This window comes from Lemur catta, chromosome 2 (genome assembly GCF_020740605.2).
Source record: "Lemur catta isolate mLemCat1 chromosome 2, mLemCat1.pri, whole genome shotgun sequence".
Lineage (NCBI taxonomy): Eukaryota > Metazoa > Chordata > Mammalia > Primates > Lemuridae > Lemur > Lemur catta.
The window spans coordinates 29,592,116-29,664,204 of NC_059129.1; the positions used below are offsets into that span (position 1 = coordinate 29,592,116).

Genomic DNA, 72,089 nt, shown 5'->3' on the forward strand with positions numbered 1-72,089 from the left:
ACGACTCAGGAACAACCCCAGCCACCAACCTACACTCAGAAAGCTAAGAAAGAGGCATGCCAGCCACCCAAAACGTGAATCATGGTAAGGAATCCACAAATAACCCAACTGGGCATAAAAAAGAAGACAGCAAGCACTGAATTCATCAAAACACAGGATTAAGTTTAAATAACTGTTGTAAATGTTTTGAAAGCAGAATGCAAATGTCATCATTCGTTCTGGAAAGAGAGGATATTAAAAATAAGCTAGGTCAAAAATTTCCTTGGACAGGCAAGGTGGCTCATGCCTATAATCCTAACACTCTGGGAGGCCAAGGCAGGAGAATCGCTCGAGCTCAGGAGTTCAAGACCAGCCTGAGCAAGAGCAAGATCAAGACCCCATCTCTACTAAAAATAGAAAAATTTAGAAAAATAGCCGGGCATCATGGTGTGCACCTATAGTCCCAGCTACTTGGGAGGCTGAGACAGGAGGATCACTTGAGCCCAGGAGTTTGAGGTCACAGTGAGCTGTGATGACGCCATGGCACTCTATCCAGGGCAACAGAGCGAGATTGTGTCTCCAAAAAAAAAAAAAAAAAATTCTGATTGTGCCCATAAAAACCATGACGCAGGGATAGAGCACTAATTTCCCCAGCTAACAGCAGGTTCATTCTTGACCTCCATGGGGCAAAATGTCTGGAAGAGCGATGGATGGCGGCCCCCTGCTGTTCTCCTGCTGGTGGTGACACTCCCACTGCTTCCCTTCAGTTCTGCCTTGGTCAGTGGTCAAGGGTCTCTGGTCGCCCACATTTCCATGTAGCGAATCCCAGTGTCCTCCCTTCTCTGTTGGAGGAAGTCGGATGGAACTTACAAGGATCCTGCATGGCCGCTGGCAGGGCAAGTGTGAGTGTGTTTGTGTGAGTTCTGTGTGCAGGGAAGCAGGAGCAGTGAGGGTCCTTTTCTTCTGAATCTTGGTTCTGTCTCAGGGAAGGTCCCATCTTCATCTTCCCCTGTCATCTCCCTCCTACTCCCATGTCATGCTTCCTGTCTTCCAACCCCAGGCCTGGCTTTACGCAATCTCTGGAAGAGGAGACGCTGGTCTTATACTCCATCATCTTCCTCTGGCACTTTGAGTCTTTGTTCTCACGTCATGATAGGCGGCGGGAGGCAGGATTTCCTCAGGGGAAAGGTGAGAGAGTGGAAGGAAGGCTCTCCATAGGGGACAGCCACACTCATACTCTGAGATAATCCGAACTGTCACACTGGATTCTATAACCCTGTCACTCTGGTCTCTATAGCCTTTTATACAGTGGAATATGACACGTGTGCTACAAAGCACACAAAACAAAGATACACAACTGGATGATTTATCACAAAGCAAACAAACCTGTGTGACTACCCCGGGGGCCAAGAGACAGAACTTTGTCAGTGTCCAGAGTCTTCCTTGGGTCTCTTCCCGAGCACCACACCCTCCTCCCTAACAGAAGCACCACCCTGACTTTTATTAGCAATCGTTTATTTGCTTTTCTTCATAATTTCACATGCATTCTCAAACTTGAGCTTGATCTCGTCCTGCCTGGTTCTTGAACTTGATGTAACTGAAGTCATTGAGTATGCATTTAGTTGTGGGTCCAGCCTGTTTTGATTAATGGTATATTTGCACAGTTCATCCACGTTGTTGCACGCGGCTGAAGTCCATTTGGCTGTGTTGCGGCACGGCACTCTGTTGTGTATACCATGATTTAGTTATCTGTTTGGCCATTGATGGACACTTGGGTTGTGTCTAATGTTTGGCTATTACAAACAGTACTCTTGTGAGCACTCCGATTTCTTGGTACACACGTGCCTGCATCTCTGCTGAGTGCGTCTCCTCAATCAACTGGGAGCACATTATGTGGCTTTATTACCTTTAACTTCTGCTGCTGAGTTATTGATTTGGGGATGTGTTTTTCAGCCCTGGCACTTGTATCTTGACTTAAGAATGCTTGAGTGACACTGTTACAGGACATAAAAAGGCATCATAAATGACAACACTAGTAAATGTTGAAATAGTAGCATGATAGCCATCAAGCACACACGTGGAAGTCCTCATGTATACACACTGCAGTGTGGCTTATATTCGCTCCTCCCCATGAGTTGGTGAGGGCTGCTGTTCGCTAGCTGAAGGGCTTGTCTTGAAGCAACAGCGTGAACACAATTACCATCTTCTTGGTCCACCAGCTTTACACTTAAGTGCTTCTTGATGAAATTGTTTTTCAGTTTGACAGCCGGGTATTATTTATAGTATGCATAAAGTGAGGTTGTATTAATATTATAAAAACACTATTTTAAGATGGAAGAATTCAAAAGTACATAAAAAGCAACTTCGCTGTGTCTGTAACTGGCTACTTCCTCAGCCACACAAACACGCAGCATAAGACCAAGACTGAATCATGGTGGAAAAGCTACGAATAGATCAATAACGAATAAGGAGAAAGAGTGGCACTCAAAAGCCTCCCAACAAAGAAAAGCCCTAGACTAGATGAATTCCTGGGTGAATTTTAGCAAACATTTTAAAAAGAATTAATGCCAAAGCTTCTCAAACTCTTCCAAAAAATTGAAGAGGAAGGAATACTTTCAAACTCATTTCATAAGGCTGGATTACCCTCCTACCAAAGCCGGATAAGGCCACTGCAAGAAAAGAAAACTAGAGCCCAATATCCCTGATAAACAGAAATGCAGAAATCATCAACTAAATACTAGCAAACCAATATATAAATATAAAAAATAAATAAAAATATATCATATCTATTTATACATAAATAGATATAATATAATATTGGAAGACATATACCAAAAATATTATCAGGGCTGTTTTGGGGGGGGGGTAGAGGTGATATTATGGATAACTTTTCTTTCTTTTTGGTTTCTGTTTTTTTTTTTTTAAATTTCTGAATTAAATGTTTACTTTTCCAAACTAGAAAAAAATTTATGAAATATTATTTGTAAAAATGAAGTCATAAAAAGCAAAAAGAAGCCATGTAGAAAATGAGAGGCTATAATTTAACTAGAACTATTAAGCTACATGCTCACTGTTATTGAGTGTGAAATTCAACTCTAAACTTTTTGGTAACTGAGGTCAGATGAAAATCTGAAATAATATGTCAGTTGCATCATCTGATAGAAAGAAGCAAATCAGTTCTCTAGGGAGCACCAACTTTTATCCCAGTCATAAACTGTAAGAGGGATTTTTCTGGCCAATAGATCTTTTTCTCAGGGACATTGAATAGCTAATAGACAAGGTCCTCCACAGTAATAGTTCTTCCTTTTCCAGGCATTGACCCTCAGACTCAAAAGCCATGACGTGAAATTCCCTTTCAGAGAAAGTGTTTTGATGAGTGTCAGTTAGCTTAGTAGGTTTTCTTGCTTTCTGTTTCTTGCCTTGTGTCAAAGGTGGAACTTGGGAACATGTGAGATTGGTTGGCAGGTCCCTAAGTATGGAGGACTGTCTGATTTTCTTCAAAATATTTGCTGCTCCTCCTCTGTCGGGCCCAATCCTAGAGGGTGACATTCCACAGTAACCTCCCACCTGGAACCCCAAGTGAGAGGGGAATAGCTCCTACCTCATCCACGGGAGGCCTGGCCGCGCTGCCGATTAAGGGCAATGGAATGTGAACAGAAGTGGCAGATGCTGTGTCCCAACAGAAACTTTAAAGACCACTGCAAGGTTTGGCCACTGCTCTCTTACCTCTGCATTAGGGTCAGTATGTCCAGAGAGGGGCTGCACCTTCAATCTGGGGCCTGGAATGAATGAGGATCAGAGGAGTAACTGACCAGTGAAGAACAGGTAACTCAGCAAGGGACAAACCTGTGCTGTTAAAAGCCACTGAGCCACTGAGGGGCTGATTGTCACCACAGCATAACCCAGCAAGAGCTGATTCATACCTAAGACTGCTTTTCTTACATTGATCAACTCACAGATTGACTTCTCTAGTGGGTGCTTAAAGTGTGGATGTTATCTGTTCATTAAAACAAAATTCAGGCTGGATGCAATGGCTCATGCCTGTAATCCTAGCTCTTTGGGAGGCCTAGGTGGGAGGATCACTTGAGGTCAGGAGTTTGAGACCAGCCTGAGCAAAAGTGAGACCCCATCTCTACCCAAAATAGAAAAAATTAGCCGAATGTGGTGGTCCATGCCTTTAGTCCCAGCTACTGAGGAGGCTGAGGCAGGAGGATCACTTGAGCCCAGGAGTTTGAGGTTTCAGTGAGCTATGATGATGCCACTGCACTCTACCCAGGGTGACAGAGTAAGACATTGTCTCAAAAAAAAAAAAAAATCATATGCTTTATAATAGCAGAAGTTTTCCCCTGTATAAGCCACTAGGGGTTCATAGAAGAGCTTCGGGAAGTCCAAAAATCCCTTATGATGCAAAATTTTATGTTTGTGTACTTGATGTGCATTTGGGGAGGTGGTGAGGAGTTGGCTCATGGATTTTTCTGATTCTCAAAGAGGTGGAAGACCTGAAATAGATCAAACAATGCTGCAGCAGATACTGGACGTGCAGGCTGTGAAACTGATGTTTATTTGTGATAGCAGGCTGACTCTGTTCTTGGGAGTGACAGTGGACTGCACAAATATTTATGTTTCCTCTCAATGAAGCTCATTCCTGTTGTAGGGCCTGGACAAGTGCATTGCTGACATCTGAGAGTCCTGTGGAATGGTTTTGGCCTGGAACATTTCAGGACAGGTGTTGTCAGTCCCTTGTGTCACAAAGGAACATGACTTTTGCCAAATGTGTGATTTTTTTTTTTTGGAAGCTGGCCTTCTGGATGGAGCCCCAGAAGGGGTGGGTTGGACATTGTAGTCCTAGACAACCAAGTGAATTGGATTGTTGGATGGAGTTATTTAGGCCAATCCATTTTGCTTTGCAGAGTTGCTATGAACTGTCCTTTGGATGTCAATTTCCCAACAATTTCAGCTGCTTCTGGATGGTCCTTTGCAGACCACAGCCCTTGTAGTCTGCAGTGATAAAGCCAAACCCCACATAGAGAAGGATGCATATCCTTATTGCCCTGCTAGCAGAGCATGCATCCTGGTTACCTGACACCAAATCAGAAGTCCAAGAGAGAGCCCGGCGCTGATGCACACTCACATCCAGGTGCCATCCCTCCCCGCTGGATCCCAGTGGTGACACTGTAGTTCACACCCAGCAGAGCAACAGTGATATTGGATCTTCGTAGTATGTGCATAGTGTGAGCCAACAGTGACTTTGGTTTGTGAACAAAATGCTGACAATGGGTTAGTTTAGGGTGCTGAAATCAAACAATCTTAGTTACCTTATCATTAAGAAGAGACAGCATAGCGCTAACATCAGCGATGTAACCACTGGACCTAGGATTTGCTCCTCATGAAAAAACGGGGCTGAGTTTCCCTGTCTTATGATTTTTGGAAAGAGCACTGATGGAGGTTTTGGAAGAGGGGCCCTATAAGCTCATGGGCCTTTAATTTTGTGGAGGGAGTGCATTTCATTTATGAAGATTGGATACACTTCAACTGGGTCACACTGGGTGGCTGCCTGTGAACAATAAATTGGATGTCTGAGCAAGACATGCTTCAGATGATGAACTAAATGTTGCACAGATTTCCAAATGATAAAGTCCCTAATTTGTTAGGGGCACACAAATCGTGGGCAGCCCTGGTAGTTCTTGTTGACCCTTGAAAGGATTGTTGTTCCAGCTTTCCTTCTTCGTGAAGGGGGGCCATTGTTCAGCTACCCTCTGCCCAGTTACTCTGAGAGAGCCTGAGTCCCCTCGTCCTGCCTTAAGGTCCTATCTGGAGGAGGTGCTTTGGCCACCTGGTGTGGATTATACTTCTTCACCATCCAGACTTAAGTTTACCCCAGGGAAAAGTTGGCTGCTGGACAAGGGAAGATCATTCTAGGCTCATCAGACTCTTTCCATCAGGGTCCTAGCTTGGTAGTCTCAGAAGATTCCAACCCAATGCAATGCAATGTACAATTCACACTTACTGACGTTCTATTCTGTCTCGACATTGGGCGAGACGCTGGGGATAAGGATCAGCCTTGTTCCCTAACTCCGGGAGGAGGAAACACCCAGACATTCCTCAAACATACGTACCCATCTCCTCCACCTTCTGCTCAGCAGGTGTTCTCACTGGATATTGCAGAGAAGAAATGGAAATCATCAGATGCAACCTCCCTCACATTCCCCTCTACGACCTTGTAACCTCGTCTCTATTTCCTTCTTCCCTCTGTTCAATAGTAAGGGTGTCCCTCCTCCAGGTTTAGATTAATATCTCTAAACCAGGATCCCATCTCCCTCACTCACCTGGGGATCTTGGTCATGGGGAACCTTCTCTCACTCTCTCCTTTGCTTCCCAACACCAATTAAATGTGCCCAAGTCTCTCCCATAATAAAAAATCAGAATGTTTCCTTGACCCCATTTCAGTTTCCCACCATATTTCCTACACTTCTTTCTATTCATTGCAAATATCCTTGAAAGAATTGTCTGCTCCTTCCCTACCCTTCCTTATTCCTTTTCTCCTCAAATCACTGCACTCTGGGTTTCACCCATCACCCTAGAGAAACATCCCTAATGGCGGGTGTTGTGCCAGATCCAGTGGGCCACTCTCGGTCTTTCTTCCTGGATTTTACAGAAGTGTATGACACTGACAACTACTCCCTCTTACTTGGAACAGCCTCTTCCTGTATTTCTGATTGATGATGTGGTTATGTAGCGTGTGAAGAGCATAGGCTTTAGCCCCTCAGAGTCTGTGTTCAAATCCTGGCTCCGGCGCTTACTAGCTTGTGCCTTTGGGCAAGTTCCATACACTCTGTGCCTCTGATTCAAAGGACTGTTGTGAGGATTAAATTAGCTAAGACATAAAACACTTGGAACAATTCCTGGCACAAAGTATGTGCTAAATGATTGCTTGCTGTTATTATCTCCTTCGTATCCCTCCCTTTGGCTGCTCTCTCCTCAGATGTTGGTCTCTGGTCCTTCTATTCAGCGTGACACACTTTCCCTGGGTGATCTCCTGCTCCCCTTCAAACCGTCAATGTGCCGACCGTTCCCACAGTGCCACCCCAGCACTCTCGCCTGGGCTGCAAAGCTACACATCCAACTGCCGGCAGCTCATAGCTATTGTATATGTGTTTATAGCCACTGTATCCCAAGTTCAACTCATCGTAGTCTTTCTCAAAGCTGCTTCTCCTCTTCTGCTCACTGTGGCAGGCAATGGAAACACCAGCCCACACGTCCCAATGGATGCAGAAAGAGGTGTCCTCTCGGCCACTTCTTTTTTTCCTACTCCACATCCAATCAATTACCAAATGCTTCTTTGATCTCCTACTTATCTCTCAAGTTTATCTGCTTTCCTCCATCCCCACTGTCACTGGTCCAAGGCACCATCCCCTTCTTCCTGTAAGACAGCAGCAGCCTTTACCTGCCTGCATCACCTCCTCTCCTGTCGCTTCCTGTCTGCTCCCCACCCTAAGGCTTTGCTATAGCATGTTGACGCCTCCCACTGTTGTGAGCACGAAGGCGGAAGCCCCTGTCTTCACCTTCGAGGTTCCCCTAGAACCTTCAGGAAGGCAGACAGTGCTGTTGGCACCTTGATTTAAGCTCAGCGAGACCCATTTTGGACTTCTAATTTACAGAACTGTGAGATAGTAACCTGTGTTGTTTTAAAGCACTGAGTTTGTGCCAGTAATTTGTTACGGAAGTAATAGGAAACTAATGCAATTAGTATAATTTTGAGGGAATTTACTTTGATAGCATATTGTAAGAATCTGAAAATGTTTGTTATTTGGTAATTCCATCATTGAGAAACTATACTGAGGAAAGTTACTGGTGCTCAAAGACATTCATGGCAGTGCTAATTATAATAGCAAATAAGAGAACCTAAATGCCCAACAATATGGGACTCAAATAAATTTTGATACTTTCGTATGTTATTATACAACCTAAAAAAATCATGATTTGAGAGAATAATTAAGATAGGAAAAAACTTACTCAGGGTAAAGTGAGAAAAGTGGGATCTCAATTTTTATATAGAATAGTATATTTATTTATTAAAAACAAATCTCTACAAACAGTCATGCACTACATAATGATATTTCGGTCAATGATGGAGCACATATAATATGGTGGTCCCATAAGATTATGATACCATATTTTTACTGTACATTTTCTATGGTTAGGTATGTTTGGATACACATATACTTACCGTTGTGTTACAGTTGCCTACAGTATTCAGTACAATAATATGCTACACAGCTTTGTGGCCTGGGAGCAACGTGCTACTCCGCATAGCCTGGGCATGTAGTGGGCTACACAATCTAGGTTTGTGTAAATACACCCTGTGATGTTTGCACAATGACAGGATTGCCTGATGAAGCATTTCTCAGAATGCATTCCTGTTGTTAAGCAACACATGACTGTCCATATGATATAGCATAATGCCAATACTAGTTATCTTGGGACACCAAGACTGTGGTTATTTTTTTTGTTTGTTTCTTTTAATTTTTCTCTTTTCTAAATGATCCTATAATGAACATGCCTTATTTTTCAACAAGGAAGACATTTGAAATAAAAATCCATAAAACAAAACAAGATAAAGCAAAAATCTCCAGAGGGCCAAACAAGGATGTTTTATAAAAGGAAAAAAAAATACAGGAAGTGATAGAAGTATTTGTGTATGTGTGGACGGAGATGGCTTTGTGTCCTAAGGAGAACAGTGTCAGAACCTGGAAGCTCAGGATCAAAAGGGCTCTCAGAAATCCCCTAGTCCATGCCCAACTCCAGTCGGAATCTTTTTTCTGTGGGACCAAAGCCGAACTGGGTTTTCCTATCGGGAGCATTGGGGCTGAGAAGCCCTGTGCCCTGCCCTGCAGGACCACCAAGGGCCAGCTGGACATTGAGTTTGTACGTGGACCTGTGTAGATAAAAGAAAGGAACTGTCTTCACTGGGCAGGCTCAGTTTCCAGAAGCTTCTGCCCCTAGCTGGAGTGTGACTTCCCTGAGAAAGGATGCTTGTCTGTTTGATTCCCAGATGTGCCAAGCACGTGGTAAGTGCTCAATAAATATTTCCTGTGGAATGAGTCCGGAGAAAAGGGCTGAGGCTGGTTCAGAGCAGGAACAGGGTCGGTAGTAACTGGCTATGTAAGGATGTCCCCCAAGTCAGGTGGCCACCACGTACTCCACAGCATCCGAAGGGAAGTGGCAACCTGTTGCTCACATCCTAGGACAGGAAACAGGCCCCAGTACTTTAGGGAAACTGGTCTTGTAGGTTTAAATGAGGCAGAAACACAGTTCCTGGGAATGGGCCCAAAAGGGATGGGAGATACGAAAAGTGTCTTCGTGGCCACTTTCTTGACCTAATGGGGACCCACCAAGGTCAGGCCCCCATGACTGCAACTGGTCTGAAGACAGGCAGGCGACGCTGATCACAGGAGCTTGCTTATGTCTTAGTGGCATGTGACCCAAACTGGGAAGTTCTGGCCCGATGAACTTACGCGGGGTAGTGCTGGCATCACAATGCCAGGGCTCGGCTCTGTCTGCGGGGCCCTCTGATCTCCCTCCACCTCCTGGCTCTGCCCCTGGCTGAGTTTTGGCCTCATTCTCTTTTGCTATAGGTGGGCTTCTTCCATGCTGCAGGGAAGACGGCCCTTGGCAGTTACAGAGTCGCATCCTTCCAGTCCTGTGACTCCACAGGCCAAAGGCAGATCTCCCAGCTGTACCAGCAGAAAAACCCCGGGAAGGAACTGACCCAGCTGGGATTCCGTGTGCTGGAACTGACCCCCATGCCAGAAGGAGGGTGCCCTCCGGATGGCCAGACCGTGGTCACAGTCTCCATCTTCAGCCAGAGGTGGGATCTTGACTCTGCCATTGACAGTCCCCACCCCCAGAGCCATTTGGAACTGGGGGCAGGGGGCAGTTTCTGGAAGGAAAGGAGGTGTGAGGCAGCCTGGAACATCAGACACCTCTGACAAAACCTAACGCCCTTCCGCACCGCTCCCCTCCCCGTCACTGCGCCAGTTTCACATACGGTCGTCTCTGTCTTCCGCAGACTCCATCGCAGTTTCAATCAGGGGCCTGTTAATTAGGCCTGCTCCTCACCATGCTTCGGTGCCTTTGGTTCTGCGACTCGGGGCTGCGGGGAAGGCAGCTAAAGAGGACTAATTAAGACTCAGAGTGCTTTCAATAACGTACATGGAAAGGAACAAATTAACTGACGATGCCAAAAAGGCAGTATTGCCCCAGTGGGGATTCTGCCTATGGAGGCAGCGGTAAGGAGCGCCATAGTCACTGGGAGGAACGATGAGTTGTGAGTGACATCCAGTCCCAGTACCTCTGAGGTGTCAGAAGTAATAGCGGGGAGATGTCATAAAACGTTAAGAGACAAAACAAACTGAGGTGAAGGGAGCTCCAGGGGGGTAAGCCAAGCGGAGGAAACTGAGAAGTGGGGCAGAGAGGTGTCTGTCGCTCACGGTCGGGGGACAAGTCCCAGCAAAGATGGCCTGTTGTTGCTGACCGGTCTTTGCCAATATGCAATGAAAGAAGATTCCTTTTTTATCTGCTAGGCTTGGCTAATTCTGGGGAAGACAGCTCTGCACACTCAGGGAGGATTCGACGAGGTTCCCTGGGGTACATTTGGGACCGTGGGTCTCTAGGTGCGGGCCCACGGCCATCAGCATCTGGAACATCATCTGGGATTGTTCAGAAAAGCAAATTCTCGGGACTCCTTCCAGACCCACTGTGGGGTGGGGCCCAGCAGTCTGCGTTTTAACCAGGCTTCCAGCTGGCGATTCTGGTGCCGGCTCACATTTGAGAACCGTGGTCTTGGAATTGGGAGCCTAGAGTCTGGGTCAAGCTGTGCCAGTTAAGCTGATGTGAACTCAGATAAAATCTTAAGCCCCCAGCTCACTGAATGGACCCCCTCTTGGCCAAGGGAACCCCGGAAATAACCTAAAGCTGAGTTGCTGGCCATGAAAGGGGGGGGTCAGACATGCTGCGTCATGGCCCCTTTCCCATCTTGGAGATGTGCCTTGTGACTCACTAACAGGCCAAAGGCCATATAATGAACGCAAAGCTTAAACCACACCTGCAGGTCATCAATTTGCTTAACAGATCACTTGAGTTTGGGTATATGTCCAGTATATATCCAGAGGCTTGTCTCTGATTAACAGACTTCCTTATCTTAACTTAAAACATTCTAAGCCTTAAAAAAAACATTCCAAGCCTTTAGACAAAGCTTCATTTCTTTAACCAATTATGAATCAAAGAATCTATAAACCCACCTATAACCTGTAATGCTCCGCTCTGAGATGTCTTGCCTTTTGGGATCAAACCAATGTACGCCTTACAAGGGTTGATTTATGGCTTTATGTGTAATCCTTGTCTCCCTGAAATGCATAAAACCAAACTGTAACCCCAACTGCAGGGAGACCACCTATTCAAGGCTTCTTGGGCGTGGTGCTCATATATTAGGCTCAGAATAAGTCTCTTTAAATTATTGTACAGAGTTTAGGTTCTTTTCTGTTGACTGATCTGATCACTTAACCCCTTTGATCCCCCCCATGGGCAAAGGTAACTGTCCCTGCCCTGCTTCGGTCACCGGGTTTGTAGGCGAATACAATGAGATCACTGATACTGGCAGGAATGGTGGAGAGTGACACAAATGTGATGAATTATAATGATTATTCCAGAGACAGATGGTCCCGATTAACTGAGGATCCCAGTGTGGAGGGCAAGGGGAGATGGTGCAAAGGTAAATAAAGGGTCTGGTATGAAACTTGATTCCTGGGAAAAAATGTGGTTTTTACTTCCTAAACAAAGGGTCTTAGAAAAAGGTTTTTGTTAGCTCTCAAATGCCCTGCCCTAGACAGCTTTCTGATGAGTTAAGTGTAAAGGTATCAGAAGCATCTGGTCCTGATTTCCCTTTAAATTCATAGACACATCAAATTAAAAAAGAACTGAGGCTAGAGACACGAGCTTTGCCAAAGCCCACCCATAACCGAAATGGCTCCAGGTGCTCAGCCTGGGACACGTGGTTGGGCCATTCATCCAGGCCAAGGCCAAGTCTGCCAGGAGCCACCACACTGGAGGACGAGGCCTCCCTGCACCTGCCAGGATGGTGGCCCCAACCCTCATAGGATATTATGAGGTTACCTCCAAATCCCACCATCTTCCTTCCTTGCACATGGGGAAACTGAGTCTAGAAAGGTTCAGGTCAAAACTCAAGTACCAGCAGCTTTAGGATTTGAACTCAGGTTTTGAAGCTCCTGGCAGAACAATCTGGATGTGCACCCCGAAGGCCAGGGTCACAGGTGTCCTCTGCTTTATCTTTTTCTACTAGTCAGCTCTGGCGGGGAAGGTTCTGTGGGGGAGAAGAAGAACATCCCCTTTGACCTGGAAGGTTCGCTGAAAGATCAACTCATGATAAAGCAGATCAATGAGAGAAAGAGATTACAAATTTATCACTGTGCACACAGGGAGAATCTCAGAGTGATTCCTCAATAGCGCAATGGGGCCAGAAGTTTATATTCCCTCATTATAACAGGGAGAGGGAGATGAGGAATATGAGTAATTCTGTTTAGGGGCAATAAATGGTTACTAGGGAGGAAGAATAGATATTTGGGAGGATGAATGGATGGGGGGAAGAGATTGATTTGTAAATGATTCTCTTTGGAAATTCAATTAACCTGGGACACAGGTATCATTTTTAAAATGGGTTGGGCCAGGTGTGGTTGCATCCTTGATCCTCTTTCCTGCGATATATTGAAATAACACAGAGGGGAAGGAAAGTTGATTGTTCTTTTTGATGAGTCTGTCTGGTTTTTGCATATCGAGGGAAAGCCCCTTCCAATGCCTATTGATCTCTAAGGGCCTTTAATTCGAAATACTCTTTATACCAAGGGGTCCTATTTTGGGGTGAAATTCCCTGAACTCCTTCAGTTGTGGGCAAGTCCAACGCATCTTTTGGGCAGCATGGCCCTAGTCTAGAAGCCTATTTCACTGCTATGTTACATTCCAGAACAGTATCTCCCTACGGAGGGCATGTCCACGCCAGAAGCACAAGCCAGAAGCACAATGGGGGTCCCCGATGGGGACTTTTGCAAACCTTATGGCTTCCTCACTGGCCATTTCCTTCATGTTCACTCACTCTGGATATTAACAACAGTGGCTTTCAGGTGCATTAGGGTGGGAAAAAATTGGGGAACCTGAGCAACGAGGGCCCATGCAATGAGAGACATTAACAGCACTAAGCATCGGTTGCCTCACATCATTTTGACAATAATGTGGGATATTAAAAAGTTCAGATAAAAACTTAAAGCAAGTAGTTCATTTTCCATCCCGTACAAGACCTGACCAGCTCTCAGTCCGTGTCTAGCCCACCTCCTTCCCAACCTCTGCTGACGTCGGGTTTCTGGTGTGCTGTTCCTGCCGAGGGCCTGACAGTTTGCAGCAACTCTGCCCTAAAACAAGGTCACGGCACAGGCAAGGAGAGGGGCTGGCACTTCCAAGTTCAAGGGCTGTGCTTGAGGGATGGTGACAACCTACACAGACCTTCAGGGGGATTATCAGCGTGCGAATGAGATGACCCCTGGGGTCACCTTGAATGAGGACAGAGATTTTGTTTGCACACCCTGCCTTGGGAAGCCCTGTGGTTGTCCAGTGATTTGCCAGATCTAAATGTGCATAAGAGAGAACTTCTGGCTGCCTTTATTTGAAGGAGGTGATTAGTTTTCTGGACTAATTTCCAGTCTTCTGCAGTGACACGCAGACATATACACACGCACGGAGCAGTGTCTTAGTCAAGACTAGGCTCATCCATCAGAGCTGAGCATGTTCTTGGAGGGCTAATTGACCGTACATAAATTTCCTATTGAAAATTACAGTAAAATATGGAGAAGGGAAGAAGATAGTTTTTGTGATGAATAATTAAGCCCAAGGATGCTTCTTTAAGGGAAGGTAGGGGGACGGAGGAAGAGCTAATAGGCATACTTCCCAGTCTTTATGAGAGTAAATGCAAAGACATTGATTCAGGAATGTTCCAGACTGGCGTTCAAGGCCCTGCCCAATATTGCCTCTCTTGGTGGCTTTGTCCTCTGTGGCTCCCCTGGGTGAATCTGTGCTTCAACCAGACCAGCTCCTGTCTGTTCCTGGAACGTGCTTCCCTTCCACACCTTCGCCTGTGCTGTGCCTTGCACTGCTCTTTTCTAGCTACTTCTGTTAGTGAAGCACAACCAGCAAGGCTCTTTGCTTCAGCCGTCTTGTCCTGATGCCCTTCCTCCTTCATGCTTCTGTCGCATTCTGTGTCTATGTTTCTTATGACCTTGAATTTTGTCTTTGACTGTAGTTACGTTGTACGTCCCCCTGCACCGTGGTTTATACCACGGTGAAACCATCTATATTATAATAAAATAATGTAGAGCCAGAAGGTATATATAGTAATCAAAGTCTGATTTGTTTTGTTTTTTGAGACAGAGTCTCACTCTGTCACCCTGGCTGGAGTGCAGTGGCATCATCATAGCTCACTGCAACCTCAGATTCCTGGGCTCAAGGGATCCTCCTACCTCAGCCTCTCAGGGTGCTAAGAATACAGGCGTGAGTCACCGTACCAGGCCCCAAAGTCTGATTTTTATCAACGTATAGATTCAGCCAGAAGTAGACTAGCCACTGTTCCCTAACTTTCTTACTGGTGTAACTGGTTACTGCCTAATGGCCTTATCCCCCCTGATAGGTACAAGATTTGTGACGTCCCCACTGCTTCCACAGATAACATTGTCATTTCAAAGCCCAAGGATGTGTTCTTCTATAGATAACATTACTATTATTAATATAAAGCCCAAGTCTGATCTTTAAAGTATTTTTCAGACTCTGCATTCCTGGGGTACCCACTGATGCCAGCCGGACCTGTGGATAGACGTGGGAATGGATCCAGCAGCCTTGAGACCCCCCTACCCAGGAAATCTCCCCACTGAGAAGATAATCTCTGCCTCCCGACCCTATGAGTTCATCCCCCACCAGTCAGCAGACCCAGTTCCCCAGCCCTTTGCCCACCAGCTATCTTTAAAAACCCTTTCTCCCAAATTCTCGGGGAGATGGGGTTGAGAAATTCCTCTCATCTCCTCGCATGGCGCCTGCGGTATTAAACTCTTTCTCTGCTGTAACCCCTGCTGTCCCAGTGTATTGGCTTCCTCTCGAGCAGGGGGCTGTGAACCTGGCTGGGCCGCAACCGCTGCAGGATGGCAATGGTAAGTGGGGTTTCATTCTGCCTCACCGGGTCTGGTAAGGACTCCACGAGTGATGTCCAATTTCTGTGAACATCTACGGCACTTTATCAGTCCCGGATTAAATTCAATTGCACACCCTGGACCGAGTCCGGGCTTTTCTAGGATGATGACACATTCTTTCATTTATTCAAAAATTATTCGTGAAGTGCTGAATCTCTTCCTGGCTTTGTGCTCAGCACTGGCATGTGAATAAGGTACGTGTGTTCACTTGCTACGGCTGTTGTAGCAAAGTACCACAGCCTGGGTAGCTTGAAGGACAGAATTTATCGACTCACAGTTCTGGAGGCTGGAAGCCTGGGTGCTGGCAGGGCTGGCCCCTTCCGAAGGCTATGAGGGAAGGATCTGTTCCAGGCCTTTCTCCTTGGCACGTAGCCGGCCACCTTCTCCCTGTGTCTTCACATTGTCTTCTCTCTGCGTATCTGTTTCCTCTTTTTATAGGGACACCTGTCATGTTGATTAGCGTCCATGCTTAAGACCTCAGTTTAAATTAATTACATCTTGAGAGATCTTGCCACCAAATATGGCTAAGGTCCGAGGTACTGAGGGTTAGGACTTTAACATACGAATTTTTGAGAGTCACAGTTCAGCCTGCAGTGGTATGATTGTTGCTTTCACAGGAGGTTACAGACAAGTAATCCAGTGATTGCAATGTCACAGGACCAATAATAGTAATAGAGGAGATTAAGAAAAGTGTGGATGGAGCAACATGTGATCCAGCTGTGGGGTGGGGTGAGAAAGTGATGTTTCAGCTGAGACCTGAAGCATGAATAGAAGTGCCCCAGGAGGGTGGGAGAAGATTATTCAAGGCAGAGGGAGGAGCAAAGGCAATATCCCTGGGGGTGGGCATGTGTGTGTTGGTTAGTTATGGCCACAATGAAGCTGTGTAACAAAAATCTCAGTGGCAAACAACAATGATTGTGTGTCCTCGTTCGCGAATTGGTCTGGCTGGGGTGGTTCTGCTCTCTGTGACTTCACTGCGGGCCCAGGGGGAGGAGTATCAGCTACCTGGGAGAAACTCTTCTCACGGCCATGCGGGAGCAGAAGAGGGCACACTAGCCGCACACACACATTTCAAATCCCTCTTTGTATAGTTTTTCCCACGTGCCATTGACCAATACAAACTATGTGGCCAAGTCCCCAGTGGCGAGGGGATACTGTTCCCAAGGAGGGGGAGAGGGAGGGAATGAGTGTTGCTGAGCAGCAGTCAGATCTACAGCAATGTGGTCCTGCCGAAAGTGTGCAGTGTGGCCGGAGCAAAGAGCCCCAGCAGCGAGGGGCCCCACTCTGAAAGCAGCCATGCAGGACCCTTGGTGGGGGGCTTCTGGTTGACATTAAGAAAGCTGTGGGTGATTTGGGTTTCTCGTCCTGGATCTTCTGGCTGCTTCTTAGATTCTGTAGTGACAACAAGGCTGGCCCTGGTTGGCTGGGTGCTCATGGCAGGACTTTTCTCAGCCCCTCCCCACTCACAGCCGTTCCTTCCACATCCTACTCCCTTCTCCCATCGTCTGCTGTCTACTCCCGGTCTGTTTTACCGTGTGCTGATGGCACACAGCTTACCCTGCTGCCTCCCTCGTTTGTCTTCATGGAGGTCTCTTGGAGACCTGTGGAGGTGGGCTGGGGATGTCAGAGGCCCCGAGGGGACATGTGGCCTCCAAAAGACATCACCTGGGTAGTCCAGTAGGGAACTGCCTGCACTATCATTAGGCAAACTTACTCTCCACTTTAGGTGCTGTTCTCATAGTTTCCAGCTCCCCCCAGCTTAGGCCCTGCTTGGGTTGAATTGTGTCTGCCTCCCACTCATACATTGATGTTCTAATCCCCAGTATCTTAGGATGTGACCTTGTTTGGAGACAGAGTCTTTATAGAGATGATCAAGTTGGAATGAGGTCATTAGGGTGGGCTCTAATCCAATATGACCAGTGCCCTTTACAAATGGGAAATTTGAACACAGAGGCTTGGGCTCACACAGAGAAGATGATCTGAAGACGCAGGGAGAACACGGCCATCTGTGAGCCAAGAAGAGAGGCCTGGAGCAGATCCGTCCCTCTTATCCCTCGGAGGGAACCAGCCCTGCGGACACCTTGATGTTGGGCTTCTGGTCTCCAGAACTGTAAGACCACGGTCTCTGTTGTCAAGCCACCCGGTGTGTGGTGCTCTGTTACCACGGCCCTGGCAGGTTGGCACAGGTCCTCTCATAAACACCTTTATCTGCTTCACATCAGCAAGTGCTCCTGAGTCCCTCTGTTTCTGCTTCCAGGAAAATTAGTGTTCATTCCTGCTGTGTCACTGTCAGAGCTAAGTGAGCAGTTAGTGTGATTTCGGATATTGGCTTGCAGGCTGGAGGTACGTGTGGAGACAGCAGAATCCAGAAGGGCAGCTTAGCTGCATATTTTAGTTTCTGGGGTTTCGGAAGCTGTGGGTTATGTCGCCTCCTGTTTATAAATGACTTCCAGCCCATGCGGCAGATTTTATGTCTTAGATGCTACAGACGCTTTGGAAAAATCCTTCAGTGGCTCTCATCCTAGCCAAGAGAGGTGGTAGCGGACATGCTGGGCATCAGTACATGAAGATGACCCTGGCAGGGACCGCGGAGGCTCAGGAAGGAGCTCCGTGGGCTGCCACAAGGCCAAAATCAACTCCTGCCACCAAACCCCTGAATTCCATGCTATGATCTGCTCCCAGGTGCCCCAAAGCCCCTTGTTTTTGTCCTAGTTTTTGTTCTAGTTGAGCACACACTGTTTTCTCTCCTGGGGATGCCTCTCCTCCTTAAACTCTCAGCCTCGTGGATTCCTCTTCATCTCTTTCATCCTCACTTGACCCATTCATTGAGATTTAGCTCAAAGCTCACTACCCTCTGGCTGCCCTGCCTGTGCCCCTAGAGTGATGGTGATTTCTGTGTGTCAACTTGGCTGGGCCACAGTACCCAGATGTGTGTTCAGACATTATTCTAGATGCTTCTTGATGGTGGTTGGTTTTTCTTTTTTGGATGAGATTAACGTTTAAATCAGTGAACTCTGTATAAAGCAGATGACCCTCTGTAATGTGGGTGAGGCTCATTCCATCAGTTAAAGGCCTGAATAGAACAAAGACTGACCTTCCCCTGGCAAGAAGAAATTCTGCCGTCTCCCTACAGATTTTGGGACTGCCAGCCCCATCATTGCGTGAGCATATTCCTTAACATACATGTTTGTATGCACATACCTTACTGGCTCAGTTTCTCTGGAGAGCCCTAGGATGCCCAGACAGAGTCAGGGATTCCTTCCTTTTAGTTCCACAGCACACTTTGCATGATAGCACTTAGAGCTGCTGGAATAATTCATTTACTTGTCTTCCTTGATTACAAGGTTTGTAAGGGTGGGAGCTGCGTTGTGTTTATCTCTGTATTCCAGAACCCAGAGTGATGTTTGGAGCCTTGTCAACACCTCCTAAATACTTGCTGATGGAACGAGTGAGTTTTGACAGGAAGCATCATGGTGTTCCGGGAACCCTCCCTTCAGTGCTAATGCCCAGTCACTCCCCTGCTCTGCCATCCAGAAGGGAAGAGGAGGACTGAATGGTTATATCAGGGTTTAGACGTGGGGTAGGGCAGGAGTAGGGATGACGAGAGGACCACCAAGCTTCTTGGGGGGGGGGGTCCGTCCAAGCAGGTGGAACACGGGGATTCCCAGTGTTCAGTCTCATGAAGTGTCATGGCAGACAAGTCATGCATTCATGCATTAAATTGACCAATTGTCTACTGTGTACTGTATCCCCGCAGTGAACCAGATAGACACAATTCCTGCTGTCAAGGCTATCATAGACCGTTGGTAGACATACACGTTAAATGAGCACATCAATACATACATAATTACAAATCATAAAAGAAAATTGATTGGATAAATAAATAATGAATGGAGAGAGATGTGACTGAGAGTGGCTGGGTCAGGAAAGGCCACGCTGAGGAGGTGGTATTTAAAGCAAATATATGAAGGACGACTGTGGAGCAGGGGTTGGTCAGAGAGCTGTTGGATTAGCCCCGAAGAGCCTTCCCCCGAGCCTAAGGCTCTCCCAGGGCTTCCTCCAGCCGGAGGCATTCCCAGGTCTTGGATCTCCACCTCCCCTCACTCCCAAGACCCCTTGGACACCTCCTTACTTGCCTCAGCCTGCCCCAGGGAGTCCTGAGCAATAGTGGCACCTGTTTTAGGAATTTGTCCAAATTAGGTGTGAGCATATTTTGATGCTTTTCATTACAATGAGTAAAATCTCAAGCCACCAAGAGGCTATCCAGGCTGGCCACCTTGCAGGCTGGGAAGCAATAGCCTCGGGCAGAAGCCGAGAGGGAGGGACAATGAGAACAGGGATCTATGCTGAGGGGGGTGGCCGAATGCACATATTCAACAAGCTGCAGGAGGAGCCATGAGTATTTGTGACAGGAGAAACAGGTGCATGTGCAATTGAGCTTCATGCTACTTCATGGGATCCATGTTCAGAAAATGGTGGCATTAGCGTGATCCAAGGGTGGAGTTTCTGGCCCTCTGATGTCAAAAAGTGAAGCAGGGGACATAAAAAAACCTTTGTGCACAGCCTTCGTAGACTGGTCAGAGGCACTCCACAGTCTGTGGCTTTGCATCAGGAGGGAATGCTGGTCAGTTGTTGTGTTGAAACCACAAAAAGGGAGGAGCATTAGGTGGTTGGTTGGAATCAGTGGGGAGCAAGTCTTTCCAAAGGGCTGGCTCTGTTTAACCCTAGAGAAGAAAGCCCAGTGGCAGCTAGCAAGAGAGGGGGTGTAAGGAGGCGTCTGACCTCCCATCCTGTCATGGCTGGGAACTCTGTTATAAGGTTTCTTTTGTGTCTCCTTGGCCAAGGAGGGTCCGTTTAGTCTAGTCGGTTGAGGGCTTAGAATGTCATTTTTGTTTCTCAGTATTGAAGGATGTTAAGAGGGCTGGTCTGTGTAATTCTGCCATCTGAGTTTGTTACTTGTTTATCTGGTGGAGAAATAAACTCTTCATATCTTTAGGACAGGAGGTGGTTTTGCACATCAGAAGAAGGTGCCCTGAGTTCTCCCACAGGAACTGGGAGATAGGACAGTATCTCCCAGGATGTTTGCATTCAAAGAGATGGCTCCCAGGTCCTTGAGGAAATATTTCTTCATTGTAGGAGATTTATATCTTACAGGGCCAGAGAAAGGTTTTACAATGCAAGTTTTCTAAAGTAAGTGCTTTAGGTAAAGGGAGGTCTGTGGTTGATTAATCCTTCAGAGCAAGCACCAGTGATAGCCTTACCAGGCAAGGGTTTGCCTGTGGGACCCTTGCTACCTCCTTGTGTGTGGCAGGTCACCTGCTCCAGCCTCAGCCATCATCTTGCAGTGGGAGACCTGCTGACCAAGGAACGGGGTTGAGACACAGCTGGGGAAAATGCTAGAGATGGGCCAAGCTGGCTTCCATCAGAGGGGACTCGAGATGACCCTCTGAGGAGCAGACTCTGTAGAAATGGCTGAGATGGATTTGAAGAGACCTTGAGACCCCCCCAGTCCATGATGGCTACCAACCAGATGCTCACACAGGTAGCAGGTGGAGAACAGACTCCAGGAACATCAGAGGGTCTATGTAACTACTCCTAAGAATGAGAATCCCTCACCTGTCCCTACCTCCATGACTACGACTATTTCTCTTTTCCTCCTGTTTTACAGTAATTGCATAATAACATTTATGCTCATCAGATCTGTAACAATCACGGATTACTAATGCAAGTGCTGCTTTGTTCACTTGTGTTTTAGAGCATCAACAAGAGTCCTTACCTCCAGAAATGACAGTGACAGCACTATATTTGTAACACATTAATTTCCTTCTCAGCAAAATGTGGGTTTTTGGTTTCGCTTGACTTGAAACCCAGGTTGTTTGACGAAGTAGGAGGTTCTATACAATGTGTGAAATGTTGAAAACCACCGAAGAATTTCAAATTACTCCCTTACCGCTTGAGAAGGCTGCAGGGCTGCGGGGCGGGATCGGATCCTTGCACGGTGAGCAAAGTGAACCCTTGGTTCATGGTACGTGCACAATCAGAGTTGCTTAAACAGTAGGACTGAGCCCCCGACCCCTGATAACTAACAGTCTGGAGTAATGTCTTTGGAAAATCACAGGGAATAAAATGGCAGCCACCTCTGTGGGACTGGCTGTGCAGGAATGGGTGGCTGTGGACTGGCACGAAGGGACCTGAGCATCCAGCACCCAGGCTTGTGCTCCAGAGACCCTGAGGCCTCTCCCCTGAGACATCACGCCCCATTCCTTCCCTTTCTGACTCCTCTTCTCCAGCTGCTCCCCTTTACACACAGTAGGCTGAGGTCCAGACTGCCCCCAACCGGATATGTCCCAGGGTTTCCTTACTCCCACACCCTGGGGATCTGTTTTGAGTTTGAGGTCATATGAATGATGAAAGGACTCAGGAGGCCTTTCCACCAGGAGGGGAGGTTGCAGGTATCAGCTCAGTGATGGGGGGAGGAGAAAGGCACAGGCCCAACAGAGATGACACAAATGCAACTGCTGAAAGGTTATTTTATGGAAATATTTCCTTCCTTTTTCAAAAGCAATCAATTTGAAAGGCATTAGCTTGGAAATTCTCAAGAGCCTCATCACTTGCTACACGTCGACTTGGAGAGGTCTTTGTTGCTATGGCCAAAGGTTGTACCAGGTTGTGCCAGAGCTGGCTTTTATTGGTCACAAGAGCCTATTGTACCCCTCTTTTCCAAGTCCACAGGCAGTGAGTGATGTCACGCTGGGAGCATTGGCACTATAGAAATCTGCAAACACCAGGAATCAACCCCCGCCCAGAGCCAGTTGTTAGACAGTTACCAGCACACCATTGCTCTTAGCTGACCCCTTAACCATCTCACTCTGCTAACATGTGCTCTTCTTGTCCTCTGTAAAACCCACTGGGTGATGCCTTTACTCCTCTGACGTTCACGGCTGGTCCAATCAGGGAAACTGCACACTTACCAAGAGTCAATTACACTTGTCCCCAAACCTGTTCATGCAAATATATTTCTTACGGCAATTACAGAATTAGGTAAATATTGCAGTCCTGATGGAGTGTATGAAAGTAATAGAGTTGTCGTTTCTAGGAAAATTAAGTTGAATGCCTGGGAAAGACTTAATAAAGGCAAATTGCTTAACAACTGCTGTCAAATGGAATGCCAGCAAAGCAACTGTAAAATTTTGGGAATGATTATATAAATCTAGAAGGATTCTGGGCTTCAGTGGCTTTGAAGTGTCTTCAAGTTCTTTCTCTACTTCATGTAAATAAAACAGGAGATTTGGAAATCAGGCGGAACTCCAAGTGGTGAACATGTAGCCAAAGAATGGGTGTGTATTTATATATTTTTAAGCTAAAATATCACATCCCAAGTGTGCTTGTATCCTCTGTCTATGATTCCACACTCTCATCCACTTTTCACTGATGATGGGCCATCAGTCCCAATCTTGCTGGCTAAGAGGTTTTTATTGTAACTTGTGCTGCCCAATCATTTTAGGCACACATGGCTTTATTTTAGCTAAAGATCTGGCCATATAATCTTAGCTCTGTCATCATGAGGGTTTGTACTTGTCAATCACATGAGACTGACTATTGGTCAGGGTTTACCAGAGAAACAGAACCAATAGTGTGTGTGTGTGTGTGTGTGTGTGTGTGTGTGTGTGTGTGTGTGTGTGTGTATCTCTCTTCTCTCTCTCTCTTGATTTATTTTAAGGAATTGGCCTATATGATTCTAGGGGCTGGCAAGTCCAAAATCTGCAGGGTAGGCCAGCAGGCTTGAGACCCTGGGAAGAGTTGATGTTGCAGTTCAAGCCAGAAGACCATCTGGAGGCAGGATTCCCTCTTCCTTGGGGGGAGGGCAGGGTTTCTTTTCCTCCTAAAGCCTTCGGTTGATTGGGAGAGGCCTACCTGCATCAAGGAGGGTAATATGCTCTACTCAAGGTCTACTAGTTTTAAATGTTAATCTCATTGAAAACATACCTTCACAGCAACATCTAGACTAGTGTTTGACCAAACATTTGGGTGCCATGGCCTAGCCAGGTTGACACATTGGATTAACCATCATACTGACTTTTTAGCCTCCCCCACCCACTTCTTCCCTTATTCTTAGTTTGTTCTTTTCTTACACCCCAGCTCCTCCTCCTGCCACATCCTTGCTCATGCTGCTTCCTTCTGCACCACCCTTCCCCAGTCCTCATTGCAGGCTGACATCCTACCCATTCCCCCAACCCAGCTCTATCATCCCTTCCTTCATGAAACTTGTCCTGATGCCCCAGCCAGAATAATCTCACACTCGCCGGCATTCTCAGATCATTTTACCTGTGTCTCACTAATGATATGGATGCTCTCTTAGGGAAAGTTAGTCATTTAGACCATAGAATTGGGGATCCAGAGGGAGCCTTGAAGATCCTGCATCTACCCTCCTAATTTTGTAGATAAGATAACAGGGCCAGAGCCCTTCCATGACTGGCTCAAGGTGATGTAGACAGCTAATAACAACAGAGAGAGTAACACTGGGTTTGCGAGTGCCGCCTCCCATCCAGCAGGCAGTCTGCACTGGGCTCCATTGACTACGCTTCGCACATAGTAGGTATGCATACATATTTTTTCTTTCAGAATACACTTATTTTATTAAAACTTAGAGGCTCCATTTATTAAATAAGTTCAGATTGTAAAGAAATATATATTAATTAGAGAGAATTTGGAAAATACAAAACAGCATAAAGAAGAAAATATAAATCACCATTTGCCTGGCTATTTTGGGATAAGAATTTTTGACATTTGGGATCGTTTCCTTCAGATCGGGTTTAAAGAAAACCACACCAGTCTTTTTCTTTAAAAACAAACCGATATTATGCATAGAAAAGACGCTTGGAGGAAGAAGTGCTTTTTGATTGAGCCAAAGGAGTGAAGCATTCCAAATGGTATCTCTGATGCTCATCCAACCACCTATCTACCCAATAAATAAGAACCCGAGAGGACAAACCCTATGTCTGGCACCAGAGGTATAGAGAGGAATTACACACTGCAGGTGCCGGCCCTGGAACGTTTCAGAATCCAGTGGAAGACACAGACACGTAAACAAAGAACCACCGTGCAGGCTGACAAGGGAGCGAAGAGCTGACTAGAGCAGTATGTAATTACATGCAACGTGACATGACACGGGTTTTACAGCCTGCAACAGTGGGCTGTAGCGGTTTGTAATTTCTGGTATCAAACCCAGAGCTACGTCGCAATGACCAGGGAAACTTTCGTTAAAGGTGACTGTTCATAGAGGGGAAATAATCGGAATCTCACAAACCAGTAATTACAAAAGCTGGAGAGGTTACTATGGTATGTTTTATAACTGTAATCAAAAAAGCTACAGGGGGACTTTTAAAATGTACTTTTAATTAGCTCCATTAAAGGTTACTGTCTGAGATGAAAGATATGTCAGCCTAAAATCACACCTAATGAGATGTTTAAGGGATCTGAAATTGGGTGTTTGGCAAGTCAGGCAAACTCTGGAATCCACACCCTTCTTTTCTGTCTGGTGCTTACGTTATATGACTCAACAGTGACAGTTGGTTTTGTCATTATTGTAATAATCATACGCTATGGCCTCTTATTATTAAGAATGCTGTTTTGCATTACTGAACTACTTTCAAATATTCACAGGACTTTGGCCATCGTGCTATTAGTCTTGTTTTTATTTCAGCCTGCCAGGTTGGTTTTTGCTGAACTTGATGCCTTCCACCGCCGGAGTAGCTGCAGGGCTGTCAGAGAGAGGCTGCCGGTGTGACTGGAGTGAGGAACAGGGATGAATCAGGAGAGAAACCAGCACGTGTGGGACTGCGGACCCCCAGGGCATCCCAGGTTTCAAATGCCGCCTGGCTTCTGAGGACGACAAGAGAGTCCCTGGTCTGACCGCGCAGCCGCGAGGTGCCGGGAGTGTGTTCAAGGTCAGCCGAGGTGTCCCGAGGAGCTTGGGCTCCATCCCTGAGAACGCAGGGCTTGTTTCTGGGGAGAGGCAGTTGTGCCCGGTGAGACGGTGGCCAGCTGTGTTTCTGTGCCTTGACCGTGGGTGTGTCACTGCCTCATTCCGGGCCTCAGTTTCCTCTTCTACAAATCAGCAGGATTGGATAAGATGTTTCTGGCTCTTTCCGGCTCTAACACCCTGAGGAATCCCCCTGGGCTGGGACATGTCCTGGAAGGGGTGCTTTGTCAGAGCTGGAGGCTGGCACGTGGTGCAAGTCCCTCTGCTCCCTCTGCTCCCCAGGAGTGACCGCCACTCACTTGCACCCTGGTGGCCACCTGCGTCCTTTTCCTGCTCTCTGTCCAGGCCTCCGTGCTGCTCCTTGTCTCACACCGTTTGGGGCCTCCGGCTTTCTGCTGAGACAAAGCTGTATTCACCGAATCCTGATTCGTTTTTCTCTTCCCCGATGTGCAGAACGAGAGCATTTCCCTGCCTTCCTTGCTGGTAGGTTGGGATCACGTGACTGAGTTCTGGCCAAATGGGATTCGGGAAGAAGCCAAGTATCCCTTCTAGCCCTGACTTACAAAACCTGTGCAGCCCTCCAGCCTTCTGCCCCTGCTGTGGAGAACCTGAAGCCGTATACCGATTGGCAGGATCCGGCACTTAACCACCCCAAGGCAGAAAGAGTGGGGGAAATCCAAGAGGTCCTCCAAAAAATCAGGACAAATCTTGGTTTGCTCTCCAAGTTCTAGGTGCCACCTTTGAGCAGGCATATGGAAGGGGGATCCCATGGCATGGATTGTGTTGGAAAGGGGTAAGTTATCCACATAAGTTATCCACAAAGATGGTTGGGCAGTCCCTCAATAAGTTAAACCTAGAATTGCCATCTGACCCAGTAATTTCACTGCTAGGGATATACCCAAAAGAAGTGAAGACAGGCGTTCAGACAAAAACTTGCACACTCATGTCCACAGTGGCACTCGCCATTCATGATAGCCACAAGGTAGAAATAACCCAAATGTTCAATAGATGAATGGATAAAAAATGTGCTATATCCGTAAAATATAATACTATTCATCCCTAATGAGGAGTGACGTACTGACACATGCTACATCACGGATGCACCTTGAAAACATCACGCTGAGTGAAAGAAGCCAGACACAAAAGGCCACATATTGTGTGAGTCCTTTAATATGAAATACTAATCTGTAGAGACAGAAAGCAAATTAGTGGTTGTCAGGAGGTGGGAGTAACTATTTGAGAGGCACAGCTTTTTTTTTTTTTTTTTTTTTTTTGAGACAGAGTCTCGCTCTGTTGCCCGGGCTAGAGTGAGTGCCGTGGCGTCAGCCTAGCTCACAGCAACCTCAAACTCCCGGGCTCAAGCGATCCTCCTGCCTCAGCCTCCTGAGTAGCTGGGACTACAGGCATGCGCCACCATGCCTGGCTAATTTTTTCTATATATATTTTTAGTTGGCCAGATAATTTCTTTCTATTTTTAGTAGAGACGGGGTCTCGCTCTTGCTCAGGCTGGTCTCGAACTCCTGAGCACAAACGATCCTCCCGCCTCGGCCTCCCAGAGTGCTAGGATTACAGGTGTGAGCCACCGCGCCTGGCCAGGCACAGCTTTTTACTTGGGGTGATGGAAAAGTTCTGGAACTACATAGTCGTGAGGGTTTCACAGATGCCATTGACCTTTAAAATGATTAAAATGGTAAATTTTATGTTATATCTATTTTATCACAATAAAAAAATGAAAAAAAGTTAATCCATACAGATTATGAGCCAAGGAGGAGAGAAAAAAAAGCAACAACAAAACTGTAGCTGGAAGGTGAATCAACGTCAAAAGCATGCATGGGGCTTGAAGGTCACATGAGGTGAAGAATCGCCAAAGGAGAGAATGAGAAAGGCGGAGGCAGGAGCAGGTAGGGATGTGGGAGGAGCCCATGGGGCCTGTCCAGGAACGACTCTCAGAGGGGAAGGACTAGCAGCTTGTTTTGCTCAGGTGTGTGTGTGTGGTAGGGGGTGTCTTGACTCCAAAAGCAGTGAAGTGCTCGGGGCACCATGGCTGGAGTGCATTTGAAGCCACACTTGAGGTCATGGCTTCTGAATCTACCAGGAACAGAAAGTTAGTAAAAGATTGTTCCCTTTGCAATCCTTCTTTGAATAATCCTTAAAAACGTTCTTCAAAAGATCTTATGACTGCACCTGTGGCCTGATCCACCTTCTTCTGCCTAACCTGGTCCATCCCCCTCTCTCTCACTCTGTCCTGCCTCCTGCATCTCCCACCCCTCTTCTCCATTGGTGCCATGTTCCAGCCAATGCCATCATCTAAGGAGGGGACATCTAAGCTGGGTCTTGGAGGTTAAATACAATTAGTGGAGAGGGGAATGGACTAATACATTTGGTGGAGAGGGGAACGGACCTTTCAAACAGAGCAAAGTGCAGGCTTGGGAGGGTGTGGGTTGCCTGGGAACAGAGAGTGAAATGTGAGGCTAAGACGAAGGACGTGGGTGGCAGCAGACCTGGCTGTAGAGCATGACGGACATGCAGTGAAAAGGCGTGCTATGGCACGTTCGTGTGAAAGATTCCTGTCTTTCCGCTCCCTGTTAGCTGGCATGTTCTTACAGTGCAGGGCCCAAGCCCCAGGACCCAACCCAAGGAGCAGCCAGGGCAATCGGTGCACAGCGTCTCCAAAGCGCACAACTGGCTGAAATGCTGACTCACATAGTAGCCAGGGAGTTTACTGGGCCACACCTCCTTCCAGAGGAACCCCGGTGGAAGCAGGGTGCCACCTACACAAGCCATGCCCTTGAGCACGACATTGGCTTGACTCTTTGTTTCTGACTTTTATTCTGGGCATGAGCATGATGCTACTTAGCATATCTTTTCCTCCTCTGAATTTAGGCCACAGCTCCTCCCAGGCCACTGCCTGACAATACAAGGCAGGATCCACATGGGTTGGGTTTCTGCCACCTTTACAAACCCTGGCCACCATCTATCCCCACCAGCCGTGTTCCTCCCTCAGAGGCTCTTGAATCAAAAGAGTCTCATTTTCATGTTCTTTATCAAACAAAACAGATTGATTGCCTCTGGCTGGTGACCTAGACCTTCAGAACATAAAGGCCTGTTTGCATATATTGTCTTTGGAGAAAAAGACTCACCCAGAGGGCAGCTCCTCCTTTGGATTTTTAAGTCAAAAGCTGTTTCCTCCTTTCTTATTGGACAATAGCACTTGATTGGTTGTCCCTGAGGGGGTCAGACTTGATGCACAAGAGACTTATTTCCTTGTTTCTCACTGGGATTGTGCATGCTCCCAAGGACAGCCCATGGGGTCCTCTGCTACCCCTGCGACCGAAGGAGAGATTAAAGCACAATTTTAACTGCCAGCAGGAAGGCTGCTATCCCAAGGAGTTTAGCATTTATCTTGTAACAAGTGAAAACCATTGAAGATTTTAAATGAAAAAAGTGGCATGACCAGAATTGTGAAGTGGGAAGAATTCTGATGTTCACTTAGAGCAAGGGTCAAGGGGCAGCGAACATTTACTGTCAAGAGTCAGACTGTAAATCTTTTCACCTTACCAGGTACACGGTCTTTGCCACAACCATTACGCTATGCCGTTATGGCATGAGAGCTGCCATATGTAAATGAATGGGTGTCGCTGTGTTCCCATAAAACTTTATTTATAAAAACTGGACATGGGCCGGATTTGGCATGAGGGCCATAGTCTGTGAGCCTTGGCAGAGGACGGATTGGAGAAGATAGAGCTCAGAAACGTGGAAAGTAATAAAGAAGCTATAGTAGACATCTGCTTTGTTTCCATTATTGTCCAGACTTTATTCACTTTTTCCTGGTAACAGGACCTTACTTTTCCACTAGAAAACCATTCTTGCCACCACTCTTAGTCTCTGTGCTTCAGGTGCAATTGACTCCACACTCAGTTTCAGCATAGGCACGTGATCAGGGCCTGGCCAACTAGAGTATTGCATTACCCTGGCTGTAATGATTAACACATGGGAAGTACTGACCCAGTTAGAGCTAGGGAGATAGGAGTGGAGGCACACACTTATCTCTGGCCTTGACCCTAGGAGGGTATGTCCGTGGAGCTTTGGCTGACACCTTGCCACCAAGGGAAGGTTAGGGCTGAAACCAACATAGGGGAGAAACAAGCACATCTGAGAACTAGAGAGAATTATGTTAAAATTTAGGAGCATCACCTTAATGCTTTACTTTTCCAAAGCTGTCTGGAGTAATCTTTTGGGTCTAGATGATCCTTTGCTCAAGGAAAACCATCAGCATGTTGCTTTAGTTTAGAATAGATGCAACATAAACCTTCTTTGGGAGTGGAGATGCTCGAGACAGTGTGGCTTCCTCGACCTCAACGGTTTTGTCTGATTTTAAAGGTATGTTGGTGTCATAGGTGGAGCGGCATTGCTCCATATCTCATCCTTTAGAGAATGGCTGCGTTTGTAAGTGGAGTTTGAGCTGCATGTATACTCAGATGACCTTGTTGACTTGGGGGAAGACGTGGGACTTGGGAGAAGGTGTGGGGGTGGGGTGGAGAATGGGTGGGAGAGGCTCTATCTAGATGTCGAGGACAGTTTTCATGAGGGACTGTGTGAGACTCTGGGTGGACCATGCTGCATCAGGGTCCCGATGGCCAAGTGAGGTTTGCAGTTGTTGGGGCATTTCTTCCTGGATCCAGTCTTGGGACAACGGGAGCTGGTGCCAGGGGGCCTTCTCCAGGAGGACTTCCCCAGCAGAGTCAGCAGACAGGAGAGATGTGCAGACATCCTGGTACAGGAACAAGCACAGACTCCCTCCACCCATCACGGGTCTCTCAAAAGCACTCAGGGTGCTCACAAAGGGATTCTAAGGCCCTGAATGGGCAGGTCGGGGTCTGCAGGCTTCATTATTTGGGCATTAATGGAGATGCGATCTCAATTTATAGTCACAGCTTTTGGAGATCTAAACACATCCATGAATGTGGAAGAAATCACCCCAGGGCAGGGCACATTCCATATTATAAATGTTGAATGTATGAACATGAGAAGGCGAACCTAGAGCTAAGGGGTCTCTCTCCCAAAGGTCCATCTCGGTGGCAAAACAAGTGGCAAATGTAAATCTAGCAAATGCCTGCATTCTCTGTGTCAAAGAGAACTGTCTGCCCCTGATAATTCAAAGGGAATGCAGAAAAGGGAGAACGGCCCTTTCAGATGGTAGCAGAGAGACACCTGCCCAGGGTCCCTTTTTTCCTCCCCCCAGTGGGCAGCAACAGGTCTTCAACTGCATCATGAAAGCTGAAATGTGTTGGCTCAAAGGGCTTCATAATTTGATCACATAATTACCAGGAGGGAAGGGTCATCGCTTTATGGTGATCTGCTTAGTGGGCCTCCTTTCAATTACCGTGTAGTGCCGGTCGTGATGGGAAATGGGCGCGATGCCATTCATTTGAGAGATCTTTAAAGATGAGCCTTTCTAGGCTGGTTTCCCGATAGATTTTTTTTTTTTTTTTTGGTAACATTGTCACGCCGTCTTGCGAGGCCCTAACATGCCTTTTGATTTACCTCCTTTGAGAGTAAGTGAACTTCAAAGGACACCTGGTTTTTATTTATGGTCCATTTTGGGCCTTTGGCTTTGGCTCTTTCTCCATCCAAACCAAGGGCTTCCGGTCTGCAGGGGCTGCGGGGCTCAGAGACTCCAGGTGAGGGTGCTTGGCCAGCGATGGCAGGTCCCCTCTCTCGTCTGGACCTATGGGCTCATTTCTGTCTGCCCAGGTTCCTGCACGTGGCTCCCGCAGCCTCCAGTTCAGTGGAAGAAGAAAAGACCCAGTGATGAGGGACGTCTGTTCTTCAGTCTGGGTGCTCCAGGGCTGCAGGCCCCGTGGGAACTCCCAAACATGTCCCTGGGACTTATGGGTCTGCAGAGAGAGGAGAGCAGCCTACGTTTCTACCCAGCCAGCCAGCCCCTCTCTGCTGCTGCCTGGGTGCTGTGGGGCATGGTGGCTGTGCTTTGAACCCATGTGGGTGCTCCAACCAAAGGTTACTGACTGTGTCGTGACCTGAGCTCGGTAACTCTGGGTTCTGAAATCAGCAGCCTTTTGTTCTGAGTCATTCTCCCCTGACTTCTCCCTGTCTCGGTCCTGCCCGCTCGAGGCCATGCTTGTCACTGCTGTCTGGCCGAGTCCTCCCAGCCCCAGGGGCCCTCCCTATTCACATTAGGTGCTGTGGCATTTTGGGAGCATCCCTGACCCAGAATTTCCATGATGTGAAATGTGCTCTCTGGAGCCCTGAAATGAGGGGGAGGCTGACAGGCTAACTTCTCTAAAATACCAATCTTCCCTTGTTACTGTGCCATTGAAAGTCCTTACTCGGGCTCCCGGGTGGCTGCAAGATTCAACCCAAGGCTCTTAGCCTGTCCCACGAAGCCCTCCAGACTTGGCTTTTGCCTACCTCTCTGCCACCTCCCACCCTTCCAACTCCCCCAATGCCTGTCCTTCAGCCAACCCAAATTCTTTGCAGTTTCCTGGAACCAACAGCCCCGAATGTCCTCTCCTGCCCTCTGTGTCTTCCTCAGCCTCCCTCAAGACCCAGTGCCACCTCCTTTTTCCCCACTGCCCTCCATGGCTTCTCTCCAAGCCCTGTGCCCTGTGCCCTGTGCCCTGTGCCATGCTCCAAGGCTGGGCTGCAATCATGTGTTTACAGACCTGCTCTCTACCTGACTGTGACGTCCTTGTGGGAGGAGCTTGTCTCATCCATCACTGTATCCTCCGGGCCTGGCACAATGTGTGTCCTGGCATTGGCACACGATAAATATTCATATCAAAGGAGGAAGCGAATGAAGTATAAAGCAGCCAGAGGCCCACGGGACCCAAGTCCAGGTGGGAGACATCACACGCCGGGAAAGAAATTGTCATAGGAAGATGGCACGCTGTGTTGTGGGTTGCAGAAACTAGCATTGCTCAGGGAGGGAGGGGTGTGGGCAGGAGGGTGGGGGTTATTTCCTGTGCTTTCTAAAGCTTAAGGAAACCTCAGCATCACTTATCCCAGGACGTGAAGTCCAGAGATAGAAAGACCCACATGAGGTCACTTTCAGAGTCGGCTGCAGGGTGAGAAATAACATCAAGGATCTTGGATTTCCAGTCCGGGATTTTTAAAGAAAAAAAAGTCATCAAGCTGGAATGAGCAGGCATTTCAATGTTTTCCTGTAAATAATTTAGGGGGAGGGGAATAAAACAAAACAGAATTTCTTTACTAAATATTGATGTAGTAGCTGCTACTTAGAGAAGATTGCATGTGATGGTTTCAATTAGCTTCTCTTTATCTGTCTTTAGAAGTCGGGTTTTTTTTTTTATTCTTTTAAAGAACAGGATTGTAGTGTGTTATTAACACTGACAGCTCCAGTATTCACATTGTGCTTCTGAAGGCATCGGGGGAGATACAGATCTATCAACGCAATCCTCACAACAAGCATTGTGCTGATTTCAGACGAGGCCAGCAGGAATTTCTGCCTTGGCTTTCTAACAGGAACGTTCTCATTGCTTCTCACACGGGTGTTCCAGCCATCGGTGCCACCCGTGACATGGAAGAAGGGGGCTGGAGGGTGCTGAGCGAGGGGCTGATCTCCGAAGTGGGTAGAATGAGGATTTCAGCTGGAGGAGGCTCTGCAAAGGCTGTCTCGAGATGAAAAGGAATTCCAGGGATCAGGACACCTTGGATTCACAGGGCTGCCAAGAAAAGCAAAATTGAATACATCACGTGCTTGCTACGCGGTAGGCACCACGCTCAGGGCTCAGCGCGCATTATCTTATTTCTCACAGCAATCCTGCCAGCTGAGTGTTATCCCCTGGTGTGGTCCCTGCTCCCCTCCGAACACACCCCTGCATAGTCCCTGGAACCGTGACTATGATGGATGGGATTCCCACGATTGGGTAAGCAGACTTTAAGAAAGGGAGATTATCAGGGTAGGTTGACCCTAATCACGTGAGCATGGTTTTTAAAAAACTGGGGTCTAGATGTCAGAGACAGAGGAATTCACAGATGCAAAGTGGGAGAGGGAGCCCATGGGAGGAAAATTCTCCTGCTGGGTTTTGAAGATGGAGGGGCCACGTGGCAAAAATCTGAGCGCCTCCTTTAGTAGCTGAGAGTGAGCCCTGGCTGGGAGCTGGGAGGAAGACTGGGGCCTCCGTCTTAGAGCAGCAAGGAGCTGAATTTGCCAACAACTCGAACGAGCTCAGAAGAGGACCTAGAGCTCCAGAGGAGGACGCAGCTGCCAACCCTTTGATTTTGGCTTTGTGCCACTAAGTGTGTGGTGACTTGTTACACGCCGCGACAGAAAACTAACATATTCCCATTTCATAGGTGAACAGCCGAGGCTCAGAAAGATTCCATTGCCCAGTGTTATAAAGCTGGGAGGTTGTAAGAGCTGGGATTTAAACCTAGGACATTAGACTTCTAAGTGACCCTTCTTGAACACTCCAGTGATTCTCCATGCAGCACGTAGGGGGCTTGTTGACATGAGAGTTGGTGGGTGTGGTAGCCGCCTCCCCTCTCCAAGGTTTTGAAGTGTAGTCAGAAACCCCTGAAACAGATGGGGGTGAGTGTATTGCTTTTCTCATTCGGACAAACAGGAAAGACGGGGCTGCAGGAAACGGCACTACGGAAAAGGAAGGGCCTCTATGCCAACACGGTGCTTGCACAGTGGCTATGAAAGGGACAGCCCTAACCAGCTGGCCACGGAGAGATGTGTTGGAAAACAGGCTGGGTATGCACCTAGGCCAGCAGTTCTCAAGCCTGAAACACATTAGAACCGAATGACTTAGAATGACTTGGAGAGCTTGTAAAAAAACAACTCTGATGCTCAGACCACATCCCACACCAACTTACCCCAAGTCTCTTGCAGTGGTGCCAAGGGCAGCAATACTGTTTAAATTCCCCAGGTGAGTCCGATATGCAGCCAAGGATAAGAATGACTGACCTCTAAGGTCAGCCTGGGGACATGGGGGCAGACGATAGTGGAGGGGCATGGGAGTTTCAGCAGTTGAGATGAGCGGAGTTCTTTAGAACTTTTGTTGTACCGTCTCATCTGTGGCTCTGAATGCCTGGTTAGTCTTACTGGCGTTGTTTCCCAAACCTTCAATCATTGTGGTCACTTTGTTGCTTGAGATGAATTGTGCTTGAAATTCTGCGTGTGGCCAGAGCAATGACTCCAAATGCCCACAGCACTCCCAATGTGGGACTGTCACGCCCCTGTTCTAGGTAGAGCAGAGTGGTTCAGGGACTTAGAGAACAAAGGTTCTCACACTTGAGCACATCACAGTCACCTGGAAAGCTTGTCAAATAAAACACAGACTCCCCGCCCCACCCCTACAGCTTCTGAGCAGTCAGGTCTGGGTGGAGACCAAGGGTTTGCATTTCTAACAAGTTCCCAAGTGGTGCCGCTGCCGCTCTTGGGGCCACACTTTGAGAACTGCTGTTTGGAGCTGTGCCACCTGGGTTTGGTCACCTACTAGCATGAGACCTTGCAAAACTCCCTTAACCACTTCGTGCTTCAGTTTTATGTTCCGATGACTGAGTGCAACTGCAGCACCCACAGCACATTGTGTTTGCGTGGATTAGGCAAGATGACCTTGCAGGGTGCCCAGCACGGTGCCTGGCACAAATAAACTCTTGATAAATGTTACCTGCTACTTTAGTCGGGGTTCTTCTGGTGGCAAGCTTCTGAGATTCACTCACAGTGGTTTGAGAAGAATATAAAGGAAAAGAATAAATGTATTAGCTTACTTAACAAGCCGGGGACTGAATTTGCCTTAGGCGTGTGTAGATCCTTTGACTCTGTGGCTGGCACCAGGCAACTCCTGTCTCCATCTTTCTGCGTCTTCCAGGTGAGCTTTATTTTCAGGTAGGCTCTCCCCCCTGTTGACAGAGGTGGCCCTAGCTGGTCTTTGCAGCTACAACCCAAGGCTATTCCTAAGCATGAATTCAATGGTATGCCGCATTCACTCTGCCTTTGTGAAGTCAGTTTTTTAAAATCAAATGTGGGAGTTAACGTCTATTCGTACTCAATTGCATCATGGTATGATTTATTTACATTTCCAATCTATTCAGACCTTTCAAGTTTTAGTGTGCTGATGTCATTCTGGATATGCAAATTTTACTGATGCGAAGTTCACTGATGCAAGCACGAAATAGTTAAAAGCTTCATGGCAGGTTTACAGGAAGATTTCCTCTTGCCCAACTCATTAACAATAGTGATGACAGCCATCGTCCAGTGCCTTCCTCCAATTGAGACACAGAGCGTTTTCCTCATTAGCTGGTCTGGTAGCGTAGTTGAAAGGCAACCGCAGGAAATCTAACATGACTTGTCTTTAAGGAGCAACTGCTTGTTCCCAGGGCTTGCTGTTTCTTTTTTTAAAGTCCCCACAAACCACCATTTTAACAGAATTATTTTCTAGAATTTCTCCTGGGATCTATCTATGTTATGCTCGGTTTTCTAGAGTTTGGAGACTCTACTTTCTAGCTTTTGAAAATGAGGATTGCATGTGCCTATCTGCCGGCACCTGAGGCTTCTCCTGTTACTATTCAGATTTGCAACAATGACAGGTGACACGTGGTACGTTTGCTGTGTGTTTCACACTGGGCTAAGTCATTCCTACTTACCACCTTACTGGATCCTCCACTATTGTCCTTTTCTAAGAACAATAGAAAAAATTTTTTATGGGAAAATTTGAGCAGTGGGTAAGTTGAGTAACAGTCCCACTAATCGAGTAACATGCCCATTTCAGGAATGAGCAAATGGCCAAAGCATCGAATGTTACAGAGGTTTAATAGGTTGAGAGCTGATGAGATCGTTTGGATTTTGCAGGGTATCTTTGGTGACCTCTAAGAGAGCCTTTCAGTGGAGTGTTTTTCTAGAAGGCATGTCACAGGGAGTTTGGAAGTGGGTAGAAATTAAAGAGAAAGACATAGATAACATATATGAAATATTTTGTAATGAGTGAGGGAGGGTGAATGGCTGAGAACCAGGTCTCACAAGATCATAATGGCGCTGAAAAATTCCTATTGCCTGGTGACGTCATAGCCATCGTGACGTCATAGCCATTGTGACGTCATAGCAAAACACATTACTCATGTGTTTGTGGTGATGCTGGTATAAACGAACCCACTGCGCTGCCAGTCGTATGAAAGTTTAGCTCATATGATTATGTACAGTACATAATACTTCATAATAAATGGCTATGTTACTGGTTTTTATATTTGCTATACTATACTTTTGTCATCATTTTAGAGTGTACTCCTTTTACTTTAAAAAATAGTTAACTGTGAAACAGCCCCAGGCAGGTCCTTCAGGAAGTATCCAGAAGAAGATACTGTTGTCATAGGTGACCACAACTCCATGTGCTTTATTGCCCCTGAAGACCTTCCTGTGGGACAAATGTGGAGGTGAAAGACAGAGACATTGATGATCCTGACCCTATGTAGGCCTAGCCTCATGTGTGTGTTTGTGTCTTAGTTTTTCACAAAAAAATTTAAAAAGAAAAAAAATTTAAAAAGAAAAAAAATTTAAAAAGAAAAAAAATTAAGTTTTGAAAATAGAAAAAAGCTTACAGAATCAGGACATCATGAAAGAAAATATTTTTGTCCAGCCGTACAATGTGTTTGTGTTTTAAGCTGTTATTACAAAAGAGTCAAAAAGCTAAAAAATTTAAAACTTTCTAAAGTAAAAAGTTACAATAAGCTGTTTCATTTATTATTGAAGAAAGAATTTTTTAATAAATTTAGTGTAGCCTAAGTGTACAGTGTTTATAAAGTCTACAGTAGTGTACAGTGACGTCCCAGGCCTTCACATTCACCCACCACTTGCTCACTGGCTCACCCAGAGCAGCTTCTACTCCTGCAGTCTTCATTCGTCATTGGACCACTGCATGGGGAGTTTGCCTTAGGACAGCCACACGCCAAGGTGAACTTGGAGGAAGGACCATGAGTGGCTGGGCAACCACATACTTTATCATTCAAACTGGAACCCTTCGGAGCTAAAAGGGGGTGGTGATACTAATTATGCTGAGACCAGGTATAAGGCAAGACAATTCTGGGCCAACTGGGATGACTGAGGAGCCAATGACAGGGCCCTTTATGTTGGATGCATCCTGCCTTTTCAAAGATGTGTCTTAGGAGAGAGTTTTTAGGAGGAAAGAAGTATGGAAGAGCGACGACGATTGGGCAGCAAGTTGAGGAGGTGAAGAGGGGTGAGCTAAGAATAGTGTCTACCGCCTGCGTTGCCAGGCAGCATGTGACCATAGCAGCAGTGGGTGATGGTGGTTGCTCCAGGGTTGGGCTTTGGGGTGAAGATCCAACTTCAGCCCCTGCTGGGAGGACAGGAGCTGTGATGCTGTTGGTAAGGGACCCAGTAAGCTGGCAAAAGGAGGCCATGCAGGTCCCAGGGAAGGGAGATGGGGGGAGATGGGGAAGGGACAGATGACTCAGAGGTGACACGATCTGCCATTTCTCACACGAAATTCCTTTCTTGCTTCTGTTTCTCGTACAAGTAACATTACTGTATGTCACTCCGTAATGCTTTGTATATAATAAAACTTCAATTAACTAATTGCTCTGGGGAATGGGGGGTGTTGTGGTTAATTGAATTATCTGATTAACTGAAAGTTAATTAGCCAGAAACCCTTTGTAATTCCAAGTCATGCTGCGAATACGCCAACATATCTGAGTTCCCTTTCCTGTCAAGGTTAGGGAGGGAAGGAGTCAAGGCAGAAGGGAAATGAAAACAGCTTTTATGGAGGGTGTAAGGTGTGCTTGGTACTTTACGTAAATACTATCGTCTGGTTCAATCCTTGTAACTGTCAAGCTAACATTACTCTCCCATTTTATAGATGAGGAAATTGAGAAGTATCTTAACCATTACTGAATATTGCTTTGCTCATCCTGAACATGAAAGAGTCTCAGAGGCATCTTGGGGACATGAAAGCTAGAAGTAAGTCAAGTGGGGGTTTTGGATCATGGCAGCCCCCCTTATAAATCCTGGTTCTGACTCCCACTAGCTGTGTGACCCAGATGAAGCGGACAGGGTGGCATCTCAAGGTGACTAAATGCAAGTACCCTGGGTAAATCAAACTGGGTTCAAATTCATACCCCACCTTTTTCTGGGTGGTGCGATTTTCAGCCAACAGCAGACCCTTTTTGTATCTCAGCTTCTTCATCTGCAAAATGTACCACTGCTTACCTGGCAGGGGTGGGTTATGCATGAAGTGTAGCTTGATGACGACCAACGTGGCCCATGGTCATTTTAGGAGAGCAGAGACATGGCAGAGACCTCTGTGTTGACAGGATCCCTGACATTTCCCTTTATATACTAGATCTTGATTGCAATCTTACTTTCTTATTCTTTGTTTTTTTTTTTTTCTCCTCAAATTATGATGTGAAAAACCTGTTCTATCAGTTGCATATTTGCTAATTTGGGGTTTACTCTGGTTTTCTCACATTTGCACCACAAACAGAAGGGGCAAAAACTCAGGGGGACCCACAGGCATTGTTACCCACTAAATCAAGTGTGAGTTTGGCTAAGTCTCCAGCCTCTGCTGCCATCATATTTTCAGGGAGTGAAAAGACCAGTTCTTTTTGCTCAGAATGCTAGATTTATATTGCTTTCACTTAGCAAGTTAATAATTGATAAGTTGGGGTATATTAACATTGAACAAAAGAGCCCAGTGGTGCAAGGGGTCCTGGGAAGGCTGCCTAAATCAATATACACTCATGAATTTTGAGTGCAAAAGGTTGAGTTGAGAAAGAACACAGATTTAGACCCCCATTAATATTTGAAGCACACTCCACACACGAGAGGCTCGCCATAGCCCAAATGTTAACTGAAGGGGCTTCAGAGAAATGGCTTCCAAACAAATTTGAAAGCAAGAGACTTTCCCCTCCAAAGATTTCACATGAAAAAATCAATCATCTTTGTTGTTTCTGCTGTCAGAAACCATCTATTAAAAATCTAATTAGAGTATTTTTTTTTTTTTTTACCATTTAAACATACTCATGCAACACTTGTCTGACTTAATGTTTGTAATGGCTAGAAATGAAAAGGCCTCGCCCTCTACGGTCAACCCAGACATGGTAAAATATTCCAGCCACTCCCGCAAGCTCCATCCTCTGCACGCAGGAGCTGGCCTTAAAATTTGATTAATCTAAACATTTTGTAAGGTGTCAAAAGAGGTTTCTTGCCTGATGCCTCATGGTCACCCAAACTGCCAGCCCCATCGAGGCCAAAATAACACCATCATTCATGATTGCTTTTGAAATGCCTCCTGCTCGGCCCCCAGTTTGAGCTATCAATGCTGGATATTTTAAACCAAGTGAGAAAATGCTTCCAATTTTAATGATTCATTGCACCCAGCGTCCTGCGGCAAAGTCATCTATAATGTCTAGTACTGGCACACTGCTGTGGCCACTGAAGAGGTTCCATGTTAGATGGTCACTGCTAAGGCCACTGACGGTGTTCTGTACCTGAGGCCACATGTGTACTGATATTCTAATCACCTGTCAAAGAAACAATTCTCTGTGGGTGAAGGGCTCACTTTTCAGAAGACTTTAAATAGACTCTCACAATTGCGAGAGGCCTGAGTGATCATTTGGTCCAGCCTCCAGCTTCCAACACGAAATAGCAATTCTTCCAGCCAGACTCAGGCTCCATTTGCATACTCCTGGTGCTGGTGGGCTCACCCGCTTGCGAAGCAGCCCATTCCTTCCCAAGATACCTCTGACTCTTGGAAGGAAGTTTCTTGTATTGAGCTAGAACCTGCCTCCCCATGGTTAAGGCCCAAGAACATCGCTCCTGGGCCTCACAGATGCAGCTCTCTGAGCACTGTCTGACACCTAATCCGATTGCCAATGCTGCTCTTCCCCATGAAGCAGCTAATTTGGAGGATAATTCAGAGCATGTGCTCATTATTGGGTCTTAGAGGCTAAAAGAAAAATTTGGCCCCTCCACAGTACAGATGGTATTTGTTCCTTTCCCTGGAATTCTCATGCTTATGTCTTAATTAATGAATTAATGAAATTTTTCAGTCGAGTGGGCCTAAGGAGCACTTATTTTTGAAAACTCCCCTTCTGCCCATCCACATGGTTTCTCTGTTTCCCCTCCAATACCCTAATTAACAAGCAAAGGAAGGTCAAAGCTACAGCTTTTAGACTTGCTGAAAACGACTGAGATTCTTAAAGGCAAGTTGCATTTAAAGAGAAAAAACACCTGTCCCGCCATCTAAGAGGCTCGGGTAAGGAAAGTTAGCTGCACAGTATGGTTTGTCCCCTGTGGGGACGATCACCATGGCTTGGGCCTTTCCAATCCCCGTTTATAGTTAACCAGCTGTTGTTTTTCCCAGGGGTGGCAGGGGGTGGGGGGGTGGGGGGGGAGGAGAGAAGTTGCTATGGAGAAAGAGCACAACCTATTGAGTCAAGCAGATCTGAGTTTTATTCATGGCTCTACCAATTTCTAGCTGTGACAACTCAGGCAAGTGGCTAAAGCCTTTTGAACCCCAGTTTCCTCTGCTGTACAATTGGGATAAACATTCCTAGCTCTTGGGGTTATTATAAAGCTAAAATGAGATGATGGACTCAAGGGACTTAGGCTGGTGGATTTGTTCACAGAGCACCCTAAATCGCAGAAGCTAAAATAACAAAGTGTTTGTTATTTCTCACCGGTGTGTGTGTGAGCTGAGAATTCTGCTAGTTCGGGCCAGGCTTGGCTGATCTTGGCCGGGCTCACGCAGGCTCTCGTGCTGAGCTGCTGGCTGGGCTGAGGCTTGGCCGTCTAGCACGGCCTCGTTTGCATGTCTGGCAGTTGGCTGGTGGGCAGCTGGAGTTCTTGGACCACACGTCTCTCAGACATCAGCAGGCTAGCTTGGGTGCATTCACATGGCAGGGACCCAAAAGAGTGGCAGAAGCATGCACAGCTTTTGAAACTGGCACCGGCCCCTTCTACCACATTCTATTGGCCAAAGCAAGTCATTCATGGAATGGAAGAATGGATTTTAACCTCTTGATAGGAGTTGCTGCAAAGCCACATTCCAGTGAATGGCCACTTTTGCAATGCATCTGCCCTGCACAGTACCAGGTGCAAACACTCCAAAGACCACAGCTGGCAAGGACAGATTTCACAGGTGCTAGACTGCAAGGACTGATCTTGTCTGTAGCCTCTTGGTGGAAGCACTTACAAGTTGCCCATTAGGAATCCCATATCGTAATCATTTTAGTGTTAACATTAGCAATACCACGCGTTTATACTTCTACTAGAATCCACGAAGGAGGGGCATCTGGATCAAGCTGTTTGTGGCAGAAGCTGGACAAGTTTCTAGGTCATTCTGAGGACAGAATGGAGAGAGGTTCCGGTCAACTGGTTTCGGCCCTTGCAGAGGAAACAACTGCCAGGAAAGCCCGGGGTTCAGGACCATGCTGTTCTTGACACGGGGAGGAGCCCACTCTGATGGCCATTGTCTTGTTCGTCTCAGCAAGGGGCAGGGCGTACTTTGCTGAGCCCAACTGTGCCCCTAGCCTGGTGTTATGCTCCTCACCTTCAATTGCTGCCTTGACCCTGCGATTTCTCCATTATTATCCCATTTTACTGTTGCTGACACTGAGGCTCTGGAAGCTAGGGTGACTTACAAATAGCAAAGCGAGAGCTGAACCCAGGGAAATGTAGCTTGAAAGACTGGGCTTCTTCCTTTACAACTTGCTGCCCTTAAATACAGCAGCAGCAAGAACAGGAAGACGGAGGAAGAACTGTCATCTTTAGTGAGTGCCTGCCACGTATCAGGCATGTCATCAGCTTTCCTCCTGATTGCCCTGCTACTCTTAGCCTCATTTTACAGATGAGGAAACACAGGCTCAGAGAGGGTATGTGGCCTTCCCATGGTTGCACAGCCAGGAAAGGGTAGAGCTGAGATTAAAGCTCTTGTCTGTCCGATTCTTCACTACCACTCTATTGCAAGGCCATCCTTACAGTAAGAAGGAAAAGCAGAGGCTCTCTAAGGACCCCACCCCCTATAGATGATGGGCTAATCCCCCTCTCAGGAAAGAACCCCTGTAAGAGTCCACCAGTGCCCGGGACCTGGCAGGTGCTCTGGGGGGTGGGAATTGGCTGCCACGTGGTGCTGCTGTCCATGGGGGCTCCTGGGCCACCTGGGCCCATCCCAGTTGCCCAGGATGAGGGCAGGGAAGGCTGGATGAAACAGGTGACACTGCATCTTTCATCTAGGAGCACTCAGAATGGGACACCAGGGACCCCCTGCAAAACTGCCCTTGGCTCTGCAACACCCTCTGTGTACCCTGGACGTTGTGGCACCTGGCAGCTCTCCGAGGCAGAGGCTGGGTGGGGTGGCAGGCACCCCAGGAAGCTCAGGAGAGGCTGCAGGAGGAAGAAGGGATTAATTCTGGAGAGTCAGTCGCATGAGTCCCTGTGACAGCAAGAAGGCGAGACTGGCTGTCTCAGGTCCCACCTGCTTAACCCCAGACCCTGCACCACTCACCACGAGCGCCTTCTACCTCCTGCGGCGTTCCCAGGTGGTCGCCCTGCCCTGGCGGATGCCAGCCGCTTCCCTCCCTGCCTGCCCCCTTGGCTGCCTCTGCCTCTGTGTGACCACTGCTGCTGTCGGCATCCCCGTCCTGAGCCCGAGGTGTTCTACACCCACACCTCTGTCTGTCTTTGGGGGACTGATGCCACTCTGGGGGTCTGAAAGCAGAGCTTTGGCAGCCCCAGGTGGTGGTCTCACCCCTGGGGGTCTGCTGCCCTGGGCCTCTGGCTGGGGGCACTTCTTTCCTGGTTCTGGAGGCTGGGGAGGTCCCCCAGAGCGAGGGCCCCTGTCCGCGTGGGAAGGCAGGGCCCCCGTGATTCGGGCCCCTTTCCCTGTTCCTGGGGGCTTTTCTTACACCCCCCCCCTGCTGTGGAGCTTCTGAGGGCTCCACCCGCTCCAGTGCCTCACACCTGTCTCTCCCGCTGGCCCGAACACCCTAAGCATAGCTTCTCTGTGCGCACAACTGTCAGCCTGGCATCCAACTCCCAGGGAATGGGATAGGGTCTGTTTCCCAGGGGCACCCCCTCCACCCTGTCCCTCCCCTGGACCCACTCAGCATTTAGTTTCCCCCTGGGATCCCTCAGTTCACACTCCGCTTGTGACAGCTGGCTACAGTGACACTGCAAGAGGATGTGGAAGAAAGACGTCACGGGGCCCCAATAGTGAACAGTTAGCATGGCGCAGTCAGGGACGGCTTTTCAGAGAAGCGGAGGCTGGGGTGGGCCAGGACAGGGCATGGGCTCTGCAGGAAGGTTCAGAGAAGGGCCCTGGGCAGAGAAGGCCAGAGGCATGAACCTGCCTGTGTGTGCGTGCAAGTGCGTGTGTGGGTGAGTGTGTGTGCATAGGTATGTCCATGTATGTGCATGAGGGTGTGCTTGTGCATGTGCACGAGTGTGTGCTTGTGCATGTGCACATGCATATGTATGTGCATGTGTGAATGGGTGTGTGTGTGCATGTGAGTGTGTGTGCATAGGTATGTCCATATTTGTGCATGAGTGTGTGCTAGTGCATGTGCACATGCATATGTATGTGTGTGTGAATGTGTGTGTGCATAGGTATGTCCATGTGTGTGCATGAATGTGTGCTAGTGCATGTGCACATGCATATGTATGTGTGTGTGAATGTGTGTGTGCATGTGAGTGTGTGTGCATAGGTATGTCCATGCGTGTGCATGAGTGTGTGCTAGTGCATGTGCACATGCATATGTATGTGTGTGTGAATGTGTGTGTGCATAGGTATGTCCATGCGTGTGCATGAGTGTGTACTAGTGCATGTGCACATGCATATGTATGTGTGTGTGCATGTGAGTGTGTGTGCATAGGTATGTCCATGCGTGTGCATGAGTGTGTACTAGTGCATGTGCACATGCATATGTATGTGTGTGTGAATGTGTGTGTGCATGTGAGTGTGTGTGCATAGGTATGTCCATGCGTGTGAATGTGTGTGTGCATGTGAGTGTGTGTGCATAGGTATGTCCATGCGTGTGCATGAGTGTGTACTAGTGCATGTGCACATGCGTATGTGTGTGCATGTGTGAATGGGTGTGTGTGTGTGTGTGTGTGTGTGTATCAGCAATGAGAAGCCAGGTTGCTAGGCAGCCGGTAGCCCAATCTTTGAGTGCCAGCGTGTGCCGCCTTGAGTGGCAGCAGGGAGCCGCAGGAGAAGCTAAGTGAGCAGCCGCCTGGCTCTGCATCGGAGCCCCAGGCTGGCCATGCTGCTACTCTGCACCCACAGCGCGGCCGCCTCCCAGTGCAAGGCCAGGCATCGAAAACACCTGCGGGCAACTCTTCTGTCCCCTGCCTGACACCAGCGCAACCAACAGCAAGACCTGAAAGTCAACCTCTGAGTTGCCCTTGGGAACCAGGGCCTCCTCTCCACACCTGTCCTGGGCAGCAGTCTCTCTGCCTCCAGCCGTTCCTGCCCTGATCCCCCTCCACTGGCTCTGCTGCCCGGTGGGCTGCTCTCAGTGCAACTCCCCTGCCTACGACCTTTAAATGCCGAAGGAGACTCCACATTCCTGCGTGCGGCATTTTCTTCCTCCCTCTTTGGCCTTCCGGGTCTCACTGCCCCCCCCCCCCAACTCCCCCTTGCGAGGTAAGATCCGATCCTAGCCCCAGCCAGCCACCTCCTTCCAGAATATCTTTGATTGTCTGTCTACGTCTTTACAACTGTTTTTCCTTCTTTCTTTGCAGTTTGAAACGCTCTTTATCACCTTGTAAAATCCTGTTATCAGCTCACAAGTCACTTCCTCTCTGCAGCCTTGCCAGCCCCCAGCCCCGGCAGGCAGAGCTGGTTTCTCCATCGACAGCACCTTCCCTCCTGGACTGTCACTCCCGAGGGCAGGGCCGCACCGCCTGGTGCACCCACAGGGCCTGCTCTGGCACAGGGGCAGCTCATCATGGCACTTGGGTGGTGGTGGCAGGGAGGAGGGACCCACTAGCCCAGGCAGGGCCTCCTTTGATGTGCCATCCACCCCCTGCCCAGTGATTTTCAGACACCCTTAGGGGTGGCTCTTGCTCTCTGCCAGGCTTCCATTCACATTCCCATGCTGGGTTTGCTTCACTCATTATTTTCACGATCTTGAAGGGCTGCTTGGGACATATAAATCCAGCTTCCCGACTTCTCGCTAACCACAGGCAGTTTCTCTGGGGCTGTCTTCTTTCCTCTCTCAAGTTTCTCTCTGAAGCTTATTGCATTTCAAGACCACATTATACTTCCAGCTGGTGTTTTTCAAGTGCAGTGCGTTCTCCGCCGGTGCCCGGCTGCGAGAAGCCACACACCTGGGTGGCCCCCGGGGAAAGCAGCCCTGGGAACGGTGACCCAAGGCAGCGTGCGCCGGTGGGTGAGGCTGGCACCCACTGCCGAGAGAACCGGCAGGCTACGGAGCCCGCCGTGCCCATTTCCTATGCCTGCCATGGGGTAAAGACCGTGCCCACCTCCGTCTTTACAGTGGAATAGCCAATGCATGTAGTGTGTTCGGTGTCTGGAAGGGAGTGAGTGCTCCCAGCTAGCTGTTGTTGCGAGTTCTGTGGTTACTGCCTTTCATTGTGTTGTTGGCTTGTAGCATTTCAGAGCTGGATGGGGCTGGAGACAAGGTGAGTTCAAGTCCTTAAGTCTGTCATGGATGAAACTGACATTCTCAGAGGGGAAGGGTTTTACAAAGTCACAAGGCCAGTGTGGGAGAACTGGGACGGTCCGGAGCATGCTGGGGTCCAGGCCAGAGCTCCTTCTTTACACAGAGCGCTGGGTTTTGGACATTGGGCACTCAGAGAGGAACGCAGGCAGCAGCTGCACTGCCACCGGGAGGTGGGTGGCAGCTGTATGTGGCCCTGACCTGTCAGCGCTGGGCTGCACAGCTGCTGCCACCTGTTCCCTTGAGATGCCCTCAGTGCAGAGGGACTAGAAGAGTCTGGACCCCAGAGTTTCTCTCGGCTCCTTTCTGTGTCTTTGCTCTCCTTGGGTGAGCATCAGCTAACCATTAACTGAGTTCAGGGAATTTTAGGCTAAAACTCTCCTTTTGGAAGGCCAGGAAATGGGAGCTCAGGCAAGTTATGTGTCTTGCTGAAAGTCACATAGCTATTGAATCCAGAATCCCGCCCGGCAGACTGGCTCTCCCTCTTCACCTCTCAGCCTCACTGCCCGTCTGAGTTTGGCACTGGTCGCCAGACAGGCTGAGCTAACCCTTGCGTGCTTTGGCCACTGGGGAGAAGTCAGCCCTGACCCCTTCTTGGCAAAAGACAATGCTGTTTGCTCAGGGTTTGGTGGCTGGTTTGAAATACTTCTCAAGGGATGGGACAGACAGAGCTAGAAAGGATGTCATAGCCCAGGCAGGTGACCTGTGGTTTAGTAGGCCACAACTTCAGTGGCAAACCAGAGTTTTGGATAGAGGTGGGACCCACAAGCCAGTTATCTGGGGAGGCCCAACTCAGTGGGGTGGGAGCAGGAGAAGAGATGGATAGGCATGAACCCCTCCAATACCCAGAGAGACGCATCAACAGGGAGATGTGCACACCTGACCAGAAGGTGAGGCTGTTGCTGTGATGTCCTCCATCCTCTGCTAGGATGGGCTTCAGGCTTAGGTGGGCTTGTGGGTTATGGCCATGGTGACTCCTGGAGGCATGGTGGGAAGGCAGGGTCTCATATGGGGGATCTATACCTTCAAATACAGGCTATTTGCAAACTTCTACGTCTGGGTAGTGTCTCACTGCCCATCTGGGTTTGGCACTCGTTGCCACACAAGCTGAACTAACCCTCGTATGCTTTGGGCACTGGGCAAGGTCCACATTTGTGATTTCATCTTAGACACTGCTCCTGGGTGAGGTTGGGGAACATTCATGGGCTTTACCACTAAGCGTATCTTGGGCTTAGAGCTGGTGCCGTGGCTGCCATTTTCTTACGGAGCCTTGGAGAGGAAGCCAGGAAGGATCAGGGCCAGGCTCCGAGCTCAGTGGTTCTTGGGCATTGCTGCTGCTGCTGCCCAACTCTATGCTGTTTTGTAGATTTTTAGATTTCTCAATTCAACCATGAAGAGTCAATCAATGTTCCCTAATGTTCCCTAGCCTAGGGAGGCTAGACAAGTATTTGTTCCCTTTTTATAGATGAGGAGATTAAGAAGGAGGGAAATTATGCAGCTGGCTCATTGGCCAACAAAGGACAAGAATTTGGTGTCCTGACTCTCAATTCAGAACTTTTCCAGTTACACAACTTTATTTTCTGGTGGGGGTCCTCCAGTCTTGCCCTCCCTCATGCATCTCTGCAGCAAGAATGTTCTTTGAGGTGACGTCTCAACTCTGTGGTGACCCACAAGGTTCTCTCTGCTCCTAGTCAACCTGCGCTCAGTCACCCTCCACCACACTGACCACTCATAGATTGATTTCATTTAGTCCAGACGCCTTTTGGCCTTCAGCCCTTTGCTCGTCCCTGATCTCCTTTATCCGGCTAACTCCTATTTTTCCTCCTGGCATCAGCCAGGTTCAGTGTCTCCTCCTTGGAGCTGTCATCCTGAATTCCTGGGGCTGTGCCTATGGCTGCCCTTCCCGTGGAGGTTCTGTTGGAGTGGGAGCCATGGCCCCGGATCTGGCTCCATAACAAGGTTACATTCAAGGACAACCAGAAATAGGGAAGAACTCATCAGACTATGCCAGCATCTCGGGCTTGAACCAGACCAACAGTAGGGATGGAGGACAGGCAGGAGGAGCTACATCCCTCCTTCCTGGGACCTTGGGATCCCTGGGAGTCAGGTGAAGTGGAGGAAGTCGTTCCATGAAGGGTTGGAGTGTAACAGCATAATTCTGCAACGTCACCATCCCGGCAAGCTCACGGTCTCAGCCAGACATGCTCAGACACCCTTAAGTAATGTCTTTTAAAGGCTTTGTGCACTTTCAAGTGGTGTTTTATTTAATTTCAACAAAGTTGTAGTTGCAATTAGATCTGTCCAGATAATTAACTCCAATTTACTAGTTGGCAACTAGTAATTAATTACTAAAGTCTCCCGAGTGAGCATTGGAAAGGAAAGTTGCTCTTCCTAGAATGGAGGCTTTGTTCTGGAGGCTTGGGAACAGGGCCACCTCTGGGTACTTACTTCCCCTCGGACTCAGTATGGCTCTGGCTCTTATACAAGGTTGCTGGTGATTTTGGGCAAACCCCTCAATCTGTTCCACCCTCAGTTTTCTCTCCTGGGAAAAGGGGAGTGGTCCTTCACTTAGCTCATAAGAACCAATTATCAGGGGAAACAAGATTCCTGGGTTGGGATACAACCCCTTCTCATCCCACAGCGTTGTGTAGTTGTTCCTGGGTGAGGTTGAAGAGTGCTCACCTACTTTGCCACCATTTTCTCATGGACCCTTCAAGAGGAAGCCAGGCAGAGGCAGGGCCAGGCTCCGAGCTCAGCCTTTCTTGGCTGTTGTTACTGCTGCCCAACTGTGCATTGTTTTGTAAATTTTTGGATTTCTGAACTCAGCCTGAATTTCTCAATTTTCCCTAAACCTACTATCAAAGATATGGACACTTTTTCTGTTTCAGAAGTCTACACATCTAGTTGCAGTTTTGCTTCACACTTTGAGTGAGGACTCATTGTTTTTCTTTGATCTAGATTGGCAAATCTCAACCGTTGAAGAATCTTAAAATCAGTTAGCCCCACCATGAATATTTGAAGAAATACTGATTGTCACTGTTGTTGGGTGGTGAAAAGGTTGGCCTTTTCAATAACTGAGTCAATTGGATATCTTTATGAAAAAACATGAATCTTGACCTGTGTCTCACACAATATTCCAAATCAATTCCAGCTGGATCATACACCTAACTAAGAAAGAAGAAACACGTAGCTTCTGGAAGGTAATATAGAGCATCTTTATGGCTTTAGGGCAGGAAAAATTATATAGGACTCTAAAAGAACTTACTGTAAAGAATAAGATGTATAAATTGGAGTTCACTAAAATTATGAAGTCCTGTTCATTGAGAGACATGAACTAAGGAAGTGAAAAGGCAAACCACACAGTGGGGAAAGATCTATGCAATACACAGATCCCAAAGGACACCTATAATAAATTTTTAAAGAACTACAAATCTCTACAAAAAACACTGACATTCCAAATTAAAAGTTGGGTAAGAGAGGCATTGGACAAAAGAGTGTATCCAAATGCCATGAGTATATTAAAAAGTGCTCAACCTCATGAGTCATCAGAATAATGCAAATAAAACCCAAAATGTGGTACCACTATACACGGACATTTATTGATGAGGATGTGGAACAACTAGACTATCATACACGGCTGGTGGGAAAGTAATTGGTTCAGCTCCTTTGGAAAACTATTTCCATTCTACTCAAGATGGAGCAATATATAAGCTGTGACCTAGCAATTTCAGTTCTGATATATATACATCCAAGAAAAATGTATGTGGCCACCAAACAACACGTGCAATGATGCTCCTAACAGCATTATTTATGATAGCCCCAAACTGGGTACAACCTGAAGATTCATCATCAGAATGGATGAATGGCAGTCTATAGAATTCAGCACCATGTAGCAATTGTTGCTGTACACCATGACTTGGATGAATATCACAGACATATGCTGAGCAAAAACAAGTCAGACAAAAAATAAAAAAGAAAATGTACCGTATGATTCCATTTATACAAAGGGTAGCAGCAGGCAGTTTCATGGTGACAGAAGTCAGAAGTGTGGTTACCTTAGGGTGGGGATTAAGTATTGAGAAAATGCAAGAGGTAGTGTTCTGTATCTTGTTTTGGGCAGTGCTCTCACAGGTATGTTTACTTTCTGAAACTTTCCATTGAGTGGTACATTGAAGATTTGTGTAGTTCGTTGTAGCATGCTAGTCTTCAATATAAAAGTTTACTATAAAAACAAATATTGGCCCCCAGGCCTCACCTTGGACTAACTGAATGAGAATGTGGATGACATGCTGGGGTTTGAGGATGGGACGTTTGTGGTCTCCTGGTGATTCTTATTTGTAGCCAGAGTCAAGATTCACCATCCTAGACCAAGAGCCAACATCTTTCATAGAGTCACTTTGCCCCATGAGTATCTGGTCTGAGACCTTATTTAGTGGTTGGTCACCTAAATGAAGGAGCATCATTGATTTGAACACTCCAGTCCAACACTTAGGAGATCCAGGCTTTGACCTGGTGGTCCTCTTACATGACGGTGCTGTCACTGGTGCCTACCTGCCTGGTTCACTATTTAGACAATGACTGAATGGTGCTTAGTCTTCCTAAATGTCTTACCTGAGGTTCCAAGTAGGGACCAGCTCTCCAGGAGAGCAAGGATTTGAATCTAGGCTCCTGAATATTCTGAACCAAAAGATAATAGGTCCAAAGCTGTATTCAAAGTAAGAAATTAAAAATATTTGGGTAGATAACTTATAGGAGGGAAACAATGGAGGAGAAAGCAATCAAACTTACCTTTCTAACTTATACCTGATGCAAGACCTTCCTTTTCTGGGGGGAGGGAGGAATAGAGGGATTTTGGATTTACATTATAATCATTATTGCTTTTTTTGTTTCTCACCTCAAGTAAGGTCTCAGATCAAGCCTGTCTCATAACAGTAATTCACCGGAGGATGTGTTTTGTCTTGCTCCGACACTCTTCTACCACTGTTCTTGATCTACAGCCCTGTAGGAGAACTCCAGACTGGGGAATCTTCCTCAGAAAGGTGTTATGAGTTGAGATTAGTTAGGCAAGTGGCAGAGTGAATGCATAAGCAGTGATTTTGCATAATGAGGCGTGTGAAATCCCACTGGAGGTTGTTAAAACAGCAGACAGACTGCGGTAAACAAGGGAGGAAGGTAGGCTTTGAAAACAGATGGCTTTGAAAACCTGGCAAAGCCCTGTTTCAGACTTTTAAAAATTGGTTTCGTTAGTGCAAGCTATTTTTTAAAATTCTACATGCATATTTTAAAGTTCTGTTTTAATGATAAAGTTCCGTGGGTAATTGAACATCAGTTTACATCCTGCTGTAAACAGGCTCACAGCCAGATGTGATGGACAGCTTGCACCGAGGCCCGGACTGTTCTTGTACATTTGGATTCAAATACATTATTTGCATTTCAGGTTGGGGAAGATTTTCTGGCTTCCACGCTGGATGGGTGCATGGCTATGGCCTGCCCCTCCTTGCTAAGGAGAACACCTCCACCCACACCAGGGCTGTGCGGGAGGCTCCCTCCCACATCTGCCCTCCTTTTCTCCAGGAAATGGGCCTGGCCCCTACTCAGCTTTCCTGCCTCATCTCCTGACCTCATCCTCTTATCTCTCATGCCAAGCCCAGCCCTTTCTGAACATGGCGTTATTTCTGGAGTCACCCCGCCTTAGTGCTGGCTGAACCCTTTGTCTGAAGTGCCATTATTTTGATAGATCCTAAATCAGTCACCATCAGAGTCCCATTTCTGGGTAATTTGACAGAGGATGGATCACTCCCAGCCTATGTTGATATAATTGTCTTACCTCTGAATTCAAGGCAGCCTCACTGCCTTTTGTGTATTTATTTCTATTCAATAGTAGACATTTTTTTATTGGTCACATATACTAAAAACTTCTTCCACAGAACCAATTCACTAGATTAAAAATGCTTTCTTCCTAATAATAATGGTCACGATGACAAGAGGACAGACTTAACATAGCACTCCCTGTGCTCCAAGCATGCTCTGAACTCTACTTCCATTAAGTCATTTGCGCCTCACAACAACTCTATGCAGTGATAAGCCCATTTTATACATGGGGAACTGAGGAATGGCATGGTTAAGTACTTGCCCATGTTCAGACAGCTAATCAGAGCTCAGACTTGAGAGAATCCAGCCGCCATCCTTGGTTTTAACCACTGTGCTTTACTGCCTCTCACCTCTGGGAAACTTGCTAACTCGTATTGTAATAATCTCTCACAGCTATTAGGCTACTGTCTGCTGTACCGTGCACCAATGCTCTCAACTGAGTTGCATGCTCACTGAGAGTCAGTTGTATTTATGCCAGTTGCACGTATCGTGAACACATACTTCAATTATTATATAAGCAGATGCAGTATGAGTGCAAAAAGAAAGGAAGTTTGTATATGAAAACTGAATTGAGTATCTGGGAAAGTCTCAATACAGGCCAAGTTGCTAAAAATATTGGCCTCTAATTAGGACAGTTATAACAGCTATGAAAGCTGAAAAGAGAGGTGTAGATACTGTCTCAGACTGCTTCTGAAGTGTGCTGAAGAACGTCTAACTGGAAATCCCAGATGGTGCGCTATGGGTAGGCTGACCACGTTGGTTTTTGCTGTGGCTCTGCTAGATTAACAGCGTCCATCCCATACTCTGAAGTGTCTTACTCTTCATTATAAAGTAAATGGTCACCTTGAGTATGAGTGTAGTTGAAGGCAAGACGAAAGAGACACAATCCTAACCAGTAGACTCTTTTCAAAGAAAAATCCTCGACTATTCATTAAAAACCCTGCTGTTAGAAAGCTAATGCCGGCTTCTGACGGTGAGGCGTGGAAACTACCCGGTCCACCGAGGATCTGAGCTTCAGGGAAGACACGTTTGAGGAGGGTGCTCACATGCGGAAGGGGATTGTTTAGGACGTTCCCCGCTGGTGTGAGACAGGGAAGGAGACTCCTAAACTTCTCACACGTGGGAGAAAATGATCTTTCTGCACTCGAAGCAGCTTCGGGATCGAAGTAGCCTGTCCTGGGCTCCAGCTGCCAGTGTCCACTCTTTGTTAAACTGGATTCCAGGAATGGCCACTAGAGCAAACATAAATTGGGCTTAGCGTAAATCCTAGCTTTGGTTCAGGTTTAATGAATAACACACTGGTATTCATTATGTTTTGGTTTGAACAGAGTGCTATAGACTGAATGTGTCCCCCCTTCCCCCCTGCCCCCGCCGCAATTCATATGTTAAATCCAAATACCCAATGTGATGGTGTTTGGAGGTGGGGTCTTTGGGAGATAATGAGGTCATGAGAGTGGAACCCTCTTGAGTGGGATCAGTTCCCTTTATAAAAGAGGCCCTAGAGAGCTGCCTTGCTCCTGTGACCACGTGAGGACACAGCTAGAAGGTGCCAGCTATGAACCAGGACGTGGGGCCCTCACCATATGCCAAATCTGCAGCACCTTGATCTTGAACTTCCCGGCCTCCAGGACTGTGAGAAATAAATTTCTGTTGCTTATAAATCACCTAGTCTATGGTATTTTTGTTATAGCAGCCCAAGTGGACTAAGACACAGGGCAGTTATTATTATTATTTTAATTCTTTGGTTTGAATCACTATTGAACCATTCAATAAATCCAGCACCTGCCGGAAACCTGGGATTTGTCACACGTGTTCATGTTGCTGCCCTTTTTGGTGTGCTTTATTTCTGAAAAGCAGTCATTTGCTCAAATCCCCTCTTTCTGTTGAGAAATACGATTCTTAAAGATGAACGTTTGCTGAGTTTGCATATTTTCCAGGAGTGGTGTTAAGTGATTTAAGTCCATCATCTCATTTAGTTATCAGCAGAATCTAGGAGTTGAGGGTTTTTGTCTCCAATTTGCCAGTGAGCTGAAGCTCAGAGATGTGAAATGACTTGCCCAAGGTCACATCTTTAGGAGGTAGAAGCCATGATTAGATTCAAGTCTTTCTACTTTCAAATCTGGTGCTCCTGATTTTTCCATTATATTTCTTCCCTATTGAGCTATATGACCATGAAAAAATGCCATTGGTCAATAATACAACAACATTGCTCTAATTATGCTGCCAGCCAGACCTACGTGTCTTCCTCAACATCCCAACACACTGTGTGCTTCTGCACAGCTGGCACTGTGACCCGGCTCTCTGAGCACAGTCCACGTCCTCCTTCCCTGACCACACTGCAAGCTCCTTGAGCATGGACTACCGTGGCCGTCTTCAGCACTCCCATGCAAAGTGGAGTCATGAGGATCGGAGCTTATTCCTCTCTGTACGGGCACCGGGGGCCTTTGGATGAATGTGCTCATCTGGGAGACTGGGCCATTGTGGGACAATAAGATGAAATGGAGGAGGGCAGTTTTGATCTTCCATAGCAAGAAGCCATCACCAACACCTGCTCTCTGGACACTGTTGTAGGTCTCTGCCCTGAGACGTTTGGTTCCCTGGGTTTATGGCCCAGGGTCCCATTTCATGTGTCCTTAGCTTTCAACATCTGAAGCCAGAGCTAGATTCACACTGGTCTGGGACAGGGATTTGGGATGTGTTCTCTGCCCCAGCCCCTCCCCTGCATCTCGATCCTCACCAGCCACCCTGAGATAGAGACATCTTTCTGAGTCCAAAACCCATTTCCTTTCTTCCCTTGTGTTTGTCATGCTCTGATTTTCCAGCTGAGTTAATATTAAACGCTCTTGTTGTAGGACGTTTTTCTGTGGAACCCCAGAATCTCAACGCCAAAGTCCAGCACAGGAACCCCAGTGACCTGCTGACTGGGAATCGCCTCGAACAGAACCTCAGGTCCCAGTCACAAGACCCCAGGCCAGCTTTCCCATGCAATAGCGACATTGTGAGTTTCAGTGTCTGGCCTCATAATTTATCCTTGGAAGGAGCCTCAGATCAGCTTGCTTTCAATAAATAGATTTAGAACAAAACGCTCCTGTGTAATTATGTTTACTAATAGTATTAACTCACTGCCCGTGGGCAAAACACAAAAATCCCTCTGTTGTACCAAAGGAAACCCGGTGAGCGGAGCTTCTGGGCAAACATAATGCATGGGGTGGATAAAACCCTGGGAGAATGGGAGCCCTTCAAGGGGTGATTTGGGGGAAGGATTAAGGAGAGCTCTGGGACACTTTCCAGCTCTCAACTCCCAGAACTCTGTCGTTACGTTTTTCTGACACAGGTTTGTATGCCTGTTGTACCTGCACTGGCATCCATTCCGATCTGGGCAGTGTGTGTTCTGTTTGGTGGGTGATATTCTGAATATTTTCCCATTAATTTTTAAAATAAGTAAATTTTTTTTGTAGCTATTGCCCTTGTATAAATCACTCAGAGAACCTCGTCTTCCAAAAATAGGTGAATTGACTTTAAGATTCCACTCAAGTGCATTTTGCAGACTTACATTACAGAACTAGCAACGCTATACTGTCCTAGTTGCAGCTCATGTTCCTGTTCTCCCGCTGGTGTCGGTTCTGTCCGGGTAGGATCACTATGGTCCCCAAGATCTTCAACTCTTTCAAGTTTACTAGACTTTTTGAAGCTGCCCCTAATCTCAATAACCCAAAGAGCACCCTCTGCCTGTGTCCTGAACACTTGTAACAGTCCTCGGAATGCTCTTATCTAATTTGTTGTGAGCTCACTAAGGACAAGGTCTCATTTCTCCGTATGCCACAAAGCCAGACTCATCATGGGTCACCCATGACTTGGGGACGGACTTATTTCAGAGGCACAGAGCCAGCAGCTTGAAGGCAAGGTTTGTTTGGGGTGTTTATTTTCAGAATCACACTGTTAGTGTTGGCAGCATGGTCTCACAATGGCCTGTCTTATTCCAATTTTTTAAAATTTTCATTTACCTCTTGCCACGTGAGGCATCACTTAAGAGAGAAATTCTCTTACTCTCATTGCAGACTCTCGGTTCTGAACTCCTCACCCCTGCACAGCTCATCACCCTCAGGTTTTCCCCCCTCCTCTATTCTCCTGACATCTGATTTTGAAGCTCAAACCATCATTTTTGGACTTCCCCTTTGCCTAAGGCTGTATGCTGAGTGCCAGATTTATGGCCAAGACCTTGAACTCTCCATAGACCTCCCTCCAGCCAGGGTGCTTCAGTCTACGCAAGGTAAACCCTTCTTCCAGCTCAATCTAGTTCCTGGATCTTCCACCTCTTCTTCCCAGACCTACCATGTGGGTGGCCCTCCCACCGGGCTAACCCAGATCTCGGGACATGACCTGGACATTGAGAACACATTTGCAAATGTTCACTGTGGTAATGTCTTTGAGTGTGGGTCAAAGGAGGACGCAGCACAGAGGCCCCTGACCCTACCCACTAAGAACCTTGGAATCAAACAGCAGCCACAGGTCGTCTGTGTGTTGGATGTGTCCTAAGCAGCACTCGGGGCCTCTCAGATGAGCTGCCGCTTGCTTGGAAGGGGTGACATTTACGTCGCCTTTTCCTGCTACCTTCGACTCACCCTGCGATCTAAAGGAAGTCATGCAGAGCGGTGCTCTGTCGGTGGCTGGGCTAAGGCATGTCAGTGGAGACAAAGGGATAGATAAAAATGTCATCACTATCATTTGGAGACCCTCGGTGTTGACTTAGGATGGCAACCGTGGGCAAAGATTTTTTTTTCTTATAGTAGGTAAAAATGTACTTAAAAGACACACACAGAAACCTCTTTATTGAAGTATAATATACACAAAGTACACATAATTATAAGTGTATAGCTCTCTATATTTTCACAATGGAGCATACCTGCTTAATCAGCACCCAGGTCAAGAAAAAGAACAGCACAAGCTCTGCAGAGGCTGCCCGTCACCCACCGTCTGTCATTACCCTTGTTTCCAGGGTGACCGTATCCTGATTGTAGCGACACTGATACTTTTGCCTGTTAGTGCTTTATACAAACAGAACCATACTGTATGCACTCTCATACTGTCTTTCACTCGACATTATGTTTGTGAGATCCACCCATGTTGTTGAAAGTAAGTGTAAATAATCCATTTTTTAACCACTTAAAACAGTGGAATTTTTAAAACTCTGGGAAATATAATCACTTAATTTTTTTTTTTTTTGAGACAGAGTCTCGCTCTGTTGCCCAGGCTAGAGTGAGTGCTGTAGCGTCAGCCTAGCTCACAGCAACCTCAAACTCCCAGGCTTAAGCGATCCTACTGCCTCAGCCTCCCGAGTAGCTGGGACTACAGGCATGCGCCACCATGCCCGGCTAATTTTTTTTTTATATATATATATATTTTTAGTTGGCCAGATAATTTCTTTCTATTTTTAGTAGAGACGGGGTCTCGCTCTTGCCCAGGCTGGTCTCGAACTCCTGACCTCGAGCGATCCGCCCGCCTTGGCCTCCCAAAGTGCTAGGATTACAGGTGTGAGCCACTGTGCCCGGCCTGAGCCACCGCGCCCGGCCATAATCACTTAATTTTTATTGATTACTGGCACCCGGTGGAAAACACTCTTCAGTGCTTATATGCACTTTAATACCTGAAAGCTGCCATTTTCTTGGTTGCATAAATCTGTTGTTAGGAAACTTAAGAAAGACACTTGGGGCTTCTCAGTTGTTCTGTATTGGTTAAGGTATAGCAGGGAATCAACCACGACATGCAAACTGGAGGTTCCTGACACAGACCTGTGCCTCCTGGATGCACTCATTTACACTCGGGGGTGGGGTGGGGGGCTCCCCAGTCTTGGTTTCCACAAGCCTCCACTTTGATGGAAAGTGTCACCAACGCCTGCTCAGTGGTTTGCACTTTGGAGGCACTTTTGCTTACATGATGTCATTCCCCCTCTCAGTTGCTCAACGAGAAAGCCTTGGTCATGCCAAGGGACAGAGAGGAGGACCCAAACTCTGAGGGATTAAGTGGCTTGCCCAGATTGTACAAATAGTACCAAAATTTAGTAAAGAACATACCTCCTTACCCAGCACCCAGGTGAAGCTTCCTCATCTTGTCTACCCAGAGATGACACCTCTGAGCACCCCTGTAACGGATTGTTGATAAAACCCAGTAACTCCGAGTAGGAAGCTTGAATGGTCTACGGAACAATCGGCTGATGACATCCTGGGCACAGGTCGTCATCTGGGCCCACGGCCAGCGTGAGCTGGCTGCTGTCATGCGGGAGTTCTCCCAGTTCCCAGAGTCACAATGCTCACCTTGGAGCTGTCCAGTGGGTCTTGAGCTGTGAAATCCTCACACACAGGGCTCACCACGTCTGCATCTCTGGCCCAGTGGAGGCCATGGAGGGGACCCACGAAGGGGGCAGAGGAGAGACAGGCGCTTGGTGATCTGGCCTCAGACGTGAGAAGTGGGACAAGGCAGCAGCAGGACCAATTTTTGTGGCAATTGGGAACCAGATAATCCCAGAGTGAACAAGAGTTGTTGGTTCTTCTATCGTCCCAGCCTGGGGCTATTAGGAAGAGTGTGGTGTTGGCTACACAATCCCCAAGACCTAAGGATTTCCGTTGTAATAATTCTTTAATTGTTTCTTCCCGTCTTTAACTCAAACTTGGTCTCCTGCCCAGACTGCTGTAACAGCCTTGTCTGGGGCTCTCTGCGTCCCGTCTTCCTCCTTAGGTTTGTCTGCCCCGTCGCCCTTCCCGGCCTCTGCGCGCAGCCCTGGCACGTAAGTACCGCCTGCCGCTCCCGGTTACCTGCTGCTTGGCCGAATGACTGATCCCCCCGTGAAGCTGCAGCTCCGTGGTCACTCTTCCCGGAGACACTTCCTGCTTCCCACGGGGAGCCGGGCCCCTCTCCTCTGGCTCTGCGGTAACAGTTCTCACCTCGTGCCAGTTCACCCACCAGTTTCTCCCCCTAGATTATACGATCCTTAAATCATGGGATCTAGCAGGGTTGGGAGACCTAGTTCGGTGACTGTTTCTCGGCCCAGCGGCGCAAAGACCCATTCTGCAGGCTTGAGGCAGAAGAGCTGAGAGGCGCCTTGGGGGTGGAGAACAGACCTGAGGCCAACTGAACACCTGCGCCCCAGAGATCGTTCTGGGCAGGATCCATGAATCCGGGAGGCCTCCCCGCACCTGGCGTCAAACAACTCCATCTGGGGGCATGTGCGAGCCCCGCATACCGTTAGGGGATTTTTTTCTATCTCCGGGGTTAACGAATCCAGTTCCCGTAAAGGGAGCCGGGGTCCAGCGCGCACCAGGCAGAGGGAGAGCCGAAGGGCGCGGGGGAAGGATGCGCCTTTTGAGCTGGTTAAACAGCCGACAGCTGCACCGACTTAATTGGGTTTTATTCTATTTGATCTTGGATAAAGAGGATTTTTGAGAGTCCATTTTCTCCTTCTTAAGTGTTCCTGCTAAAAAAAAATTAAAAAGAAAAAAAGATCCTACCGTCTGCCGGGTTCCCGGGTCCCTGCTAGCCAAGCTGGGTCCACGCGGGGGCAGTAGCGCGCCACCGACCTGCGGCCCGCGCCCGCGGGAGCCGGTGTGCCAAGCTGCAGCATTCACCGGGAGTTTCAACTCTCATTAGATGCTTCCCATTTCATATATACTGGTGGGAAATATCACTTAAGACAAAGCTGGAAATAAATTAAGCAGGGAACCACATAAAGAGGTTTATGTTTGCTTTTCTGCCATAGTCTGTGAATTTTCATACTTTGAATATTTTCAGGCTGGATCACAAACCCCCAGTTTCAATCTGATGGTGCCGTAGGGTTGTTCCCGTCAACATGAGGGTGTTCCCAGGAATTCCAGGTCAAGACGGACAATCTCCACGTGTCAGCAAATGGCTTCTGAATGCCTAGAATGTGCCAGGCGCTGGACCGTGGGTGGTCACATGTGGCACTCAGTTTGACACTCCAGAAAGGTTGCATCGTCATCCCACCAGAAGAGGAGTCAGGCTTAAGGGGGATCAGGCTAATTGCCCAAGGTCACGCCGCTCAAGGACATAAAGGAACTTTCTCTTCTGTTCTGTAAACGCAGGAAGGATGCTGCTTGTCTTGTTTACTAAGGTGTGTTCTTAACACCCAGGGCAGTGCTAAGTCATGTGGCTGACACTTACCAAATATTTGTTGAGTAAGGAAGTGGCTGAAGAGTTTGTTGGCTCCCAGCACAGTTTCCTCTGTACTGTACTGCACTGTGCTTTCGGGGGTGGGGGGAGGCTGCAGTGCTTCGGGTGTTCCTGATGGATGCTCTACTGCTGCAGCAGCCTGGCACCCGGGGGGCAAGCCCCTTCCTCTAGCAATCCTGCAGACCCACAGTCTAGAAGCAGAAGGCTGGGCAGAGATACCAGCACACCTTAATGTGGGATATCTTGCTGAACAAGTTCCCTGTGCGGCAAAAGAAAGAAAATAACACCACACCATATGGATTAGGGGTGTCAGGTTTCATCCTGCATCAGCAGGTGTAGAAATGGGAGATCAGAAACTAGGAGTTTCCCCTGTGGGGAGGGAAGCGTTTGGATTCCAGTCATTGCAAACTACAGAAACACCCAGGGATGGGCAAAAAGAGGCTGTAACCCAAGGGGACATTCCTGTGTCAGGCAGAGCCTCACATGGGGGATTACTGAAGAGCAGATGATCTAACTGAGAATGGGGGGCTCGCAGTGGCCGCTGGCTCCCACATACAGCTCCAGCCCGCTCAGCCCTCTGCCCAAGTTATGAAAACTTGGCGAAGGAGGAGGGAATTGTTGGGGCGGAGAGTGGCTGGAGGCCTGCTGAGCTCCGCCCTGTGCAGGGAGGGAGGAACCCTGGAGTCTGGGGACAGCTCAGAGAGGGAGGATTGTGAGTGGGGTTCCAGGACTGGACGAACTTTGTGGGTGTAAATCTCACGTGTGTGTCGTCCCCATCTCCTGAGTGTGGTCCCACGGTAAAAGGCACTGCGCTCTTTAGCAGGAGGTGGGTCAGTGTTCTTGTCTTGGGGGAGCCGGGCAGACTGTGTCCCGTGCTGCAGGCAGGCCTGGGACGGACGGGCCAGGAGGAGACAGGGATGGACGTAGATATGTGGGTGGAGCCAGAACCGAGAAGAAAGGGACTGAATCCTTGTCACCTTCAGCAGGAAGGGAGAGGCTCGGCTTTCCAGCCTGGGTCGGACAACGGGCTGCACAGAGTTCCTTGATTTCCTTATGGGTGTGCGTGGTGCTGCAGCCCCGAGGTGGGTTCACAGATGTCTGGGTGTCTGTCAACAGTCAATAGATGCATCTGGAGCCTTACAAAGCTGCAGGTTTCTGGGCCCCTTAGTAGGTGGAGCCAGACTGGCTTCTTTTATTTGCAAAAAAAAAAAAAAAAATAGACATTCACTTAAATTTCTTCAAAAGTAGATTGTGGAGGAGATACTGTTAAAATCCATGGGAACCAGCCCTGGTCCCGGAACAGTGGGGGACGGCTACACCCTCCGTCTTCATTTTTCTAATCCCTTCTGTTGTTGCAGCCTGTGTTGACTCATCGTTCCTGCTCCCCAAGACTTTTGCTATGCACGATGTTGTGGTGCCAGGGCCCTGTTTCTACCTTGTCGCATCCTTTGGCTTTTCCCCCAGTGTGCCTCGGTTTAGCCTCTGTGCGTTTCCAACAGTGAAAGTCTCACAGCTTCAGCTTGTCTATGGAGATCAGGCCCTGCCACACGATACTTGACTTGGTGATCCTTGATCAGGTGCCACTTCTGGTCCCATCAGCAGTGCGGGGAGGGCGGAGGCCGTATCACGCTCTGTCTCAGTCCATCTTTCTAGGTCAGGCCCCTTTCCATCGTGGTAGGCTGTGCTGACTCACAATCCTACCCCACAAACTCACGCTCACACAATCCTGCTCTTAGTCTTCCCAGGAGACGATACCAAATGTCTCCTGCACAGGTTTTGAACATGCTCTGAAATGACTGTGGGTAACTTGGCCTGTGGCGATCCTGAACATGACACGGTTGTAAAGACCTTCTCTGGAAATACGATAAAAGAGAAAAGGTAAGGTTCAGGCCTCCATCTAGCTTTCGCCTGGACCAGGAAGTATAGACATTGGCCACCAGATGCAAGGCGTGAGTTGCCAGCAGTGGGCGCTTGTTGGGTGGAGACTGGCACGATGCCCGTCTCCCCTAAGGCGTCTCCTCGCACGTGGTTGCTCGATCTGCAAAGCTTAGACTCAGCCTCAACTTGTCCCAGTCTCTCACTCTCCTGAGCTACCTTGGTGATTCCAAGTTTTTTCAAAAATTTCACTGTGATGGTTAGTTTTATGTGTTGACTTGGTCACACACGGGGTGCCCAGATATCTGATCAAACATTACTCTGGGTGTGTCTGTGAGGGTGGTTCTGGAGGCGATTGGCATTTGAATGGGTGGACTGAGTAAAGCAGCTGGGCCCTTTATAATGGGGGGGGGGCCCTACGCATTCAGCTGGAGGCCTAAATAAAACAAAAGGCTGATCATGCCGTGGATAAGTGGGAACTCCTTTTGCCTGATTGCTTGAGCTGGAACATTGGTGTTGTCTTTGGACTCGAACTGAAACATCAGTTCTTCTGGTGTCCTGAGCCTGCCAGCATTCGAACTGGAACTGACACCTCCACTCCCCTGGGTCCCCAGCTTGCTGACTGCAGGTCTCGGTACTTCTCAGCCTCTACAGTTATCTGAGCCAATTGCATATAGTGAATCTCTTTATGTCTGTATCTGTTTCCCCTTGGTTCTGTGTCTTTGGAGAATGTTGACTAACACACCCACTTTCGGAATGCTTCTGGAATCTGTGCTTTCTCTCTCATCCCCATAACCGTATCCACTGTCCTCACTGGAGCCAAGCTGCTTTGTCTAAAGTGGGGTGGAAAACTCAGCTCTCCACCTGCTGTCCTCCCTACCACGCCCGTCTCTCTGAAACGGCTGAAGGGGCTTTGCCTTCATCAAATGTGGTTTCACGTTACTGACCTTGTAGGTCAAGACCAGCCCTGTAGCCCAGTATCTCTTCAGCACGTCTTCTGCTGTGCATGCTCTGTGTTGGGAAGACAAATGTTCTTCTCTGAACTCACCATGCTCTTCCCTCGTGCACATGCTAGTCCCCGTTTCTGGAAGGCTCTCCCCTATCCACACCAGGCTCCATCCAGAGAACTCTTTCCCACCCTTCAAGATGGGCTCAAATCTCACCTTGTTTGTGAAACCCACTCTCACTGCAGGTGGAGCTTGTCACCCCTCCTCTGACTCTCACGTATTGTCATCATTAGTGTGTTCTGCCTCCCATCTTCCTCTCTCTACTGCAAGTTCCTGGAAAGCCAGAGGTCTGCTTCTCCAGTGCCTGGAAGAGCACCTGACACATAGTAAGCGCTCACTACAATGTGTGGAATGAATGAACAATGAATACGCTGTGTGTGCTTGAGTATAACTAGGTTTTCAAAATATTGGTCAGTGAGACAACCACAGATCCCTTAATCCTAAAGGTTTATCCAGATTATTTGACCTAATTCTTTAATACCACATCATCAGATAATTCTGTGTGAGCAGACCACTGTAATGTCAGCAAATATAGTGCTGAATTTCACCTCCACTGCAGTGTGGAGAGCTTGGAGTCCTTTAATGAATGCACACAGAGAGAGATGTCAGAAGATTAGCATTTCTTGTAATGAGAAGGAGAGAAGCATTCATCAAAATTGCTCAAGTGCTATCGGTGGAGCATCTCCAAGCAGAGACCTTCAGTGAATGGCAGTGAGAGATGGCAGATTTCATAGGCTGGTCATGGGGAGGCTTGTTAATTTCACAGTTTATAAAAGATTAATGGTAAAGGAAATAAGATACAGCTACAGCTATCTAATTGCAGAAAATTCTTTGTCTAAAATACAACCCAGAGGAAAATAGAAAGGGAAATGTAACATTTTCTTTGGAAATGGGGCCTGACTTCTACATTTCACTTCAGAAGTGAGGGGAATCCCTAACCAGGGGCACTTTCACCCCGAATCTGGGATGTGGGTCAGCAAACCACTGAGTCCCCATTTTACTGGGAGCCCAGGGGGATCCCGCCCTTGAGATAGCTCTGAATCAGGAAGGTACAAGTAGATCCCAGTTCCCTGAAATCCGAGGGATGCATTGGTGTTGTTTTTATTGACAGCTCCCAGCCCTGGGTCTCCGAGGCAGATACCAACCCTTTGCTTTCCCATTAGAATTGATCGATGACTTCCTGGGTGACGCAGAGAATTCCAGCCCCCTTGTGTTATGGGCTGAATTCCGTCCCCCTCTCAAAAGGATATGTTGGTGTCTTAAACCCCAGTGCCACCAAATATGACCTCTTGGGAGACAGGGTCTCTATAAAGGTAATCAAGTCAAAACAAGGTCATTAGGGTAGTTGTAATCCAGTATGACTGGTGTCCTTATAAACATGGGAAATGTGGACACAGAGACGGACACCCACACGGGAGAGCATCATGAGAACATGAAAACAAAGATCCGGGTGATGCATTTCCAGCCCAGGAGGGCCAGGCCACCAGCACCCCACCAGCAGCTAGGAGAGCGGCCTGGAACAGATCCCCCCTCACAGCCTTTGAAGGAACCCACCCTGCTGACACCCTAGAAGGGACCCAGAAGTCCTAGGAACCACGTCCATCTCTGTCCCGTAGAACTTGTGCATGCAGGGTCCTGCCTACCCTCTCCCCTTAATGCAGAGGAATATGGTGATCTGAGTCCACAGACTAAAGGGGGCGGAACCTCAACCCGGATTAGGACCGGGGAATGCCTCTTAAGGAGTGCTGAGGATTGGAACTTGTGTGCTCTGGGCCCTGCATGGATGGGACAGGGCTGCCGTCCTCTGTGCCCTGTGGTGGCCTCACTGTGCACACTGGGAGAGTGCGTCACAGACCTCTGGTGCCTACTTCTCATCCTCTTGTCCTCCCGTCCAGTTTTAGCCACAGCTGCTGTTGAAAGTCCCTAGGTGGGCTTCTACCCACCTCAGTCTGCAAGCAGCTTTCCTCAAACGCCCACAATGACCTTCCATTTTCTGCCCCTACTGTTTCTCTGACACTCCTGTCACTGGTAGGAGCTCACCCATCAAACACATATGCCAAGCTTGGAAGTCGAGGCTCACTCATCCCATGGCTCTGGGAGCCAGTGAATACGTATTTGCAGGTTGATCTTGGGTGGAAAATTCTTTTTCTTTCTTTTTTAAAAAATTGTATAAATTTATGGGGTACAAGTGTAATTCTGTTGCATGGATATATTGCATAGTGGTGAAGTCAGGGCTTTGAGTGTATCCATCACTGCAGTAATGTACGTTGTGCCTTTTAAGTCATTTTTCATCCTCCACCACCCTCCCCACTTCCAAGTCTCCACTGTCCATCATTCCACACTCTACTTCCACGTGCACTCATTACTTAGCTCCCACTTACAAGTGAGAACCTCCGGTATTTGTCTTTGTGTGTCTGAGTTGTTTCAATAAGAGAATGGCCTCCGGTTTGGGGTAGATGATTCTGAGACCCCCTGAGGGCTCCCGAGAGCAGTGAACTCAATTGTGCGCCCAGTATGGGTTTATCCTTCCCTCACTGTTCCTAGCCTGTCACTGTGGCTCCCTGAGATTTTCTTGGAAAAAAGCTCCCTAAACCACAGACTCTGGTTTGGGGAATCCAAGCCAAGATAGGAAGTGTTACGAGGCCCCCACTGTGGCCTCATATCCAAGCCACGTCTCAAGTTCAATGTTGCCTTACATTTTGGAATGATTGAACACTTTTAAAAACCTGATTGTTTGCTACCATTTGCAATTCCTTAAACCTCTTCCCCATGGGTTAGAGTCTGGTGGAGATAGGGGGTGAGTCTGCTCTCCACACAATCTCTGACAGATACTAGGTCTGAGGAAACTCAGTGACCAAAACCACACACCTAAAGGCGGCACCCCCCAAAGAATCCAAACTCAATGATATCTGTCTTGGTTGGAGCATTTATGTCATACTTTATTTATCAACCCAAAGGTGTATTCAATTGCATTAAAACACCACATTGGACTTGACACACTATATCTTGACATGCCAATATACAGAAATATTTCCTTTCCTGTTTGTTCTGTGGAAGATGGAGTCACGGTGTCATGCTATCCAGGAAAGGTGCTTTGGGATCCATATGGCGAATGTGTGAGTTCGTTTTTTTCGTTTTTTTTTTTTAAATCCTCTTTTGTAATTAATTGGAGTAAGAAATGATCTTTTACCCCATTATTGTCTGTCATATGCCTCTTGCCAATTAGAACGGTTGCGCTTCATGGCTTAATTTAGTATCAGTTGTGAAACTTGAAGAAATGTTGGACCAGCTCTGAATACTAATGCAATTTCGTTTCTCCGGGGGCATGGAGCCTTCTGACATACTGGACTCTCTCTACTTGGTAGAAAGTTTTAGGGTGTTCAACTCCAATAAAGCTTAGCTCACATATATAATATAATCGTCCGTTTTATGCTGGAAAATAATCCTCATTCTTACATTAGCTCACTTCTCATCAAGGGGAAGAGAACAATCTGCCAGACAATCCGCGAGAGATCAAAATTCCAGACCAGCACTAAAGCCCTCTGGCTGTTTCCCAGAAATCATCCTCCCTGAGGTTCCCTCTGCAGGGAACTAATACATTGGAGAAACTCATCAGGCGAGGAAGGACTCCTCGAGATGGAGCCCTTAGAGCAGTGCCTGCTACACAGTAGGGGTTCAGTACATCCCTCTGGGGATGTTGGGGGAGTTACACCCCATAGCCAGCAGGCCGGGCGTCTCTGTGTGACGCTGAGAAGTGCCGATGCTTGTGTGGCTGAGAGCTTGCTCAGAGTTGGGCGATGGGATCCTCCCACCTGTCTGCATCCCGAGGAGACTCTGGGAATCTTGGTTCTCTCATGGGAGTCTCGAGGCTCCCAGGATGCTTGGGAGGAGCTGAGGACACCTGATAGTTCATGGCCATGTGGCTTGCTCAGCAGACAAATGCCCCCCTCAGCAAGGCACCCCCCACTTCTCGGAGCAGGAGATGCTAGCCTTCCAGAAAGGCCCCTCCGTGGGGTGGAGGGGAGCCTGGCTCTCTCTCTGATCAGCAAGCTGTTCCTCGCCCACTGGGACTTCCTGAAATGCATACGCGGAGCTCGAGCTCAACGTGGTGGGTGAGTCTGCCCCTGTCTCTCAAGCTGTGTCCTTGCCAGCGTCAGCGGTCCTTGCCAGGCCTGGATGCAGGAGTCTGCACTTTTGCCTGTTTCTTTGCATGAGTTCCTGATAAACAAACATCCTTAGTCTATACTGAATCCACTTACCAAAAACTGGCAGCAGCTTCCGAGACCCCTGCGGGTGGCACCACATGCACCTTCACTCTCGCTCTCCATTTGTCACTGTGGTTCTGTCCCCAGCCACCCTGCCTGCTGCTCCTCGGGCTCTCCCACAATCCTTTCTCCCACAAGGATTTATTCACTCGTTTGTTTGTTCATCAAACACTTATGGCCCACAGGGCTTTGTGGGGCCTGGGACGAGTCAGACAAACGTCATGCCCTTGAGAGGTTCACAGTCCTGGGAATGAGAAAGATGCACAAACTGGAAATTATGGTTAGCGTCGTTCGAGGTACACAAGGGGGACACCCAGGAGTCACGGGAGCAGAGAAGAGGCTCCAGCCAGGGGTTCAGGGAAGGTCCCCGACAGAAATGAGATTTTAAGGGTGGAGGTGTGCAGGGGTGAACTAGTTGAAACGGTGGGGCGAGGGGAGAGTTCCAGGAGCATTTCACACATGGGAGCTGCAAGGCTGGGGAGACAAGCACATTAAGATCCGGAGGCTTGGACTCTAGGAAAAGAGCCTGCACTACCAGGAGAACTTGGACTGGACTTCAGGAGCAATTTTCTCTTCCGGTCTTTGGTCTCTGGAGGCGGAGGCGGGATTAGAGGGGCCGAGGTGGGTGTGGGTCGGAAGGGCCAGTGAGGGTGGGAACAGAAACCAAGGTGCAAGCTTGAAGCAGATCAGGGAGAAGGGCGTTGAGAGAAGGTATTGACTGTTTTGAACGGTCAGATCGGTGGGGACTTGGAGATCAATTGGATGTGGCTTGGGGTCGGGGAAGGCAGTAGCAGAATCTTTGGTGTCTCTGAACTTGTGTTAGCGTTTGAACCTTAGCAGGCCACAATGACTGCACATCGGGCACTTTCACGGACTCCCTCTCTGCATTTGGTGACCATCCTGCTCCCACCCCGGTATCTGTGAAGCTGCCACTCCAGCCCTTCCCTTGGCAAGGCTGCCTGCTCCGTAGGCCTGTCTCACACCTTCTCCCAGGACCCACCAGCACGACAGTGTCCTTTCCCTTAGACTCTGGGGCTCACCTCCCACACACATATTGATCCTTGGCATGATTAATATTGCTGTTTATATTAACAATGAATTTTGTCACCAAAAAATAATTAGCACAAGAAGCCTGCATATTATTAGGGGCCTCATTAATTTCACCAAATTTATTTAAATGACAGCAGGATGTCAATAATGATGACTAATTAATAAATACATCTGAATACCTTAAAGCACATTGAAAAAGTAGCAGCTGTAAGTCTGGAGTGGGGAGGGGGTGGTTTCTAGATAGCAGAGGTGCTGTCCCCTCCTCTCTTAAATGGGGGAGCCCGAAGGTGACAGCCCCAAAGACTGATGTGCTAGTAGATGCTCTAGCCAAGTTAGGTGAAGGGCTGACTCCAGTCAATGTGGAGTTGGAAGTGACATCCCAGGGCTATCACTGGCCTGAGATCCCATGTCACCATGAGATGTCCCCTCCCGCTCTGAGACTTCAGTGGAGGCAGTGTGGATTGGGGTGAAGAACAAGAGCTTTGGAAATCAGACGCACCTGGTTTTGAATCCTGGGGTCTCCCCTGATATCTAAGTGACTTTGGACAACCCACAGAATAAGTAGGGGATGCAAGACTCACCTGCTAGAAATGCTGGGAATTTGAAATGAGATGCCCTGCTGGAAGGGCTGGGTTGCCTGCACTATAGAAGGTGCTCAGGAAGTGCCCTCCCCCGAAAAGGAAACAAGTGTCCCCATTGCTTACTCTGCTCAGCAGGGACACCCCCATGTGAGCTCCTAAGAAGCACCTGAGTCTTCACGGTTCTCTGCATGTTGAAGCCACAGTTAAGAAGCCCTGGGAACCTGTAATCACCTATTAGAGGCGATTTTATTCCTTTAACCTCTTCCCAGCTCCCTGCTCGGGAACGGCGGAATGCTTAGGGAGCTAATGTAATCAGGGCGCTTAGGCGAGTCCACGCTTCTCACAGAACAATTTGTTCCGAGCACACAGCCCTGAGCCAGGGCGGAGGGGAGCGAGCGGAAGCTCCGTGGATGAAGGAGCAGAGGCTCTGGGAGCGTCCCCTCCTTTGAGGGGCGGGAGGGATGGAAAGCCTGAGCCGCCCTGAGGAAATGCTAACATCGCTTTCTGCTCTCTCTCTAGTCAGGCTTATGTACTTTGCTTTGTTTTGTTTTGTTGCAGGGGAAATTGTTCTTTCAGATATTTTAACTGATTGCTTGGGAAGCCACTGTGCAGTGTTTTGCCAAGACTGAGAAACCCTCAGGGGCTTGTTTGGGAGCAAGTGAGAGCCCGATTCCACCCTCCCTGGTCGGGAACCCCTGCAGTGCTGTTGGAAATTGAGAGCACCCTACTTTAAAGATGGGTAAATTGAGACTCTGGCATCCATCTCACTGGGCATGCCCCAGATCAGTAAGGGGCCGGGGGCACTAGGAAGACCCCGATGGTACCTGGCGGGGCCAGAGGATGCTGACACATGCATCTATTGTAGCCACTCATTGCTGTTTCCACATCTGCCCTCCCCCTGCCAGAGGGGAAGCGGTCCTGGCCATGAGCAAAGAGCATGTCTTGCTCATTCTGGAACTCTGCTGCCTAAACGCAAGCCTCGGCACTTGGCAGGGACCCAGTCACCATGTGCTGATTGAATGGGGCAATGATGACCACTGGAGCCCCCAGATCCTGACGTGTGCTCCGAATAAGAGCGCAGAGGCAAGCCACACGAAAGGAGGTGCTAGGCCGACATGGCACCCCCGGCGGGTGTGGGCACTGGGGCACTTGTTCCCACTGAGCGTCTCTGCCGGGCCGCCCTGTGCCGAGCTCTGACCACGTGCAGCCTCGCCCACCCTCCCGGCAGGCACGTGGGGAAGGCAGGGTGATCACTGCTTTCGACAAAGGAAACTGCAACTCCGACAGGTTTGCCAACTTGCTGAAGGCTACGTGGGGAGTCAAAAATGAAGGCAGAGTGTAGTCCCCAAATCCCGTGGTCTGTTAACTGTACTATACATGGAAATGGAACAGAATGATAATCTTAAGAAAAGGAGCCACAGGACAAGGGAGGCAGTTTGGGGACCTCACAGGGAAAGGTCTTTCTCTCTGGGGAATGGTGGGGCAGTGTTTTCCTGGTCGGAAGGCGTGGTCAGAATGAGGATCAGAGTGGGTGCATGCCGCACCTGATGTGGATCATGGGAAGGGAAAGAATCGCTAATGTCTAGCAGGAAATACTGGGCTGAGATGTCAGGTCAGGGCCGAAACGGCCTGAAGATGAAGATGGGTTTAGGGGCAGGGCTGCAGCAAAGCCACCAGGTGTGATCCGGGCGGTCCCTAAGCCAGCAAGGTGGGGACTCCAGGGCAGGGAATGGACGGAAGATGGAAGAACAAATAGATGGGCACTGTGGGGTGGGCGCAGGGCTGGGCCTGGGCCATCTGGGCAGCTCTGGGACCTCGTTGTCTGCACCAAGGTCCCCTGTCCTAAAGACACTCCCTGTCTTGTGCCCGTCGTGAGCAGCCATGTTCAGAGGAAACACTCCAAGTAGAGTCTGGGAGAAGCAGAAGAATATACTTGATGCAGACATGAGGCCAACCCAAGTTTCTCTTGAGCCAGGTAGGTGAGTGTTCCTTACTTCCTAGCAAAGGTTACCACCTGGAGCCCAGAAAGAGCTCTCATAATGGTCTCCATCCACAAAGCCAACAGGAGTCTTGCTATTGCTGTGGATGGTGGCATTTCCCGGGAGACTGTCCATTTCTGGGTTGATGCTGCTGCTACTAGGCACGTCCAAAGCTGCCTTGACGGGCCAGAGCAGCCAGCTGTTCTATGCCAAGTGGGGAGAACGTCATCCTTCTTGACTTTGGGTCCCACGTTTAGACCTGAGAACTTAGTAGCTATAGGATTGAGCTGTTGGTGCTTTTCTGAGTCCCTCATGAAACCACATCTTAGCCTTCTGTTTGCATCCTCTCTCTCTCTCTCTGTCTCTCTCGCCATAGCGCCCAGACATGAGCCCATGAATCTGGGCAGGAAGAACAGGTAACACGCTGCGTATAGCCTCCTCCCCCTTGCTCCTACATACTGCCCCAGGCACCTCAGCCATGTGCAAGCCTTCTACATATGCAAATCTGCATGAGGAGGTAGCTGCATTCCACCATCCCTGAAATCTCATCACCTGCACCCAGACATGGCCCTGTCTGAGAGTCCTTTGGGCACAGGTAGATCTTCGCTTATGCTTGGGATGAACTAAGGTGGAGATGGAATTTTACACTGGCATATCAAAGGCAGGGCAATGGAAGGGTCCACCTTGGAGGAAAGCAATATGGAAATTCATTGTCCATCGATAATTAAAAAATAACGGAAACATTGGCTCGAAGTTGGTCAGCCTTTTATTATCACCTTGCACCAACAATTCTAATAATGTCAGTGATAAATGCTTCTCCTCCAAAATCTTCTGTTGGTCTGAATTCTAGGCAATTGTTTCAATAATTTCTGAGCTTTAATAAAGTGATTGATATACAATACACGTGTAAGCTGCAAGTTAGCATACTGTTATTATTACTCATCTTTTGGTAAAGATTACCTTCTACATGGAGGGCACATCAGAGAGCTCCTAGCGTTGTAGTTGCTCTTAACACACACGGACTCAGCTACACACATTGCTTCTGAGGGTAAGTTCCTAATGGTTTGGAATCATTTAAACTTGCTTCAGGTAAAATCCATATTGCCAAACTACATATTCTGGTATTTAAACATGGATTGGTTAAATTGTTTAAAACATGAATTTTTTAACTTGTTTGAATCTAATGATTTAAAATAAAAGATGCTACGGGGATTGTAAAGATAAAGAAACAGAACTTGAGTTATATCGGGTCTCTTATTCCATGTACAAATGAGTCTGAATTTACCCCTCTGTTATCAAAAATACTTTAATATAATTAAAACATATCAATATATT

General features: G+C 47.9%; 1 long non-coding RNA gene across 2 annotated transcripts; it reads left to right on the plus strand.

Annotated features, from left to right (window-relative positions):
* The first annotated feature begins 29,379 nt into the window (after positions 1–29,379).
* On the plus strand, positions 29,380–54,851 carry LOC123631955. 2 transcript variants are annotated; one of them, XR_006733265.1, is made up of 3 exons: positions 29,380–29,640; positions 38,121–38,221; positions 54,669–54,851. It is a non-coding gene; the product is annotated as an uncharacterized LOC123631955 (long non-coding RNA). The 2 variants fall into 2 exon arrangements; XR_006733264.1 differs by lacking the exon at positions 29,380–29,640 and adding an exon at positions 33,154–33,167.
* The last annotated feature ends 17,238 nt before the right edge of the window (positions 54,852–72,089 follow it).